Below are 56,769 nucleotides of genomic sequence, written 5' to 3'. Positions count from 1 at the left end.
AATTACTTCCTTCATGGTTTCTTTAAAAATATCATTTGCTTGATTATTAGTTATTATTAATGATAATTCATTTAATATAAATGCAAATAAACAATTAAATACAAAAAAAAAAAAAAAATTAATTAAAAGACTGTTGTCTTTCAAATGCTAGTTAATAACTTTATTTTTGACATTTTTGTCTTTTTGCTTCTCAAAATTCTTACTAAGAAAACATTAAAAGAATAAGAAACAACATCATACAAAAATGAATAAAAAAAAAATAAAAAAAAAAAAAATAAATAAATTTGAATAAATTCAAAAAACAGAAAAATAAAAAATAATATTAATTAACAAAGACTAAAATAATGTCTTATTCTACATTTTCAAAAAAAGGTGAAATGTCAATTTTGAAAGAAAATTAATTTACCTGTACAGGTAAATTTTAAAGAAACATACAAGTTGAAAACTTCAACCCTGATTGATCACAACAGGTAACATTATTAGATAAAACATCCACCTATGTTTTATGACCCCAATAAATGGCCAACATCTCAAGATTGAATACCCCAATAAATGGCCACCATTGGATGTTGACCATGCAAGAGGGTGGACATAATTAAGAGAAAGTCACAGGCTGTACTGTATATAACAATCGTTTTCAATGAAAAAATATGTATTTTTTGTGCATGCATCAAAATTACCTTTGTAAGTGGATTTTTGGCTGACCCTGAACAGGAAGTGACGTTTTGAAGACATTGACAATACTCATGTCCTTTGCTGTACCGTTGGTTGATAACAGTCTTATTGTAAAACATAGACTGCGGATTTGGTATGCTGAAATAAACAAAATATGTCAATGATTTTTTTTTCTTTATCCCGGCAATGTAAAGTAGGTTTGTGATACTGTGTCTATCATAATTATGCACAGATGTTTAAAGTTACTTAAGAAACATGATTTGTTTTATTTGCGTTTAGATAGAGAACAATCAAAATTGACATTGCAATACAAATGTATGTTGAAAAATATTGTCCTCTGTCGAATTTACAGTCATAAGAATAAGCCATACGTGAATAGATAAGAAATGTTATCTATATTGGCAAAAAAGCAGTCTCCTAACAAACGAGGACTAAACAGCTTAAGTGAACTTGTTTAAACCTTGACTTTGAATTTGTGATAAACAGTTAATATTTGTATTCCTGTGTTAGTGTAAACAATACTTTATTATGAATTATACAATTACAATAAATATTTACATTCACAAATATGATTCAGAAAGAGCAACAGGTGCGGATATCAATCTGTCTCCTATCAGTCGACAGTTACCATACATGTTGCTTATTACTGATTCATGATATTCAAAAAAACATTCATTATTATTCAATACACATGATTTAAATGAAGTCTTCTGCAGGTTTCAAGTTTTAACTTACTTATCAAAATCTGTATGTTATTCGTGCTGGAAAAATGTAAGTTACTGTCTGCGTATAATACTATTGAGAATAGAAATGGGAAATGTGTCAAAGAGACAACAACCAGACCCTAGAGCAGACGACAGTCGAAGGCCACCAATGTGTCTTCAATGTAGCGAAAAACTCCAGTCCCCGGAGGCTTCCTTTAGCTGGCCCGTAAATACTTTTGTATACTAGTTCAGTGGTAATGGACGTCATACTAAACTCCAAATTATACACAAGAAACTAAAATTAAAAATCATACAAGACTAACAAAGGCCAGAGGCTCCAAACTTGGGACAGGCGCAAAATTGTGGCGGGGTTAAACATGTTTTTTGAGATCTCAACCCTCTCTTTATACCTCTAGCCAATGTAGAAATAACAATACGCACAGTAACATGTATAAGAGGATGGTAATCTGTGAATTGGGAAATTTATGTGAGGATTCTTTACAAATGCGTAAAAAGGGATAACACATATCATAGGAGCACTTCAAAAATAAGAACAGGCAGTGGCATTTCCGAAATAAAAAGACAATAAAGTAAAATCACAAAAATGTTGAACTCCAGGAAAAGATTTAAAACGTAAAGTCCCTAATCTAGTGACAAATTTAAAAGCTCAAACACATCAAACAAATTGATAACACTTTTCCTGACTTTCTACATGCATTTTGTATGTAAAAATGGTAATATGAACCAAGTTATATATAGCTAGCTTAACCTCTCAGTTGTGTGTCAGTCAAATCAAATAATCCAGTCGAAAACAATATGTGAACAAAACAGACACAATTGGTAAAACTATCACATTTTGCTACATTCTAGTGTTATGTTGATTTTTTCCTTTCTTAAAGTACTTACAACCATGATTTCGGAAACTGGTCGTATGAAACTGCTTTCGAGTCATTTGCCCAATCTTTGCCATTTCTGTCAATATATTTTCCATCGAATGACCCACAGAGTCCTTCTGCGCATCCTTGGTGGTCTAAAGGTATTTCTAAATTTATTGGCGACAGTAAATTATTGACGACATCTATTGATACCGTTAATCTTGCTCCTGAAGGGAAGTTTATCTAAAATAAATTTTTTTTTTACAATAAACAATTAACCACATATTTGTTTTACATTGTTCAAAAGTCGGGTTTTATTTTATTCTCAATTATTATACTTTGCATACGGAAAGAAAGAGATGTGTGGTTTTGATACATCGTCCAATATAAAGGACTATGTACAAATGTATAGTCGATCAACATTCAGTACACTTAACTGCCGTGTACTGTCCAAAATATATATATATATATATATATTTCATGTTTTTATCTACATTTTTCAAAACACAAGTGGCAAACAAAAACTGCAAATTATATCGTCATTTAGACTAGTCAAAGGCATATCAATAAAATGAAGAATGCTATTTCTGTTGTTAATGAAGTAAAGAGGTTTGAACAAGCTTGGAATCTGAACTATTTCTATCATATCGGATCTAACTGAAATTACTCTGTTATTTCATAATCCTTAAGAGTAATATAAGGTCCATTTTATCATCTTCAAGAAGCATTTACACTGGATGTAAACATTTTTTTTTCAATTTAATTTTGCAAAATCTAAAACATTTCTCAGTACTGAAGTAAACACTAGCGTATTGCATCATAAGCATTCAGATTAAACATATTAAGATAATAACCTTATTCTCATAGTATCATTGGTATGTTAAAAACGCCCTTCGATGAATATCATAGTTGTTTGATCGATCGATACATTAGCAAGATACAAAATATAAAAAAATGCCTGTTATTTAGGACGTCGTGTTTTATGGCAAATTTTTTTTTGGATATATTTTGTCTGTTTTTTGGTTTGGTAATGAATTTTGATTTGAAACATTAACAAAAAAGACTGAACAAAACAGTCTTGAAATAAAAATGGACATCATATCCTAACATACAATAGTAAGGCCGTCATTATGTGTCCATATTCATCTTCAAACTTGAAATGTCATTATTTCTAATTAAAGAAAGATACATTGTTGTAATCACAACGATCGCCAAAACATAGTTTTTTACAGAATGTTAATGCAGTCCGTAGTACAAACATATTCTTTAAACAAAAACTTGGTTGAATAGCAAAATTGATCTGTACTTACTTTTCGACGCATACAAAAACACGTATATGTAGTTTCAGGTATTGTTTATGTGCACATTTAACAAACATGCGTAATAATTAACAAATCAGGTATACAAAAGAACTCAATTATGTACCTGTCAATCTACCTATTGCTGCACTTTCCCAACTTTACTGATATATGATTTTCTATGTTTATGCTTAAATAAGTCAGTCATAGTAGTCTTAAAATACGTACATAAAATTTTCGACCGCCAACATCAGTGTGGAATGCCGTACCATCATTTAATTGTTTAAATTTGGACAAGTAGAATACATTTTTTTCTATGGGTACATTCATTAATTTCCACAGTATCATTCCCCTCTCTTGCTACAATTCCACATATACAAGCATTAAACTTCCGGCTAGGGTAACAATCTTTGTTGGCCCGAATTTGAACCTAACGATGGAATGGATTATAAATGCATAAGGTTTTAAAACAGACAGTGTATGCGTTTGTCTGCCGTTTTTATATGGAACCAGAAATATGTTTTTAAAGAGATCATTAAAAAATTACATTCCATAATAATAATATCTGCACATATCAATGATGATATTTGTAAAATATAGAATTGAAACAAGGATGTATTTAAGAGACAACAACCCGCCTACAAAAACGAAATCAGGCCGAGCTTCGATAGTATCATTAAGTGATTGATTTTATTTAATATAGATGTTGTTTATATTGCGAAATACAATTACTTTAAAACTTTATATGTGTCCGTTTGTTATGTGATACCAATATTGTATTGCTTGTCTTTTAAATGTGTATTTTTCGTTTCTTTTTTTTTAATAATGTTGTTGATTTTTTTTTATCAAATACGTTCATAGTGCAATACAGTACTTTTTATGTAAATGATTCGTTTGTTTTTTCAATCCGCTACAGAATCATAGATACCTCCAGTGGTCTTATTTTGGTACAAGATGCTTTTGTTCGATACAGTACACTATCACCAATGACATAGGAGTTGACCTGTCTACAATATATATTAAGGTTGAACTTCATAGCATTAAAATCAAAATTATGTCTTGCAAAAAGAGGTGCACCAAAGTGTAAATGATCATAAATTTACTATACAGATATTGTTTTCAGATGCATTTAGTTTATTCGTGAAGACTTTTAGTTGATAATTTGTTGTCCTTATCAGTCATTTAGATTAACATTATCTCTTGCAAAATGAGATGTATCAAAACATTCATGATCATTATTCAGGAAAATCATGAACATAACTTCACTATACAGATATTTTTTAGTTTTATTTCAGAATTAATTTATCCGTGATGACTTTTACTATAATCTATATCAGTTTATCTTATTATCAAACTATCCACGCAATACGGTAACAAAATATAAAAAAAATCTTTTTGTAAAAAATACCGAGCTCCGAGAAATTTGAAAACAGAAAGTCCGTAATCAAATGGCATCATAAAAAGATCAAACACATAGAACCAATCTAAGCCAAACCTCTCACTTCTATGACAGTAGCATTAATTTCCATTATATGGAGTTCTTAGTTTGAACAAGACGTAATAGGTAGCAATGTCAAAAATAGTGGCAGATCACTCAACATTAGGTTATTATCTTAAACACTATACAAACTACTAAATATGCAACAACAAACAACAAAAATATAGAAAAAGCTGATTAGCAAAAATGAAAGATAAGAATACAAATAAAAAAATTACCATAGCAAAATTACACAATGACGAGATGAATAAGTACAGTGCCACGACATATTTCACAAAGAAACATGCAAATGCATATATTAAGCAAAAATAAAAGTCAACTCACCTCCCAGAAATACTTGTAATATGCGGGTCTGTAACAGCCGTACACTCTCCTTATTTCTTGTCTATTGTGTGAACCTGATTAAAATTTACTTATAATAATACAAAGCAATGATTTGTGTATTGACTTTTAACAACTGTGGATTCAACATTATTCGTTGGAAACCGACTTTTCGTGGATATCGTGAGTAGAGGTTGTAACACAAATTGAAATGTTTCACTAAGTACAAATTTGTTAAAGGTCCGTAAGCAGCTTTAGGCAAAAAAATAAAGGCAACAGTAGTATACCGCTGTTCAAAACTCGTAAATCCATGCACAAAAAACAAAATTGGGGTAACAAACCAAAACTGAGGGAAACGCATTAAATACCAGAGGAGAACAACGACACAACATCAAAATGTAACATACACAGAAACGGACTAAGCATTATACAAAATATAACATCAAAACCAAAGAGATGAATTTGGGATAGAAAAGTACCGGGACACGTCTTATAGTAATGTGAATTCACACTCAAATATAAGAGAAAACAAACGACACAACGGAAACACAGCGTTAAAATGTCACACACACAGAAACGAATTATAATATAACAATGGCCATCTTCCTGACTTGGTACAGGACATTTTTAAAGATAAAAATGGTGGGTTGAACCTGGTTTTGTGGCATGCCAAACCTCGTACTTTAATGGCAATGTTAAATATAACATTGAAATGACAACATAATATTAAAGGACTACAATACAAATAAATAGGAGAACGTATTAGACAAAGAATCACATGATTAATAGATAACAAAAGACATCAGGTTTAAAATGTAATACGCCAAAAAACGCGCCGCGTCCACACAAGACTCACCAGTGACGCCCAGATATAAAAGATCGAAAGTGAAAAAAAGGTTAAAAATTGTACAGCACTGAAGATCAAAAGTTGAAAAAGGTTGTATCAAATACGGCTATGTTTTAATACTACGAAATTAAATATACACGCATCTACAATTTTTTGTAATCAACGAAAATAAATGAACCCTAAGGAAAGTTTAACAAAAGAATTTAAACATTCGAATTCGAAAATGTTAAATTATAAAGGAAACAGCGGTGAACCTACTGTTTGGTTTTGTCTATTTTTTTTTTTATCAATTATTGATAAAGAACTTTACAAAATAGCAAAACAAGAAAAACATCCCACAAGTACAATCATAGTAAAAAATGTGTTTTGTCATACTTTAAAACACTACGTGTGTCGGAAGTTATGATTCCCTTGATTTTGCACAAGTATACACAAGTTATATTTCTAAATGAATTCGTAACCCTTATCAAAAAGAAAATTGAAAAGAAAACGATTATCATTATGGAAAACCCGAAAAAAATTAAGCATAAATTAAAACTTAGTTCTTGACAAAAGTGTTTTTTTTTTCACAACGTTTGAAAAAAAGTCTGGTCGTTTATACTTATTGTTTCAAATTTTACATAGTCAATTACATAAGCTAACAAGTAAGTTGTGTCAATAACAAATAATTCGCCTTTTCAAAAACTAAATGACTATGGGTAATCTCATTATTCGTACACCAAAGTGAAAATAACGTTACTTCATTGGTTGGATTTCAATTGTGTAGAACCTTTTAAACCAATCAAAACGTTTTGGTTTTTGATATTACCCAGAATGCATTAGATTCCCAAATGGCGAATTAAAAATTAAAATGTTATGATTAAACGCATTGATTACAGCCTATTTTCCTGAAATACTTTTGTTTTCTAAGTAGAATTTATAGACTGGCTGCAATGCTGATAATATACTTGCACAATAAAAAAAAAGTGCGACACTATCAAAAAAGAGCATGATATCGAATATAAAATGTAAACGCACAATTTATCAAATTAATAACTTCTAAACACACCCAATTAATTTTTGGCATTAAGCATGTTAAGACACATTTTAAATGAAGATATCAAAGTTGAAATCCTTAATTCGTGTTATATAACTCAAACCTAGCTTTCAAAATGGTAAAAACACTAATATCTATTATTGAAGTCGTACCAACCTTACAAAACGGTAAACATTTATAATTATAATTCCAATAAAGACAAGCTACATGAAGCATTATTTTCTTGAATTCATTCGAGTAATTTTACAATGAAAGCATATATTGACTTATACATACACTCTCAAATCAAATAGGTAAATACGACTTTATAGTTCTGTAATTATTTGAAAATCACCTTATAGTCATACGAATATTTGACCTTAGTGACATACAATTAAAGGTCAATATGTATTACGTAGATCATATAAATAGTGAAATGCACAAGGCTTATCTCATCATATTGAGAAATTATGACTTTGAAAATCCTTCTAATCGTTTTGGTTCTATATAAAGGTAAATCACAATTATTTTTTATATGTATATTTCTTGAATTACTTTAATGATTTTTGTAAATATTCAACATTTGTATTCATTACTAGCATCATATCCATGATCTGGGCCAAAACAATCGAAGAGTTTCTATAAAAATGAAAATTTTACTTACTTGGTAATAGCCGAGGGGCAAACATTTTACTAACTTGATGATAGCAGAGGGGAAAAAAATTGTCATATGTAATTATTCGCTTATCATAGGCACATTATCAATGAGATTAAACGAATATTACTAATAATGTAGAATTAACGTAGAAGTATGTTTGCATGGTCAGTATTTTTGTCTTTACGAAAGATTCAACTACGAAATTAACTGAAAGAAATATAAGACAAGAAATTTTACAGATTATTAACTGGATCACTGAACCCTCCGTATTTCCTTTTTGCTGTTATGTAATATAAAAAGTTGTTTACAATAATAATACGTTTGAATTTCAATCTCATGTTCTCAATGATAAACATGATCAAACTATTTTCGGATTATTTCAGCCTAAAGATAATCGCTTAATTTATTTTTCTTCTTTAGATATTTAGATCTATAAAAGTCTGCTTGAAAACTTATTATGTCAGAAAAACTGACTGTTGTGACATTTAGATTGGGATCTCTCTGCTAAGACAAATTTACTATCTATTCGTTCGATGCGTTTGCGCTTTTGACTATGCCATTTGATTATGACCTTTCCGTTATGAATTTTTCGCGGAGTTCAGTATTTTTGTTATTTAACTTTTCGCGATGACAAAAAGTAATAAATTACAAGTATATTAAAAATAAGTTTATACAGATAAAAAAATATCATATTCGTGACTGGCTCCAGATTCTTGCAGGCACAAACACAATGTGGTGGGGTTAAATCGGTTATCTGATTTTCTTTACATTTAGTCTACTTTCAAAGTTTATCCGGCAGGTATTTTTAGTGCAGATATATCTAGACATTTTGATACTAGTGAACTTTAAACAATGTATTCTATATTCGCTATCAGGTCTTAACATTGATTTTTTTTATTATCTGCAGTGCATGAACCGAAAGTTCGCCACAAAAAATAACCGAATATCGTAAAAAGACACCTTTATTTTCACACGTATTACATTTTCTAAATACCTTTTTATATATGAACCTTTCGAAAATGTTTGCACATTCCTTTCATAATAAAGTGATTGCCACGGAGTAGATCAAGCTAGATTTATATAAAATAGAAATTCTGACTAATCGGAAAAGTAAAAAGTTTATCCCTTTTAAGATGTTTTTTTTCAAACGCGCAATAATATGTGTCTTATGTTTCAACTAGCAGGTGTTGATAGTATATTACAATCAACTAGTTACCTCAAGGATGTATTAGTTTGATGACCTATCATAAATTATCGATAAGAACTATTTTGTAGGTTAAATATCTAATTCCTAGTGTATACCTGTTAGTTAAAGACTGTCTCGGGGTGAATAATGGCATATATCGATTACTTTCAGCAGTCGTTTTAGGTCTATAACTCACGAATAGATTTGTTGAAGCAAAGACGTAGTTGAAAAATGTGTATGAGCTTAGATTGATATGTAGTAGTTAATTTTTAACCGGATTTTTGTGACAAAAATGTCGGTTATTAATTTGGGGATGTACGGCGGGCGGGCGGGCAAGCGGGTTTCGGCAATCAAATGTTGTCCGTGCATTAACTAATGAACCGTTCAACCAAAGCTTTTAAAATTTTAATATGTTATTACTGACAACTATACGAAGGTCAAGTTCAATAATGGCGATTTTGACTTTTACTGTTCAGGAGTTATGGTTCTTGAAAGGCGGCAATCAAATGTTGTCCGTGCATTAACTCATGAACCGGTCAACCAAAGCTTTTAAAATTTTAATATGTTATTACTGACAACTATATGGAGGTCAAGTTAAATAATGGCGATTTTGACTTTTACCGTTCAGGAGTTATGGTTCTTGAAAGATAGAAAAATGGAGTTTTCAGTCGTGTCCGTGCATTTACTCATGAACTGTTCTACTAAAGCTTCCCAAATTTTAATATGTTGTTACTTATGACAGAATGAAGGTCAAGTTCAATAATGACGATTTTGACTTTTACCGTTCAGGAGTTATGGTTCTTGAAAGATTGAAAAATGGAGTTTCCAGTCGTGTCCGTGCATTTATGCATGAACTGTTCTACCAAAGCTTTCGAAATTTTAATATGCTGTTACTGATGACAAAATGGAGGTCAAGTTCAATAATGACGATTTTGACTTTTACTGTTCAGGAGTTATGGTTCTTGAAAGATTGTAAAATGGCGTTTCCATGCATGTTGTTGCATTTACTCATGAACCATTCAATCTAAGCTTTTCAAATATTATTATTTCAAAATGTTGATACTGATGACAAAATGGAGGTCAAATTTGATATTGATGATTTTTACTTTCACCATTCATCAGTAATGGTTCTTGTGATATTGCCAGGACACAAATAAATGTAAATAAATCCGGTTTGCTGTCGTTGTGACAGCCTCTTGTAACAAACGTATTTTACTAATATTCATATATATATATATATAAACTATTATAAGTTATTCTAACGTTTTGCATTTACATACATATATATATATATATATATATAAGTACGTCTGAGTCAGTGACAACTCTACAACAGATGTATCCATCGGATCGCCATCAATGATGGTGATATATGGCTGTGTACATAATGTATATACAACTCGTCTAAACATCAACCCAACAATGTTAGATCTGTAAATTTGCTTTCGCAAATTTTTGGTTCTTCCCTCGCTGGGATTTGAACCCATGCTACTGTGATATCGTGACACCAAATCGCCTGCACTGCAGCCGTCCCGCTAGACCACACGACCACCTGGGCTCTCAAATAAAGAGCTTTTGCTAGCCGTGTGTTACCTTTCCTCGTCAGTTTTAATCTAGCGGCGTACTACAGTACTTTTCTACATTAACTACAGGTATAGGGGGAGGGTTGAAATCTCATAAACATGTTCAACCCTGCCGCAATTTTTCGCCTGTCCTCAGTCAGGACCCTCTGGCCTTTGTTAGTCTTGTATGATTTTTTAATTTTAATTTCTTGTGTATAATTCAGAGTTTAGTATGACGCCCATTATCATTCTACTTGTATACATATTTTTTAAAGGGGTAAGCTAAAGTACGCCCACGGATGCGGGAGTTTCTCGCTACATTGAAGGCCAATTGATGACCCTCGGCTGTTGTCTGTTCTATGGTCGGGTTGTTGTCGCTTTGACACATTCCCCATTTCCTTTCTCAATTTTATATGTTTTGACACGTCCCTTGATTATAAATGTTTTGATTTTAAAAATAGTATTGCTGAAAATCTATAAATCCATAAACACGTTTCGAAGAAAGCACTACTTCATTATCACATAATACGGACTGTACGATGCCATAGTTTTCAGAGCCAAAGAGTTAGTGCGTTTGTTCTGTCTTGATTCTTTATATCCTTTTTGAAGAAAAAAATAGATTGTCAAGTACGGTATGAAAACAATAATAAGTTTTTAAATCATTAATGCAAAGTTGACCTCAGATAAATTTCACTTTCTTGTAGTTCCTTTGATGTATTATTGTAAATTATCCACGTTCATAATGGATTGATTTTTTTTTTATTAATATGCATTAAAATATTTGAGTAAAAAAAAAGAAATATATATGTTGAGATATGGTCAATGATAAAAGCAAGTCATCCACCAAAAGACAAAACACCTTAGAAACAGTTGCTAAATTGTATAGCAGATAAACAACAGTTGCGCTTATGTGCATACATATATATGTTACATATGTGTTTGTTTTTGAAGTGATTATGATTTTAAACACTATTTTTACTGCTGTACGCCTTTTTTTGTACATTTTTACCTATTATGTCTGGTTTTTTTCACACATCGTTCAACTTGTCAATAACATAGAATGAGATGCAACTGTCAAACAAATGAGAGGTTTCACTAGGTTAAACACCAAGTTTCATCCATAGTTGTCTATAAACTTAAACATGCTTGTACCAAGTCAGGAATATGACAGTTTTTTATTTCTTAGTTTGATGCGTTTTCGCTTTTGACTTTGTCATTTGATTATGACTTTTCCGTTTTGAAATTTTCGCGGAGTTCAGTATTTTTGTTATTTTATATTTTGTAAAGAAAAAAAACGTAATAAATGACTGGTTTATAACTTAAAAATAAATTTATTCCATTTTCGAATTTAGGTAACATTGTCCAAGTAGCGAATTCGCAAGCTAACAATCACCAGAGTCAGTTGACATAATCAGTTCCAGGCAGACTTTTACATATCTTAATATCTGAAGAAGAAAATCAAATGAAGCGTTTTTCTTTAGGCTGAAATAATCCAAAAATAGTTTGATCTTGTTTATCATGAAGTATTATTTTATTGAATTCATTCGGGTAATTTGAAAATGAAAGCATCTATTGACTTATAAATACACTCTCAGATCAAATAGGTAAATAAGACTTAATAGTTCTGTAATGTTCTGATAAAGACTTTTAAGTCATACACGAACATTTGACCTACTATCAATGGTCATTATATATTATCTAGATAACATAAATAGTGATATATACAAGGGTTATCTCATCATATTGAGAAATGATGTCTTTGAAAACACTTCTAATCGTTTTGGTTATATATGGAGGTAATTAATTTATGATATGCATATTTCTTGGATTTTCCTCAATATTTTAGTAATTAAGTATTCAACATTTGTATTTATTACTATGATGTCTATGATCTCGGCCCTAATAATATTTGAACTATCAACGTATCTTCTTGATCATATGCGTATGTACACTTATTGTCCGGTAATTAATTCGATGAATGTGATGAAAGGCATAACCCTTCTGTATGTGTAATAAACTAAGAGTTTCTATAAAAATGAAATTTCTACTTTTTCATTGTTTTACTTTCTTGATTATAGCAGAGGGGCGAACAAAATTGTCATATGTAATTATTCTTTTATCTTTGGCATATGATCAATGAAATTAAATGAATATAACTCACAATATATAATTAAAATAGAAGGATTTTTGCATGGTCAGTATTTTAGTGTCTCTGATTTCTTGGCTTTACGAAAACAACGATTTTGAAATGTTCAATATATAATCATTTTTTTCTGCTGGCTTGCCTACAACATAAGAATGACCTAAACTAGTAATTCTACAATAAAAAATAATTGGTACAAACGACAAACAAATGAATCAAAACTGTTTACTAAAAGTGAATTTAGCATATTCATCTAACGGATATATTGAATAATCCACATTGTAGTACAACTTTTCTAAAAAGTTCAATCACAAAAATACTGATTTCCGATGAAAATTCAAAATGGAAAGTCCCTAATCAAATTAAAAAATCAAAAGCTTTAACAAATCAAATGAATGGATAACAATTGTCATATTTATGACTTGGACAGGCATTGTCCTATGCAGAAAATGGTGGATTGAACCTGGTTTTGTAGCTAGCTAAAGCTCTCAGTTGTATGACAGTCGCATTAGATATCATTCGACAACGATGCGTAAAAAAACAAGAAGAACCAATAGATAAGAATGTCAAAAATATAATTTAACGTACAGTACGACGTGTTTAAAGTGTACCAAAAACTGATTGAGGTTCTTAAATATATTTTATTACGCTATGTCATGCACTGGGTGTTAATTTACTTTTATTTTCAGCAATACGGTTTTCATATCTATCAATCGGAGCTTGTCGTGATGCCATTTGTTGATTCACACCGCTGTACAAAGTTTGAAACATCTAGTACGTGACGTTTACTGTGTTATCCATTGGTAACTGATTTATGGTATCACTTTGAAGCGATGTAAATACGTCACTTTGCCGATGTCTATGTAAAAAATGCATTACTATTACTGTGATATACATATGCACAATGCACATTTACTGAATCATGTGATGATAAGAAGGTTGAAATCTTGAGTAATCAATGACAAATGCATAGGTCTTGGATTAATATTTCCAAGATGAAATTTATGTAACAATTTAACACACCGGACGGTTATTAAGGGTCTTTGAATATGTTTTAACGTAAACTGGCACATATCTGATGTTTATTTACTTTTAGTTTCAGCAACACGATGTCCATATCCATCAAATGGTGCTTGCAAAAATGCTAAGCTCTTAACTGATTCACATCGCAGTACACAGTTTATAGCTTCTAATACTGCCCGTTTACTCTGTGACACGTGGGTTGCAGAGGGGTGGTATAGATTTCAACCTAATGGAACAGACGTAACCATGCCAATGTCTTGTGTTGAACCTAATCATTGTGGTACGGTTATTCCAATTTGGTTTCAAGGCGTTCTTCCAAAAGTACAAGATGGTGCAACTTTAGGAAAAGGATGCCTGAATCATGGTAAAGGCGCTGTTTTACAAGTAATATATGGAGGCACACAATGCTGTCATGAACCTAAAGATATTTGTATCCAAAACTGTGGTGGATATTATGTATATAGATTAACAAGAGTATCTGGGTGTTCAACGGCCTACTGTGCAGGTAAGTACTGCTGGTGGACGTTTCGTCCCCGAGGGTACACAGACCAGTAGTCAACATTTCGGTGTTGACATGAATATCAATAATGTGGTCATTTTTATACATTTCCTGTTTACAAAAATTTGAATTTTTCGAAAAAACTAAGGATTTTCTTATCCCAGGCATAGATTACCTTAGACGTATTTGGCACAACTTTTTGGAATTTTGGACCCTCAATGCTCTTCAGCTTTGTACTTGTTTGGCTTTATAAATATTTTGATATGAGCGTCACTTATGAGTCTTAAGTAGACGAAACGCGCGACTGGCGTACTAAATTATAATCCTGGTACCTTTGATAACTAAGTAAACTGTTTATAAAAATACCACACCGTTAAGCTCAAGATTGAAATTTTCTTGAACATACATTGACACGTGAGACAATTTAAATTTAGAAATGAATAGTTTTTACTTTCTTAGCAGCACTATACAAACTTCACCTGCACATGTGATATAAATTTACCTAATCATTCGATATTTAAAGGCTTGAAGCTGCTACTTAGACTTTATAGAATTTCACCTGTGTCCGAGCAGAACATTTATGGGCCAACTTTAGGTCAAAGAACGTCTCGTTCTGTTTCTAAAAAGGTTTCATTGGAAGAGACCAAGACCTAGTGTATAAATATTCCGTATCAAATTCAAACATAATACATGATAGTGTATGTACTGTAGTTTTTTTTATTGTATTTACTACGTGTTAAAGTTCCCTTTGTTTGTCCTTTTATATGTTTATTTCGTTTTTTATTTAATACTTATGACGTCGCGCTGTATATATAAACCAGCCAGTGTTTTATAGTCCTATAGTTAATATTAGTTTATTGTCTTTCATTTTTGCTATTGTTTTATCTTTAATGTATTTCTTTGTTAAAACAGTTATTTGATTTATAGCGATTGAGATATATTTACATTTTTTACTGCTGTACTCTCATTATTTACGTTTTTTGTATGTCTGTTTGTTTTCCTCTTTGTTCTTTTGTTGTAATCATCAACATAAAGGGTAAGGTTTCAATATAAAAAAAATGAACGATAGCGATTTAATTATCATTTTTTTTTGTGTAAAATAATATATATTTTTGTCCATCTGATGAGTTAAGCCTTTTTCAACTGATTTTTATACTTCGTTCTTCTGTTGTACTATTATACCACTGTCCCAGGTTAGAGGGAGGGTTGGGATCCCGCTAACATGTTTAACCCCGCCACATTATTTATATATGTGCCTGTACCAAGTCAGGAGCCTGTAATTTAGTGGTTGTCGTTTGTTTATGTGTTACATATCTGTTTTTCGCTCATTTTTTTTATATAAACAAGGCCGTTAGTTTTTTCGTTTGAAATGTTTTACATTATCATATCGGGGCCTTTTATAACTGACTACGCGGTATGGGCTATGCTCATTGTTGAAGGCCGCACGGTGGCCTATAGTTGTTAATGTCTGTGTCATTTTGGTGTCTTGTGGACAGTTGTCTCATTGGCAATCATACAACATCTTCTTTTTTATATATAATCTTAAATGTTTACAGGAAATCAACATGTATGTCCCTATGGTCAATACGGAAATGGAACACAATGCACAAAAGGTATGACTTTCATTTAGGTTTATTTCAGACAGCTACGCGTCAACACGTAATTGTATCATTATGTTATGTTTCAAAAGACGATTGATTGTTCGTTGGTTGCATAACGTCTGGTTACAAATGTTGTCCGGTTGATTGGTGCAGATATTGAGCAGAATTGCTCACTTGATGAGGAAATCATGATTTTGTTTACAGTAGTTCTTGGTTGTACACGCTTTGATTTCAGCTATGGACCCACTCAGAAAAATCCAATATGGCTGCCATTTTCAAGATGACGGAAACACGTTATGAATATCAAGATTGTCCGCAAGGTATTCCATATAGTTTCGGATATTAAAGTAATGATTCTTTAAAAAATGTCTACAAGAAAATATTAGCAATAATTATAAGAGGTACACTGTTTGTCCTTTGAAACCCTCTGTTATATGTGGACTTCCACTGCAAAAAAACTGTAAAATGGCTATTGACAAAACATTGCCTTGCATCCTACCAAATACAGTCACTCAAATAGCTTTGGCAAAGGTTCGTAATATGCAAACAGCAAGACACTCTTTCAACGCGAATCATCGGATTTACGTCCTCATTCTTACATGATAGACTGCGCGCGTACTTATACATTCTGAACAGTCAAATGTTCGCCCTCACTTGGCAGAGTTTTACCGAAAGTGATCACATTTGTTTGTCAAAACCAGCATTTTGAGGAACGTTCTTTCTCTATCGCACGAAAATTCCAAAATATTTTGATTGCATTCAATAAAGATTACAAAACAAGTTTATATCAATGATGTTAAGCACTGAATAACATGAAAAAAAAAATAACACTCAAAGCAATAGGCAATAGCCTTTATTTTTGTTGTCTCCCTTTATGAGGGACACTAATCTTTATTTACAATGGAGAGCTAGCAGAATGAGCAAATTTACCTGTGAGTAATGTGAGTAATCTATAAGGTTTTCAAATCTTTTAATTACAGTAATTTGTTGTTAAGCTGAATCCTTTTTCATCTGAAATTATTCTTCATGAAAAATTAGTTAAACCGCCGATACATTACTTTCAATTCATCATGCTTTGCATTCGCAAAAGCCAATTGTGTCCGATACGGAACCGGTCTACGATTGACAAAGGGAAATAATTTGTTTTAAAAGTGTGTAATGATAAAATAAAATCGGGAATTGGCAAATGGACTATTCCTGTATCTATTTGTAAGGATACGGATACCTGGCAATGCTTCATATAATCCTACAAATCAGGACCTTGCTGTATAGATATAAAAAAATGGCCTCTATTTCAAGAAAAAGAATCTAATATCATAGTGAATAAACTAATCATAAATTACCAGTATATGAAACAACATTTAATTTATCAATATATATTAGTATTAGTATTACATTTTTATGTAGTAATGATAAAAGGCAGAATCAAAAATTCAAAATATATGTATGAAACTGTCTCTACAGATTTTCGTATTTTGACTATATTGGTCAATATTACTGTATCCATGATAAATAAAGTTTTAATTTGACTTTCTTCTCATTTTGCATTCATCATAGCGGGATAATTGAGATAATCGATGGATTTGTATGCCCCATTTATGGGCATTATGTTGTCTGGTATGTGGGTTCGGTCGTCTGTCCGTTCGTCCGTCCGTCCATGTTTTCGTTCGTTCGTCCCGCCTTTTTTTTTGATGAAGTTGAAGTCCAATCGACTTGAAACTAAGTACACATGTTCCTTATGATATGATCCTTCAAATGTCAGAGATTTCCCCCTATTTTCACGGTCCATTGAACGAAGAAAACAATAGTGCGGATGGGTCATCCGTGTACTATAAACACATTCTTGCTTTGAATATGAAAGGTATTGTATTCTTTTGTAGATATGTATCCAATTATGAATAGTCAGCCTGTTTTGGAAAACCCAAAGTGTGAAAATGGAGACCTCAAGTTTTCATGTAAAATCCCTTATGATCCCACTGATCTCCAGGCAAAACTTCAAGTTGTATGGTTAGTAGATGGAAAACCTTTATCGAAGTTTGGCACTAGCCAGCCTATTATACAAACACTTTCAAATGGAGACCGAATAACCAAATTAGATGGTTTGAATTTGTATGGAAACATGGGGAAGAGGGTAAGTTCAGATTTGTAATTCAATACGACGTTTATACAGATGACACGTTAATGATTTACTTAGGTGAGGTTTTGGAATAACAATTCTCCGTGTAGCGCTCGTTTTCTTTCCGTATACTAAGTACACTACCATACAATGACGCCATATTTAGTGTAGTGATACGAAGTAAGTTCGGAACGGATGTGAGCTCTGTGCGGAGATTGTTGGAATAAGTGTCAAATGTTCAGACCACTTGGTGTTTTCCAAACGATACAAAGTAAAATAGTTTGCCCTATATTTATCTTATTTTAACATAAGACTTTATAGCTTATAAAAGGTCATTTGACAAAATTCAAGCAGACTCTTAATTCTCTTTCTTTTGATTTGAGACCCAAATAATACCATATCAAATATAAGGTAAAAGTCCGAGTCATCCTATTCCCGCCATACTTTACAAATCAAATATCTCGAAGAAGCTCCATAACCTATTAATAGTTTTAGCTTATTTTGATATTTAAAAATATTCCAGCTTAAAGTATCAATTTTGAATTCTTGATTTATTTAATTTTACTAGTTTAAAATCACCCAAGTACATCCTTAAGTTAATTCTCAGCTTTGTACCTTTAGTTCTAATAATAGAAGTGAAAAGTAGAAATAAAAGAACGCACATTCAAATTGAAAAATATTGAATATGTTATGTTCATCTTGGATTTGTTCTTTCTGAATTCCCTATACGCTTATTGTTCCTAAACTTCAACATTTTCAAAGAGCCTTTTTAAACTGATTTTAATAGTTTAGTTTGTTCTTATACTGTTACATCACTGTCCCAGGTTTTGGGTGGTTTAATATCCCGCTAACGTGTTTAACCCCACCACATTCTCTATGAGTTTGCCTGTCCCATGTCAAGAGCCTGTAATTCAATAGTTGTCGTTTGTTTATATGTTACATATTTGTTTTTTGTTCATTCTTGTATATAATTTAGGCCGTTGTTTTTCTCGTTTGATTTTTTTTACATTGTATATGTTGTGTACAAGTTGTAATGTTGTACAAATTATAATTTGTACAGATTTTTTGTACAAGTTATCAGAGTTTTGTGAACCGCTTTACACAAATGAATGATGCAATCAAACAGTCTTTTGTTTCGCATACTTATGTCATATTTCCACAACTACATGATTCAGTCTAAAACTGAGCATTGATACATAATAAATTATTAGAACACAAAAAGACTTTTTATGGATATAATTTTGATATATGGAGAAAAATAAAACTAGAATTTAAACCATTCAGGTAACCTCATTTTCAGTTTAAAGACAATGAAAATGGCACTAAATGTTAAGTCGAAATACATATACCTCAATCAATTTTATTAAACTACAGATTTTAAATATTTGTTTGAACTGTCGATCTTTTCATAAATCTTACAATCACCAAAAAATCAGATAAGAATGAAATGCAACCTAATTATGCTTTTTCTTCTTCAAATCATTCAAAGTAAAAAGGATACACTTTGGCATACACTTTTCGTTTGAAATTTTATGTAGTTTGGTGTTAACATTTGATTATAAATTAATTATCAGAGTTAAAGAGCGATAATTCGAATATCGAATAACGTAATTTGTTCGTTCAATTATTATAATCGTTTAACGTTTAGTTATTTCGAAAAACAGAACTTAACAAAAGAGTATAGGAAGATGTGGTATGCGTGCCAAAGAGACAACTCTCCATCCATATAACAATTTATAAAATAGAACAATTATAGGTCAAGGTACGGCCTTCATCACGGAGCCTTGGCTCACACTGAACAATAAGATATAAAAGAGACCAACAATTACAAGTGTAGAACCATTCAACGGGAAGACCAACGGTCTACTCTATTAAAGAAATGATAAACGAAAAACATGTATAAATTACTTAAACAAACAACAACTGCTGTACATTAGATTAAAGTCTGTATATCGATAATTTCTTGAATATGTATATACATGATATATTTGTACCTTGTGAACCACAATTAGGTATTTTTTTCTCTCATTTAGCTGCAATGCAGAGTTGTGTCCTTCTATTCACATGTCGGTATTTTGAGTGGTGCATTGACTAGCAACGGGATATTTTGTGGAATTAGTGTGAGTAATATTTGAGCGGTTTTTGGAGGTCATGCTGTGTTGTACAAGACTCTATAAAATATTTTGGGATGCTATGAAGAACCAAGACGTTAAATTCATTCAAGTGTGGACATCACAATATAGCAACTAATTACATAACAATTAATTATATAATAATTATGTCATTATGAAATTATCACAATTTAAAAGATTGATCTTTCTTCTTTCTTTTGGTACCTCATTTATAAAATATAAAGAAGTATGAAATGAATTTACACCAGTTTAAAGATGTCTTATTGGGAGTGAAAAAATCTTTGTAGTGTGCTACCTTAATATAGTATGCCGTTACAACTCTAAAACTCTCCCCAAGTACAACATGTCAAGAGAACATGCACCATAAGGAAACACTCCGTCGTTATAAACACATATAGTTATCAAAGGTACCAGTAATATAATTTAATACGCCAGACGTCCGTTTCGTCATAAGATTCATCAGTGACGGTCACGTCCAACAAGTACAAATTCGAAGAGCAGTGAGGACCCTAATTTCCAAAGGGTTGTGCCAAATACGGCTAAGGTAATATATTCCTAGGATAGAAAAAATACTTATTTTTTCGAAAAATTAAAAGTTCAGTAACAGGAAATTTATAAAAATTAATTTCAAATGAACACCGCTAGGGTGGTGATACCCTCTGGTAAACCTCTTTAATTGTTTCAAACATGTTGAATCAACATCTTTATATTATACAAAATAAAATGTTATCACAGGTCACGCCTTCTGATATAACAATTCCTGAAAATGGAGGACCTCAGACTATTTCACTTACAACCTCTATTCCACACTGCGGAATTCTTGGAAATACGTACAGTTGTGAGTTTGCTGTTGAACTTAAAGCAAAGGACAACTTCCAATATGGTACATATTATTTAGCTAAACTAAAATAATGTATGTAGACGTCCGTCTATAAAATCTAAAGCAAAGGATAACTTCCAATATGGTACATATTTTTTAGTTAAACAAAAATAATGTATGTAAAAGTCCGTCGATAAAATTTGAAACAATAAAAAAAACCCGGCAGCATGTAAGTATTTGCGATGTCTTCTTCAATAAGTGTATGGTAAGTAAAGTGTGTGTTCAGTATGTCTATGTTTTACAGGATTCACTAGTTCGTAATAGATATGTTATTAAGAAATATACACTTTGAAGATATAAAATATTGAAAACAACACGTTATTAATTTCTTGCGTCCGAAGCGCTTTTCTGGATATACCTTCATCAGGAACGCTCAAAGCCAAACATTTGAAATCCGAAGATGTATAAGTACCGAAACCGTTGAAGAGCTGTATGTCAAAAATACCTAAAATATATAGCCAAATTCATCTAAAGCCAACTTTGCCTGAGGGAGTTGAAACCTTAAGTTTCTAAATAATTTATAAATTTATAAACGGACAAATTTTAGTAAAGTTTGTTATATCATGTCAGTACCGAAATACTGACTACTGAGCTGATGATACCCTCGGGGACTGATAGTCCACCAGCAGAGGTATCGACCCAGTGATGTAAAATATTGAAAACAACACGTTATTAATTTCTTGCGTCCGAAGCGCTTTTCTGGATATACCTTCATCAGGAACGCTCAAAGCCAAACATTTGAAATCCGAAGATGTATAAGTACCGAAACCGTTGAAGAGCTGTATGTCAAAAATACCTAAAATATATAGCCAAATTCATCTAAAGCCAACTTTGCCTGAGGGAGTTGAAACCTTAAGTTTCTAAATAATTTATAAATTTATAAACGGACAAATTTTAGTAAAGTTTGTTATATCATGTCAGTACCGAAATACTGACTACTGAGCTGATGATACCCTCGGGGACTGATAGTCCACCAGCAGAGGTATCGACCCAGTGATGTAAAATATTGAAAACAACACGTTATTAATTTCTTGCGTCCGAAGCGCTTTTCTGGATATACCTTCATCAGGAACGCTCAAAGCCAAACATTTGAAATCCGAAGATGTATAAGTACCGAAACCGTTGAAGAGCTGTATGTCAATATATATATATATATATATATACACACGAACAGCGACTTCATGACGTTTGCCTCTTTTTTTTTCAAATGAAAAGCTTTTTTAAAAACCTGATATAAGGATATAAGAAATAAAGGAACAAGCAGAAAAAAGTGAAGGTCTATGTGCTTGTTTATAAATCATTTAAAATTAAACGAACTTTGAGTCTCTCTTTATTTTTTATCCATTTAACATTGGCATTTTTATTCTCTAAAAAACTACGAAAATTAACAAAGTTTTTTGTAAAATGTTCCTTAATTGTAGTTAAAATTACACGGTACCAAAATGTGGAAAGAAAATTATGGGTTAGTTGGCAGAATTTGTTTATGGCAATACATGGATAAAATCAGAGGATTCAGAATATCTTGCAAACATTCAAAGTCGAGACGAGGGAATATCCTTAAATAGAATGACATTCAAAAACGCTTACAAGCAAGAGCAAACAATTAATTTTATTTTTGGTAAACGCGTGTTGTGTACTCATAATGTATATTAAGTAAGATGTCTGCTAATTGAGTTTGTTGTTATTACTCTATTTATTTCATTATAGACCAAAGTACAAATGGATGTCGATATACTTTCAAATACAACAATGCAACAAAACTATGTGAGGCAAAGATCAAGGTTTTGGCTACACGTGACTTTGTCAAGGATGGCGACAAAACTCATATTTTAGACTTTCGTCCCATTGAAACATCGTCCACTCAAAATGCTATTCTCCCATGGGTAAAACATCAACTCAGTCCTATTCAAGTAAGTTGTCTATTCTAACATGGGCAAAACATCAACTCAGTCCTTTTCAAGTAATTTGTCTATTCTCACATGGGCAAAACACCAACTCAGTCCTATTCAAGTAAGTTTTCGATTATCACATGGGCAAAACATCAGCTCAGTCATATTCAAGTAAGTTGTCGCTTCTCACAAGTGAAAAACATCAACTCAGTCCTATTCAAGTAAGTTGTCGATTCTTACATGGGGAAAACATCAATTGAGTCCTATTTAAGTATGTTCTCTTTTCACATGGGCAAAACATAACATCAACATAGTCCTATTCAAGTCAGTTGTTAAAAAATAGAAAACTGCGTTTTTATAATTTAGCGATGCTAATTATTAAAAGAAGCGTTTTTGTTTTATCATTTTGTCTTTTTGATGAATATTCCTTTTATTTTTAAAGTTTAAATTAATTGATCCTATGTTTCACCATTTTGCTAGCTTGTTTTGGTTGGAATAAGAAGAAAAACTGTTTACCATTTTGCTAGCTTGTTTTTGTTGGACTTATAACTAGAATTATTTATCTTTTTGATAGATTGATAGATGGTTTTGACATATGCCTTAATGTAGATATAAATAATTGAGTGTATTGATAAGCTAATAATTTAATAAATGTGTGTATAATCCTTTTTGATAATGTCTTTTTTTTTCTATGTGTGTATAACTGAACTGAAAGCCAGTTAATTTGTTCGAATTCAAATGTTAAAACTGTTAAGTTAAACGTTAGTTGAAAATAAATATACAAATCCTCACTAGTTATGAATGGTGTTATGATAAGTGCATTTTTACCAGGTTCACACAAAAGACAAGAAAAAAGGAGTATGTACGCCTGTTACAGATCCGCATATCAAAAGTATTTCTGGGAGGTGAGTTGACTTTCTGTTTTGCTTATGTGCATTTGTATGTTTCTTTAATGTGGATTCATTTATATTCGTGTGTACCAATTTTCGTGGATTAGGGAAATCTTGCATATTCGTTAATATTAAATTTCGTGGTTAACCGCGAAATCCAGGAATTAATAATTGTGCAGTAATTGTTAAATATGTCATGGTTCTGTACTTACATATACAAATGTTTACATCTCGTCAGTTTGAAATTGTATTATGGTAAAAAAAAATTGTATTTTATTTCTGCTAATGTGCTTTGACTATATGCCTTTTTTTGGTTATTAGTTGCATATTTATTGGTTTGTATAGTGAATAGGATTATAAAACAACGTTGACTGATGTACCCATTTGGCATCCCTAACAGAGGAGAGAAAGATACCATAGGAACAGTCAACAATTCCATAGAGCCTGTTTGTCTTGTTCATACTTTGAAGTCCATATAATGGAAATGCACGCAATTTTCATACAAGTGAAAGGTTTACAGTGGCGGACCCAAGGGGAGGGTTGCGGGGGTTTGAACCCCCTTTTTGTTGGACGATTAATGCATTTAAATGGGTACATATAGTTGGAACCCCTTCTTTGTCCTGGGTTGGGAACTCCCCTTTCTTGAAATGGCTGGAAACCGCTAGCTATTAAACCAGGTGTTATCCACCATTTAATACACAGGAAGAAGTGTAGAAACTCAGGAATATCACAGTTGTAATGCATTTGAACCATGTGATTCAGCTTTTTTTTTTATAGCCGTTTGATTAAAAAACTTTCCGTTTAAATTTATCTCGGAGTTCGTTTTTTTTGTTGTGTTAGTTTTTGTTACTTTATTTGATGATGTGAAACTATTATCAAACTATTATATGGTAGACTGATAAGGAGAACAAATTATCAACTAAAAGTCTTCACGAATAAACTAAGTGCATCTAAAAACAATATCTGTATAGTAAATTTATGATCATTTATACTTTGGTGCACCTCTTTTTGCAAGACATAAATTTGATTTTAATGCTATGAAGTTCAATCTTAATATATATTGTAGACAGGTAAACTCCTATGTCATTGGTGATAGTGTACTGTATCGAACAAAAGCATCTTGTACCAAAATAAGACCACTAGAGGTATTGTTTCATTTTTATACCTGAGCGTACCTTACTACATACTCAGTGAAAAAAACGAAAGCATTTATTTAAAAGTGTGCTTCATCCAACCATGAACGTATTTTATGATACACTGCAAAAACCAACAATATTGTTGTTAACATTTCAAACACAAGAATCAGGTACTGCATAACATACTGACGCAAGGAATGTTTTGAAATTAAATATCATAATAAAAACAACTATCTGTATTGTAGCTTGGTCTTATTTCGTGTTTGTGGGCAGTTGTCGTCTATTGAATACATTCCTTGTTCAAATTGTCTATCTTAAATAAAGGCAACACTAGTATACCGTTGTTCGAAATTCATAAATCGATAGAGAGAAAAAAAGTCCTGGTTATAAAATAAAGATGAGAGAAACACATCAAATATAAGAAAACTACGACACAACAGAAACACAACATAAAGATTTAACACATACAGAAACGAACTATAATATAACATTGGCCATTTTCTTGACTTGGTACAGGACATTTTAAGAAAAACAAATGGTGAGTTGAACCTGGTTTTGTGGCATAACAAACCTCCCTTTTTTATGACAATGTTGAATATTACATTAAAATGACATTTACCAATTTATCGTTGACATGTGCATACGCGTTGATATATTATTTCTTGGACGTAATTATATCATTATCTTTTTAGAACATATTCTTAGTTCCATATGAAAAACGGTAGGCAAACGCATATCTGTTTGTTTTTATTGACGAAACCCAATGCATCTAAGATTTATTATATTGCTAGGTTCACATTCAGGCCAACCAAGATTGTTATCCCAGCCGGAAAAGGATATTTGCTTGTATATGCGGAATAGTAGCAAAAGAGGGAAATGATATTGTAGAAATAAATGGATGTACTCACATAAAGAATGTATTCTTCTTATCCAAATACAAACAATTAAATGATGGTACGACATTCCACACTGATGTTGGCGGTCGAAAATTTTATGTACGTAATTAATAATAAAATATAAAATTGAGAATGGAAATGGGGAATGTGATAAAGAGACAACAACCCCGACCATAGAACAGAATACTTTACATGACTCATAAAAGCATTAACAAAGAAAATCAAATATCAGCAAAGTTGGGAAAGTGCAGCAATATGTAGATTGACAAGTACACAATTTAGTTCTTTTGTATACCTGATTTGTTAATTAATAAGCATGTTTGTTAAGTGTGCACATTGACAATATCTAAAACTGCATATACGTGTGTTTGTGTGCGTCTAAAAGTAAGTCCAAATCAGTTTTCCTATTCCACCAAGTTATATTTTTAAGAATATGCTTGTAATAGATACTGCGTTAACATTTCTGTATACAACTATGTTTTGACGTTCGTTATGTGTACAACAATGTATCTTCCATTCATAAACAATGATGACGTTCCAAGTTTAAAGTTAGATATGGGCACATAATGACGGCCTTACTATTGAAATATACCTTGTGTAAGTTATGATGCCAATTTTTATTTCAAGACGGTGTCTTGTCCTGTCTTATTTGTGGATGTTTCAAATCGAAAAGCCTTTCCAAACAAAAACAAAAGCAAAAAAAAAAAAAAAACAAACACAAGACACAATATACCAATAAATAAATTTGCCATTAACACGACGTCCTAATTAATAGGTATTTTTTTCAAATTTTGCGTTTTACTTATGTATCTATCAAACAATTATGAAAATCAACGAAGGACGTTTTTAATATACCAACGATACTATGAAAAGAATGTAATTATCTTAATGTGTTTAATATAAATCCCATACAACATAAATGCTTATGATGCAATACGCTAGTGTTTACTTCAGTACTGAGAAATGTTTTAGATTTTGCAAAATTAAATTAAAAAAAAAATAAATAAAAGGAAAAGGTTTACATCTGGTATAAATGCTTCTCAAAGATGATAAAATGAACCTTGTATTAAATCGTACATTACTTATAAGAATTATGAAATAACAGAGTAATTTCAGTTAGATCCGATAGCATCGAAATAGTTCATATTCTAAGACTGTTCAAACCTCTCTACTTTATTAACTACGGAAATATCATTCTTCATTTTATTAATGTGCCATTGACTGGTATAAATGACCATATATTTTGTAGTTTTTGTTTTGCATCCTGTTGTGTTTTACCAAAACACATGAAATATATGTATTTTACACAGTAGACGGCTGTTCAGTGTATTGTATGTGGATCGAATACAGAAGTGTACATATTACTTTAAATCGGATGTTGTATCAAAACCACGCATCTTTTTCTTTCTATATGTAAGGCATTACAATTGAGAATAAAAGAAATCCTGTTTTTGAAAAATACAAAAATATTTGGTTAATTGTTTAATGATCAGATATATCACGTTATCATGGTTATTCAGGGGTATTTGCGAAAAATACACGTCAAGGGACTGTAAAATTTCCCGAGTCACTAGGCTGGTGTTTCTCGCAAATACCCCTCCATAACATGACATATCGGTTTAATTACACCGTAAATATTTAGATTGAAACTTTGAAGCTGTAATTTTTTAGCATGTTTATGCATAGTTTTGAGGATAAGAGGATATTATTTTAACCTAGAATCCTGATAACATATTTTTGATTTTGCTTATCTTTAATTCAAATATATTCGAACCGAAAGTCCGCTTACGGTATTGAGTATATTTGTCAGGTTACAAGACTAATATAATCATAGAACCGCGGGAAATATACATGTACTAATACGCGAGAGGATCAAAAAGGAATATCCCAAATGGCTATTACCCTGGTATTTGATGCAAATTCACCAGCGGTGGATAAAAACAGATAATCCGTTTGAAGTGAGGATAAATATTAGAATATGCGAAAAGTGCACTGGCTATCAACCAATCAAAAGGTGGTTTTCTTATATAAGGTGTAATTATGTAAAAAATATTTATATTTTAGATAAACTTCCCCTCAGGAGCAAGATTAACTGTATCAATTGATGTCGTCAATAATTTACTGTCCCCAATAAATTTAGAAATACCTTCTGACCACCAAAATTGCGCAGAAGGACTCTGTGGATCGTTCGATGGAAAATATATTGACCGACATGGCAAAGATTGGGCAAATGACTCGAAAGCAGTTTCATACGACCAGTTTCCGAAATCATGGTTGTAAGTAATTTAAGAAGGAACAAAATCTATATGACACTAGAATGTAGCAAAATGTGACATTTTTACCAATTGTACATGTTTGTTTTGTTCACATATCTATCACTCATCGTTGTCAATATAATGGGAATTTAAGTGAGTGGTTTAACTAGCTATAAAATCAGGTTTAATTCACAATTTTTCTACATAAGAAAATGTCTGTACACATTCAAGAATATGACAATAAATATCAATTCGTTTGATGTGTTTGAGCTTCTGATTTTGTAATTTCATTAAGTATAAAAAAGAATATGTGGCATGATTGACAATGAGACAACTTTGTTTTAAGCTCTTGCATGGTAATGCATTACATTTTCCCAGTAATTGCATGTAATCTATAATGCCCCAAATTTGACATTACATGTAATTGTAATATAATGCATTACTTGAGGGAAAAATTGTGTAATTTCATACATTACAAATCATTACATCGCATTACTTTTTTCACAGATTATTGGAGAATTAGCTACATGTAAAGCAGAATTTAAGATTTCTGAATTAATTAAAAAATAATCATTTGAATAATGTTAAAAGTGTGTTGCTGTTGTCAGAACATCAATGAATACCTTGTCATGATTAAATCAAAGAAAATTGACCATTGTCATTAAACACTAATTAGTTTGCAATCAACTTTTTCACCATTTTGACACTTGGTCATAAATTAAGATCTTTGTTTTTATTTTAATTAGGAAAGAAATTATCAGTAAATATGTTTTGATTCTAATTTATTAAACAAATAAAAATTTATAAAAGTGAAATTAATATTACTTAAGATAAATATTAAACTCGGTCTCTGTAATTTCTATTTAGAGAAAGCACAGACATGTAAACTTTGAAACCGTTAAGATGTAAAAACAATTTAACTGTCACTATGTGGGTAACCCCCCTCCCCCCTCAAAGAGACTCCCATATGGAAACTTTGAATAAGCAATGTTGTCAAAAATTTGAAATAAAACCATTAATTTTATAATAGCTGTAGGCTTGTTTAAGTATGAAGAAGCCAAAAAAAAAAAAAACAACAAAAAAAACCAACAAGATTAAAATACCTTTGAAGGCCCCTTGAAGGTTTTGTAGGACCACAAGAGCCATCTTGCACCTAAAAAACCATGGGCATTATGAAAAGTTGGAAGGTATGTAATAGTTGTAATAAATATACTTTAAATCTAATATGTAAACGGAACAGTGTGATTATGGACTTTCCGAATTGATTTTCCTCTAAGTTCAGAATTTTTGTGATTTTACTTTTTATTGTAAATGCTAAAATCTTTCGTTACTTCATGTTGTTTTTTTCAAAATGTTTGATTTTTCTTACTAAATAAAAACATTTACAAATGTAATGTGTAATTCAATGCATTACTTTGCAAAAGTAATTGTAATTAAATGCATTATTTTGATACATGCATGTAATTGTAATGTAATATAAAGATAGTTTTGTCAAAGTAATTGTAATAAGGTACATTATATTGCAACGTAAATCGCCGCATGCCTGACTCCTATACATGTTACTGTGCGTTTTGTTTTTTCTACATTGGCTGGAGGCTTAGGGGGAGGGTTGATGACTTAAAAAAACATGTTTAACCCCGCCGCAGTTTTGCGCCTGTCCCAAGTCAGGAGCCTCTGGCCTTTGTTAATCTTGTATGATTTTTTATTCTTAGTTTCTTGTGTATAATTCGGAGTTTAGTTTGACGTCCATAATCACTGAACTACTATACATATTTGTTTAGGGGTAATCTGAAGGACGCACCGGAGAGCAGCAGTTTCTCGCTGTATTGAAGACCCTTTGGTGGCCTTCGGCTGTTGTCTGCTCTATGGTTTGGTTGTCGTCTCTTTGACACATTCCCCATTTCCATTCACAATTTCACTATACGCAGACAGTAACTTATATTTTTCGAGAACGAATAAAAAAACATATTTTTATATCCAAACTTGAAACCGGCAGAAGACCTTTTTATAATCATTGGTATTGAACAAATAAGTGAATGTTGTTTTGAATATCATGAATCAATAATCAACAAAATGTATGATTGCTGTCGACTAATAGGACACAGATTGATATAAGCACGTGTTGCCTCTTTCTGAATCCTATTTGTGAATGTAAATATTCATTGTAATAATTATGTTTAATCCAAAATAATTTAATTTTGGATGTAACGAGTCTTTTGATTGACTGACGTTGTTTTGCTTATCAGCACGTAGACATAATTTAGTCATGTGACCGTGACGTCATCAACGTTTTTTCATAGTTTTCTCCGATTGAAAAATGATTTAGAATTTAATTATAAGAAATAACTGTAAAACAAATTGTGTCTATTCGACCATAAAAAAAAATGTGGTGTATTCTTTAAAATTGCTCGCTACGCGGCTTATTCAGTATGCACCACATTTTGTATGTTACTTCGAATAGATAGAAAAAATATTACAGTCATTCCTAAAATAAAATAGTGTTTACGCTAACACAGAAATGAAAATGATAACTGTTTATCACAAATTTAAGGTCAAGAATAGAACACATTCACTTCAGCTGTTTAGTCTTCATTTATAATGAGACTGTTTTTGTCAATATAAATAACGTTTATTATATATTCTTATGACTGTTCTGTAAATTCGACAGATGCTAATGTTTTTGAACATACATTTTCATTACAATGTCGATTTTGAATGATCACTATCTGAACACAAATAAATAAAATCATATTTATAATGTACCTTTAAACATCTGTGCATAATAATGATAGACGCGGTATCACATACTTACTTTACATTGCCGGGATAAAGAAAACAATCATTGATATATATTTTGTTTATTTCAGCATACCAAAACCGCAGTCTATGTTTTACAATAAGTCAACTGTAATCGACCAACGGTACAGCAAAGGACACGAGTATTGTCAATGTCTTCAAAACGTCACTTCCTGTTCAGGGTCAGCCAAAAATCCACTTACACCGGTAATTTTGATGCATGCACAAAAAATACATATTTTTCCACTGAAAAGATTGTTATATATATGCATGTGAAAGTATAAGTGGGAAAATAGAGGTCTAAAAAACCAAGAACATAAAATGTTTTCTAATTAAAGATCAAAGGATCCGACAAAAAAATATAACACATTACATAAGCCATACCAATATGGTATTGGATTTAATAACTGAATTATTTCTAAACGATTAAAGTGATATATGTTTAATCTTCAGCGTATTCATCAAATCTAAAAAAAATAAATAGCATATCATGACATCGATAGAGGTTTATTTGATGATTGATAACTGAAATCTTATAATGAACAAACAAAACGGTCAAACCTTCACAAAACTTTACTTTGCTACAACAGCTTTGAACGATTTTCACTATATGAACTCAAATGTTTCAGGTATTTAATGGTAACAAAGGATTACCACTTCTTCCACCAAAGAAACAAACAAATGGAAAGCGAAGTTTCAAGACAGAAACTCAACGAACAGGTGACACAGATTATTGTATTCCTTGTTAAAGTAATAGCTAGTTTTTCTTTACGAAATACTAAATTAGTTGCTTTCATAATAATCATGGAGGAATATAATTTTGATATGTTAATTCACAGCAGCAATTCAAAATAGGGAGAACATTATACTTGATAAACACTAACATGCTACTGTTATAAAAATAAAGTTTGATATTGACGACGTTCAGTCTTACCGTTCAAGAGTTATGGTTAAAGAAAGATTGTAAAATTTGTTTCCAGTTGCGTCTATGATTTAACTTGTGAACCGTTCAAACAAAGCTTTTCAAATTTTAATTTGTTATATTGATGATAATATTGAGGTCAAGTTCAGCATTGATTATTATCACTTTTATATTGTTTGTTTGAAACATAAACCAATCAATTTTAAATTAAAAATAATGTCCAGAGCAATTGGAATCACCCCCCCCCCCATTTTGTTTGGGACTTCATGTTGCTTTGTCTTTTGTTTTCTATGTTTTGAATACAATCGTTTGACTTTTGTTGGTTTATTTTGTTTGCCATGGCGTTGTTAGTTTATTTCTTACTTTTGATTATGAGTATTCCATATCTCTTATTGAATGAACTAGCAATAAGGGTAGTACTCAACACGTTACAAAAAGAAGAAAATACAATAAAAACAATCATAAGTTAATGGTTACAACATGAGCATCAGGAGCATACAATTTGTAAACAATGTTTTTTGTATAAAGTATTGCCTTGATGATAGAAATAGTGAATAACCAAGTTATCTTGTATTGTTCAAACCGTTTCGCCATTTCAGAATATAATGCATTCTGGGTAATATTTACAAAAGTGTACCCCAAAAACGTCGTGATTGGTTAAAATGTCACAAACAAATGAAATTCAACCAAATATGTGACGTTTTTTTAAATTTTGGATACGAACTATGGAATTACCCATGATTCATTATATATTGAAATTGCCAATGTTGTGTTTGCAGAAGACAATATCCGCAAAAGATCGATTCTTACCTGGCCAACACAGTCAGGCAAAACACTGTCGTATGCTATAAATGTATGCAGGAAAGCATTCCAAAAAGCATCCTTATATCCCCACTGCAGAGAAAATGTTGATGACTACACGGTTTTGTTGGATAGCTGTACAGAGGATATCAAGGTTTGATTGTATAAGCAATATTGCGTTTAAAATCTTTTGTAAAAGCACTGAAGAGTGTCATTTCAGCATATCACTATACTTTGTTCATTTATCAGCATTACAATAAATAAAGATAAACTTGTAACATATTCAAGTGACCATGAAGTTTACATAATATATATCATTTTAAAGTCATATAACCATGAATTAGGTCTTTGCATATTTTGACTAATTCCTAAATACATGTATGGACATCATCGAGGGTATCTTGAGATAATAATACAATAGATGATAACTTTTCTTGCCTTTAGACCTTTCTATTTAATGAAACACCTGTTTATTTACGATGTATCTAACAGCTACTACAAATGTAACATATTTCATTTAATTATATTTTCTATGATAAGGAGTGTCGCCTAATGGTACATTATTCAAGTCTCATGATCATTTCAAATATGTCAAACACAACAACACAAATATTTGAAATAACGTCTATTCACAGTTTATTTTTGACATATTCATTGGGTTTAGTTTTTTTATTTGTAGATTACAGACAGTCTTACTTTTTTGGATAACTTTGTACTTGTCTATAATGAAGCTTGCCAGATAACAATTGCTGGGGATATAAAATACTACGTCACAGGAAAAAATGGTCAATTAGTACTTCCGGATTACGTCACTTCCGATATTTGTCCAAGTGAATGTAGCATGAAAGGAAAATGTAATAAAAGTCAATGTATTTGCAACAGTGGATATCATGGACCAGACTGTTCAGTAAAAGTTGGATCTGTTCCATTAATTCATTTTGTTTATGGGTATGGATGAATACAAATATAACAAATATTTATGATTAAGAGAGCATTGATAAATAAGGGTAGTAAAAATGAAAGAAAAGAAAAAACAAAGCATCAACAAGTTATTAACTGTGTTAAATAAGTACACAATTAAGTATACGGATACTATTAGTAAGTTAAACCCAGAGGATTCAATAAGTCCAGTCGTCGTGACCTAGGCCATGATTTTGAATTTAATCGTTAGTTAACAAATTGAGTAATATTTGATAAAAAATTTACATACGATCGATTATGCTTCGCTTGTATGCTTGTTTTTCTTCGATCATACAGCTTCATGTGGTAATGCAGTTATAATACTTTGTTTTTAATCATTTAGGTATAATCGTTCCTGATAAAGATATAAACGAACTGGTTCTTCAGTTGCAACGAGTATACATGGTCTTAGTTACAGTCACCCATGTTTAAATCGTTTTAGGCATACGAATTTCGCATGCTGAACATATTAAACTGAAAAGGCTATTCCACCGCAATGTCATTACTACTGATTTATGCTACAAATTGAACACAATAAACTGTGCATCAAATTTGAGACGAATTTTAGGCCTTGAATCTTTCATAAATCTTCGAAGGTTACCAAAGTTGATGTAAGAAAAGCCGTGGTGTAGTGGTTATCGCATCTGACTACTGACACAAAGGTTCCTGGTTCAATCCCAGTTTCGGCGAGAAAAATGCAGGGACTGCATTTTTGGCTCTCCCTTGATACCAATTACGAATATGGTCCTGAGAAACGACGATAGTTCGTCGGAATGGAACGATAAATAGCTGACCCGTTTTAAGAAAGAGCCACGTAAAAGACACTCTTGTAGATTTTGAAAAAAATTACAGGCTAATGCCGCAACTAGCCAGTTCTCGCAACCGACAATTAGGAAGGAATTAATATAAGTTACAATAACTTGTTTCCAATCCACAAACAAGTGCAAATCTATCATTTCTTTTAATTAGAGGAAACTGTGCACCCTGGCGCAGCTTGATTTGTCTGGTTTTTGAAAAATCGATTTTGAAACTGTTTTTAATCATTGTAAAATACAAATGTTTTCTGAATCTGTATTGTACCACTGAACGTTATTCATAGTTCAGAATGTAACCCTTGTAATACCATTATTTCCAGAGAGGATGACGTAGATAGTTTATGTGATATTCGTCAGGAAGACTGTCGAACTGCATATGTTATAGCAGACAATCTGATGTACAGTCCTGACTTACAGTGTCGTATTCGATATTTAAAGGTAAGATTACATAAACAAGAATGTTGAAATCGTAATCAACACCCACAAGAGCCATATACCGTTGGATTTAAAATGCTAAAAATAATTGATTGCTAATAAGCAATAACGTAATAATAATATTACGACTGTTTAGTGTAACATAATTTCATTTCACAGTAATTGCAGCTGATTTCAATAGTTTTTTTTTTCTTGTTTTGTACCGGATTTCGTATTCCCATTTATATGTTTTAACGTCTGTCAAAATTTCTTAACTTTTTTTAGTACGGGTCTCATTTATTGTACAATGCTGTATAGTGACCTATGGTTGTTACATTCTATGTGAATTAGTTTTTAGTGGAGAGTTGTCGTATTGGCAATCATACCACATTTTCCTATTTCAATAGGCCTTCTCAGAAAAGGTTAATTTGTTAAATTGGCATTTTAACTACCGCAAGATCTTTACCATGTTTAATTGTTGACACAGTAGATAAAATCTTTATGGCAATTATTTGAAATGTCTCAACATAATAACAGAGTGTGGTAAAAATGTAATGTTCAAGAGTTCTATTAAGAAGTTTTGATCAAATACTTTCTGTTTTTGAAAACAATTCATTATCATTGTCTGTTAAGTTTGATAGAAAAAGCATACATTGAATATGGACACACAAGTCAACATGGTCTATGGTATGTATACATTCTAACTAAAGTCTGAAAGGTTTTAAACATAATATCAAAATATTGTTTGCACTAAATTTTTTAAACAATTTCTTTCCTATGTATCATATTTTTCGTTTACTAACTTTTCAGTGTCACATATTTGAATTTCAGAAGCTGTGACAAGTAATAAAACATATACAGTTTTCAGTCATACAGAAATTTGTTACGCTGCCTTGTCCAACGAATATCACTGTCAACCAAAAAACAAACTAAACATGGAAAATTACACATTTAAAACATATATAATCTCAACTATATTAACCTTTCTTTACTTTAATCAAAATACTTTTAGAATAGGAAACAACATTTATTTACCACGGTGCGTCTATGTGCGAGGTACATCCGAAACTGTCAAAATTTTAACAAAACACACCTACACAAACATCGGTAAGGAATATTTAATATAAGTTTCTATCTAAAAGCAATATGTCAAGGGTCATTATGGTTAACCTATTTGCTTCAATTTTAATTGTTTTCTGTTAGATGGAAAATGGAAAACTTGTAGACGACAAAGGAAAAGGCGACATACTTGTAAAGGGAATGTTCACAAGTTTTAATGAATTAGAGTGTCCTTTGCCACCTTCGGGTGTATCAAACGGTAAGATATTAAACAGACGCTTGTTTTAAAAGAGGGGCGAAATATGACAGGGGGGATGTACAACGTATAGATCGAAAATAAACTGACAACGCCATGACTAAAACGAAAACGACAAACAGACAAATAATAGTATATAAGACATAACATACAAAACTAAAGATTAAGCAACATGGACCACACCAAAAACTTGGATGATATCTGGTGCTCCGGAAGAGAAAGCAGATCCTGTAACATATACATCATATAATTTAGTTTGATTAGTACATCATACATTTGTTTTATGATTAAATTAATAGCAATTTCCTCCATTGTCGGACGTATACAAGTTTAATAATTTGGTAATCACAAGTTAAGTTGGAGTAATAATATATTTTTGATATGAAATTAAGTACTTGTTGTTATATTTGATTGTTTTACTTAGTTTGTTCCCTTCGTGATAGAATCGCACCTAATGAGAGAGTTACATATCATACATATGCCAGGCTTTCGTTGAAACCTGCAGGAAATGTTAAAGATTGTAAATACTACTGATAAACTGATAAACATCAAGTGCATTAATCATCTTATCAACTTTGGGGTTCAACTAATGTCTGGTTAATTTCAAATCAAGACAAATACCTTAATGTGCCGTAACATAGAACATAACTGCCAATTTTTACCTTTTTCGGCATTTTTCAAGGTTTTCTTCACAAAACTTGCCATTGAGGGCAAAACCCAGAATAATTCATATCGTTAGATACATATTACAATTACATTGTGGATTTATTCAAAATGCCTTTAATACAAACCACTTAAATTCATCAATGTTACTTAATGAGGTAAGAGGTTATGAAAAATCTTGTTAAAGTTTCAATACGTTTTTGTTTTTTGTCGTTTTACGACAAAAAAGACTTCAGACAAAATTGCAACAATAGTGGTCATCAAAAGCATACGGTGTTTGTTATTCCTTACACCAACTCCATCTAAACTTTGTCGATAGTGGTCTCAATGGCAAGCATACACTATCTCCTAATTACAATTTACAGGTGCAGTTGTTGGGGGATTCAAAATAAGTATAACAACAGACGGACAACAGTACAGTAATGCAGAAACTTTAATAATATTTGACTCATTGTGTCAAGCATGCAACGAAGTAGGCAATTGTACTATGAAGGTATTTACAAGATAATCATAGTTTGATATTCCTAAAACAGTGCTATGAGCATCACTGATAATATAAGTACGAGAAACGAGTCTAACGTATTCAATTATAAATCTAATACCTTTGATATCTATTAAGGATGTACTTAGGTGAAATTAAATAAATCAAGAATCTAAAATTAAAACTATAAGCCGCAAACGCATTGGTTAAGCATCAAAATAAGCTAAAACTATTTATAGGTCATTGGGCTCCTTTTCGAGATATTTGTTATTTAAAATATGGAGGAAAAAGGCTGACTCGAACTTTTACCTTACATTTGCATTGGTATTATGTGGGTCTCAAATCAAAAGAAAGAAAATCAACAGTCTGCTATAATTTTGTAAAATGACCTTTTATGAGTTATTAAATCTTGTATGAAAAAAAAATGGGTGCTATAGGACAAAATATTTACCTTGTATTGTATGGAAAAAACACCAAGGAGTTCGAACATTTGACTCAAATGACAAAACCTCAACTAAGTACATCCTTACGGTGGTACCCAACACTTTCACTAAAATTAATTTGGCTCGTTTAATTTTCATAAAATTTTGTCAAAGTATTTACTTTGACCCTTGAACAAAAATATAAAAATTTCAAAAATTTTGAACCATCCGTTTTGTCGGAAAAATTTCACTGGTTATATAGCAGTTTGACAAACACCAATTTTGATCATTGAGAAGCTTTATATTAATTTTACAACACAACGTAATTAAAACGTTTAGCTGACTTTACAAAGTTATCTCCCTGTAGCATGTGTAGTGTTAGGTACTACCTTAAATATTGTTATTTTTTATCACTGTCCTTTGTTGTTTCCACTATGGTGATTATCAGTAGTATTTCTTCGATTGTGTCATTTCAAAAATAAACAGCATACGTATATACCCCATACAATTAGAAGTTTTAACCAAAAAAGAAACGAATACATAATAGAGATTTTTTTGAAGATTATTTGGTTTTGTACAACAAAACCATTACCATAAAACTACTGATATCAATCTACCAAAATCATTTATGGTTTCAAAATATTTAGTAAATCCAGTTGACTAAAAAGTTCGGTATAAATATCATTACTACTGACAGTATGTAACGGCATACACTGTATTTGTTAGGAGTAGTGTAAGATATTGCAGAAACATATACAATTCGAGTGATTATATCCTCAAAAGTTGGTCTCATTATATACAGTGAGGGATAGTTTAAATTATGATTAAATATTTATTTATGTATTTATTAGTCAAACATATGTCAAATAGACAACAAATGTATAAGAAAAGGAGAGCAGAATTCTAAACAGCAAATTTGCAATCCATCTGTATCCCAAAATAGCTGGACCATAGATCAACGCGTACAAGGTATGTATTAAATAAATGTACAGATAGGTGCGGTCCTAACCTGTACAGCTAGTTAACTTAATAAGCAGACTATATGACTGGTTGAAATTAACTTAGGACAGGTTTGATGACTGCTGTGACCGGTCCTAGGGCATAATTTGTGTTAACTTAAAAAGCAGACTTGGTCCTAAGACTGATTAATGATGCTCAAAAAGTCATCATTTTGCTTATTTATTGAAAATATTTATTAGATTAAATGTACCAGCTGTATTAATAGAATCTCAGGAGATTTGGCAAGGAATTATATTTGTTCATTGATTGAAGCCGACAAAAGATTGTAGTTGTGTTTCAATATTGATGGCATATATATTATACAATATGTCCTGATTTTGGATTTATTATGCAGAAATTTGAATTTACATGATAAAATTCATATATTGTCAGCTCCTGTTGATGCAATCGAATCTGTTTGTTAAAGAAAATACCCCGAGGTATCAAAACCACCACTTTGTTTTATATCATCGATATTTTGAGTAAAAAAAGACATGCTGGCATTCTACATGGGTGCGGACAACATTATGTAGTCATTGTGTTCCAGTGTTAGTGATCTAATATTGCTGTAATTTGTATCAAATCATCCATCATGGCAAACAAAAACAATTACTGATTTATCAGGCACCCATATATATTTAAATACTTATGTGAAAAAATTCAGTTTTGGTTTATACGTTCAAATAATATAGTAAAAACGAGCCAGGCTAGAATATGACAACTGCGGATTTGTAAATTCAATTCAATTCAATTCAATTCAATTCAATTTCAATTCAATTCAAAGTTTTATTGCCATATAAACTATACAGTTTGTGACATATAACAACAACAAAAACAAATAATGATGTAGTGATGATTTAATTATTTGTATAACAGAATGACATGCTTGTACTGTTAAATGATGCAGAATAAACAAAATGGTATGCGTACTTTATTCTCAAATATATTTAATATGTATTGTTTATATCAGGAAACAAAGATAGATAATATTTTATGAATCAATGTAGAGCGGTCCTGGTTACAAGGTAACTTGGTTTTCGTATTTTTTAAAACCACAATTGTCGTATTGCAGGACTGACATCGAATTTGACTTATAATCAAATGATAATAATAGCAAATATGTATCAAACCTGACTTTTTCGGAAGTTATAAAAACAGAAATATGAACAATTATGGTTTTCCATTTAACTTTTCAAGTTAACTATGCCATATCAACATATGTTATATTTTAGAAATAGATCATTTCACTGCAAGTTTAACCGGATGTTTATGTGTAGACGACCCAGGAGCGTTTACATGTGCCTGTTGTCAGAATGCTGGCTGTCCATGCGCATCCAAGTCGCCGCATCAGTGTGTTGATTGCACACATACAGATGAGTGTGGAAAATACCCGGATATTTTTGATATTTAAATATGTGAGCACACAAATCAATGTGAAAACGCCCAGATATATTTAATATTGAAATATGTATGATTATAATAAAAACTGTTGTTTTCTTACTGAAATGCGTTAATTTTCTCCATCTTAAATGCTCTTTTCAACTTTATACTTGTTTGTCTTTATATTTTGATATAGCGTAACTGATGAATCTTACATGTATGTAAACGAAACGCGCGCCTGGCGTACTAAATTATAATCCTGGTACCTTTCATTACCAATTAAAGGAAATACTTAACCAAATTGGAAAAATTAGCGACTACATTTTTTGTTTAAGATGTTCAAGATTTTAAAATCACAAGAATACTTAACCCCGAGAAAATTCCAAATGGCAAAATCAAAAGCTCAAACACACAAACGAACAGATAACAGTTCTCATCTTCCTGACCTTTTCTTATGTAGAAAATGATGGATTAAACCTGGTTTTAAAGCTAGCTAAATCTATATAAATACGACAGTCACATAAGATTTCAGTATATATATGTTACAGTGAATAGGTGAAATTATGAATTACATGTAATCACTAAAATGTAAGGATTACATGTAATTCCTGATGCACTTAGTAAATACAAGTAATTCCTGAAACTGCCCAGTTATTACCAGTAATTACTAATTTTAAAATATTTTTACAGCTATTTACTAACCTTATCAACGACATTTATTCTTCTATTCTTGTAATACTTTAAGCAAATAATGCTTTTCAGCACATTATTATGTGATTTAAGGATATCAGTTTAAAAAAAACACACAAACATAATGTACCCTTGCTAAATATATTACTATATTTGAAAAAAAAAATGATTTTTTTGAAAATATTTAATTTCTGTGATACGTTATTTAACATATGCTGAGCACTTGCTATGCAAAGATCTTTTTTAAAAACATATATTAAACTGTCAATTAACTGAATTCCATTGAAGCGATCTTTAGTTGTTTAGCTTGCAAATTTTATTTTAAAACGCAAAAACTAACACGAACGATGATAAATCTTTAAAAAAAGGAGAATAACTTAAAAATTGCCAGAATCTGTTTAGGGATTGCAGCTATCTAAGGAGTAACCTATACTTATATCCTAAAATATCTCCACTTGGTTGAAACATTGAGAGCCAATACTCTGTGTTGAAGGTCGTACTTTGACCTTTAATGGCATAGGCGTATCAAGCCATTTTAAAAAAGGGGTTCCACACCCCAGGACAAAGAGGGGATGGATTCCATCTATATATCCCCATTCAAATGCATTGATCGTCCAAAAAAGGGGGTTTCCAACCCCTGAAACACTTCCCCTGGATCCGCCACTGAATGGGTTATTTTTTACAAATTGTGGCTTTAAGGGAGAGTTCTGTCATTGGCACTCATACCACATCTTTTTGTATCTATAAACACTCTTGAATTAAAAAAAAACCACCCATTATCATTTCAGTACATTATAACTTTCATGTAGTTTTTAGTCACAGGCACTTGTCTCAGAAAAAAAAAATCCTATATATATACCTTAATATAACATTAAGGTATATAGGGAAAACAATTTCTGAGACAAGTGCCTGTGTTTTTAGCAGTGTTATTTTGTTTGAGAGATGTTATTTCTTTTGGCAGTTTCAGTTTGGAGCCTATCTTAAAAGTAATTAAAAGAATAAAAAAAACGAACTTAATGGATATTTAGTGTCGTAAAGTCCTCTAACTTTTACCGTCAACTGGTAAATTCAAAAGCTGAAACACATCAAATGAATAATAAACAAACAGTAATATTCCTGACTTGGAACATGTAATAAATTTCCCTGTGTAGACAATGGTGGTGTTTATAATTCCTAGGTAGTAGGTGCTACAAGTAGCGCAGGATCTGCTAACCCACCAGCAGTACCTAGGGTCAACCACATACTGCTGTGTGGTTCATTTTCATAAGTCTTTAGTTATATGTATCTTTGATATTGATATTTTATAGCGTGTCTTTCTCTGTTGTGATTGTGTCGAATAAAAATGAAAATGGAAATGTGAAATCTGACAAAAAGACAACAACCCTACCAAAGAGTAAAAAACAGGTGCTGGTCACTAATGGGTCGGCGTATTTATACTAGTAACTTTTACAGAATTCGAGAACAATGATATCATCGGCATACATGAATAAAGACAATTCCTGTACTGCAAAGGGGGATTTGCCATTGCTTAAAAATTCCATTTTAAAATCATTCACATACAATGAAAGTCCTATTTTGTATTTTGTCTCTCTTTAAGAAATATTGAAGTGATCAAGAATTCCTAATGAAGTTAATCAAGAAAAGCGCTTCGGACGTTTGAAATTTATAAAGTGAAAAAGTATAAGGATTCTTGAATTATATTTAAAAAAATATTAAAACAAAAATATCAAGTTAGTAAATAGCTGTAAAAATGACAAGAAAAATCAGTGATTACCTGTAATCACTGAACCAAATCAGTAAATACATGTAATTACTAAATTGACTAGTAATTACAGGTATTTACTGAATTGTTTAGTAAGAACATGTAATTCCTAATTTCATCTATTTACTGTAACATATACAATACGTAAACAAAAATTAAATAATCGACAAATAACCAAACAAAAAAAAAAAAAAAAAAACACATGAGAAGAACACATAACTGTTTGGCAACGTCAAATTTTTGATAAATAAAACCATTTCATTAATTTTCATTTCTAAATACTGTTTGTACATTTAAGACGAAAACTCAGACCTTGTGTAAGCTGTTAGCAAATTAACATATTTGAAGCAAAGTGGTCAGTAGCTGTAAATAGAAGTACCGATTTACACATGTTACATTAAAAAATAACAAAAAACGAAGAAAATCAATACGGAAAGTCCCTATCCAAAACGCAAAAAAAAAAATCGTAACCTCAAACACATTAAACAAATTGATTACAACTGTCACATTCTTGACTTGGTACAGGAATTATTTATTGTAGAAAATGATGTATTAGTATTTAAGCTAGCCAAACTTTTTACTGTTATGACTATGGCATAAAATTCTTTTAAACTGACAATCTGTGAACAAACATAATAGGTCAAAATGTCAAAAATCAGGGTGCAACAGTTATAATTGTACTGTAATATTGATCCTAATAAAACAAAAAAATATGCAAAAAAAACAAAAACAAACATGTCCACCAGCAAAATCAAAAGTTTACAAAAAAACAACACTATGACAGAAGTAATGAGCACGTCAAATTAACATGACAAAATAATGACTAAACAGTAAAAGTAGTACATACAAAGACAAAGACAAATAAAAGCATAGACTAAAACGTTATTTAGATGGTCAACAACGTCAGTATCTAAATTGTCACATCAAGATCATTGTGTATTATTTGTGATGTTGATAAAGAATAATCATAAACAAAGTCTTGATATTTTCCGATGAACTTTGTTTTAGAAAAGACGCGACGTTCTATAACACATTCTGGTTCATACGTATTCTGCCCATTAAATGGTGACGTTTTACAAAGTCTAGTAGTAGCTGCAAGCTCTTGAATAACGAATACATTGGGTATTGTATATCCCATATACAGGTGGAGTTGGTATATGTTTTTACTAAGGTTGGGCAATTGATAATTTTAAAATAATTTTTTTTCATAGATTTCTGGAAATGAGATGATCACTTATGTTAAATCAAGGTAGAAGTCTTAAATGAGGGAGATATAGCCGTGTCTATTGTTTCTTTAATTTCTAGTTCTGGTGATATACATTAATGGAATGTTATTAGAAAAAAATTGGATTTTTATTTGAAAGAACATCATCAATATATATGAATTTAAAATTTAATAATCTGGGTTATTTTATCTTCTTGTCTTGACTGGTGTCTAAAAGAACTCTGATTTGTATAAAAATAGGAAGAGGTCGGCATGAAGAGGCACACAATTATGTCGAATAGGAGTGTCGACAACTTATTGAAGTAATTTACCTCCATGTTCCACAAATGTCTTATCAATAAGAAACTCCAGCTTACTAATCACGTGTTCCTATGTGTATCATGTGTTACCTTTTTCGATCACTTTAAACAAAAAACATAGTATGGTATCCCAAAGTAATTAATGTATAGGGTATGCTAATAATTTTTTATGCAACTATTTTTTTTAATTTCATATGAGAAATGATGGTACATAGGGCTGAAACATAACACGTTTTGATAGAACTAGTTACAGAGAAAGATCAAGATTTAAAATTATTCCGAATTTCTTTTAGAGTTTTTTAGATCCTGCATCTATTTAATTCCACTACGCGAGTAAACAGTTTTACAGTATTTTTGAAAACCCTTTTTTTATAGCGAGTACCTAATAGAATTTTGTTTCCTCGATCATGCGGATGAGCCGACAATATACCGTTGTGTGAACGGAATCTTGTGATCCTTAGTTATACCCTACACACAAACATGACAAAGTAAATCCTTCGAACTGCTTTTCAATGTGATATTCAGTGTAGTACCAACTGGTCATTTTAAATTGATATTTATAAATGATTTGTTATAATTGATATATTATATGCAATATCTGACATTTAGAAATTGACAAAAAGGGTCGGTTGAAAAGCTGAACTTTACGACGAAAAAGATGATGTAAGCGTCCAAATCGTGAACTTTTCATTTCTATGTAGCAACATTCCAGCAGTGCCTGCTTACGGGTATACATTTTCGAATTGATACGATATTCTAGGACCTAACTTGTCTATCATGATTTCCTGATAGGTGATTGCTGCTCACAAGGAAGCTATTACACCTAGGGTTCCAAATGATGAAATTGAATCGTTCCTTTATAAATTTAACGAACGTCATCACGAGTTATTTGACCGATTCACAGATGTTTTTGTTATCTTCGTATTCCTATTTCTTTTGGCTGATGTTATTTGTCTGTATCATATGCCTTTTGGTGTTACTTTGATGCATGTGGCGTGGCTTTGTGCTGATACATCCCGCTATTGTTTTATCGTAAAACTTGTTTTAGGGCTTCCCTTTTATCAGTTAATACAAAACAAATGTACTTCACCATCATCAGGTTCTTCAATAAACTGACATCAATGCATTTTTCAAAATATGAAATATAAAAAGTAAAGAGTCATTCAGTCAAGAAGATTGATATTTAATTGAATTCAATGTTTTTAATTCACCTTTCACAAACTTTGAATATATTGTCATTTACTTTTTTTTTTTTTGGTTTTTTTTTCTTTCTCAATGTCACAGCAATAGTGGAATAAAAAGTGTATATAATGTTAAACTAATCTTTTATCGATTTCGAATTAAAATAAGTACTAACAATGATGAATAAGCAAATACATATTAGTTAAAATTATTTGTAGATAAAACTACTTTAAACAGTCTAAGGTGTTTTTTTATGCGTTCAATACAGAATCAGAGATTGTAGTCGTAATATATAATGCTTTTTAATAAATGATTAGTTTATGCAACACTATTTCATCGATGGTTGAATATCAGTCCAAAATCCAGACAGGGTACTAAATCTTCTTTAGATAGTGACATGTATTCGACAGTAAGCATATGAAACATTTGACCACTAGTGTGCGATAAGTAAAACGCAATCGAAATATTACATTAGTATGGTATCAACCTGAATGTATGTCTGATATTAGAAATAGTCATCAAAGGTACCAGGATGATAATTTAGTACGCAAGACGCACGTTACGTCTACACAAGACTCATCAGTGACGCTCTCGGTTCACGTTAAGAAGCATTTAGTCAATCAAGCTTACAACTGATAAACATAAATAGTTAAAAGACAATATAGGTTCTTTTTGAGATCTTTTCTGCGTTCATCCCATTTACGAAGGTAAAATTGTAAATAATTTAAATGGTGAGATTAACATGAATAAGTTTACAATTTAAATTTCTATTACTAATTTTCTTTTCTTTTCAATATACATGTTCATAAAAACAAGAATACGCTTATGAAAGGTGTCGTTCAGTAAAATCTCATGTTTTCACCTTTTATGACCTATAGGTTGCATTTCTGTAAATATTGACAATACAATTTCCCATAGGAACTTCTTTTACGGCTAAAACTGTACTACTTTTACTATGAAGTTTTGAAAAAAATCTTATCCGAGAATTGAAAGTTCATATGCACCACGATTTTTTCAAAGGTCAAAATATAGGGCTGTGCGGCATATTTTCAACGATTATATGCCCTGAACTTCTCAGAGTTTAAACTAACACTAATTTTCTTAACTGCCCCTACCTCGAATGAAAGGTTACCACAGATTTCAATGTAACCAATATGCACTTGTATATTTACTGGTAACATTCCCAAATTATGTCTCTGTGAGATGGAACGCAGAGAGCATAACTGGGAACCAGTATGTAAACAAAATTAATTTTCTATGAATATTCAAGATCTCCCCAAGAGAGGCGTGTTTTGAGAGACAGCTGTATTTACAAAGTGCAACCTTTACAGATGTTGTTATTTTATGATTTCTTTCTTGTTTACTACAGTTCACAGTTCATATGATGTTCAGAGGTTGAAGCAGGATTGATTTACTTTGTATATCTATTTGTTTACGTATTATTTGTTAAAATACATAGATGGATAATAAGATATATCCTTGGCGGAGAAAGGGGGTTCCGGGTGTTAGACCCGCCCTTCTTTGGCCGATCAATGCATTTGAATAAGGATATATAGTTGGAACCCACTTTTTTGTCCGGGGTTTGGAACTCTTTTTTAGAATGGCCGGATCCGCCCCTGTATATAAAGAAATTACTAAATAATTTAAAAGAATTAAAAAAGAAATATATATATAATTTACAGTGAGTTGACTATGGGTGTTACTGTAAATCTTTACCTGTAGCTCAACCGGATTTTAAAACTGACAGTACTATAGGGACATTTAAACTAACCAGTTGGTATTGTTAGATTTAAATCTACCTTGATTCTAACTGTACTTTTTTATTTACCAGTTCCAACCTAACAGCATGCTTTTTTCCTGAATTTTTTCTTTACCTAGGATTATTCTATTCAAAAATTGATAGGGAAGAAAATGGTTTTGATTTTCATTGTTTTAAATCCCTGATATATATGATTTATCTAATTTTAACCTTAAATTATAAATCAGTAAAAGATAAAATTAACTGTGTGTTAATATGTTTGAAAATTTAAAGTGGTTTCACATACTAAATGCTTCTTTAAAATTCTAACCCTTATACATAGTATTGTCCAGCTGCCAGTGAAACAAGAAATAGCTGTTCAGGTGTTTACAGGTTAAATTTTCAGATGGATATGTTGTTCATTTCTTCACATGACCCTTCAAGATTTCCATTTTGGATTATTATTTGCAATGTTTGAAATCTATTGGCATCATTGTGCATACAATATTGGATTTATTTTATTTGAATTCACTTCTCAGACTATTTATAGTAATTTTACTTCTTGAAATGTGATTTATTTTTTTTAAGAGTTTATTGCCATGAAGGTATCAAGGAGGAAATAGTTCATTCAAACTGTTTTGTGGGACTTACATATGATGTTGTACATGTAAAATTCGAAATAATTTTGGAGTTTACCTTGCAGTTTTCTTTCTTTGAAATCTACTATTATATTAGTAGGACTTTTGTGCATAAAATGCTGTTTTAACTCAAGGAAATTCAATTTTCATAAGATGGGATTTTGTTATGATAAAGATTTAAAATATTCAAAACTGGAATTCAAGTAGGAGATATAGTGTGAGTTCATCCAACATGTTTCTGTGGCTTTGAATGTGATTTTAAAAACATTCATTATTAATTTTTGGACCTATTACAAACTTAAGATAATTCACCATTTAAATGGAATCTTGGAAATGAAATAAAATGTTGAATTAATGCAGTGGATATAGTAAAATCAAGTGATAAAGTGAAAAATGAAAGTAAAATATTCCTAAATTGAGGATATGTTTTAAATGAACGTGAAATTGGAAATAGTCATTATAAAATTCTGGATCAAATATTGTTTAATTTGGAAATTTATCGTAGGAAATGAAATAAAATGTATACTGTGGATATAGTAAAATCAAGTGATATAGTAAAAATATAAATAAAATATTACAAAATATTTGTAAAGTGAGGATAACTATTTGGAATATAGTAATGGAAATGATAAAAAAAATTACAAGATTCTGAATTATGTAAAGATTCTGCACCTGTTTAATTGGGATGAATATCATGGGAAGTTAATCAGAATATATACTATGGATTTAGAAAAAAATCTAGTGACGTAGTGAAAAATGAATTAAAGTGGGAATTATTTAAATTCTTTGGAATTCTGGATGAGATGTCAAATATCAGTGTCAATAAATTAATAAAATTGTTTATTCAACTATGATTTTGATCTTTCAATATGCAAAAACAATTTGACAAGAAACATGTCAATAAGTATTCATCAAATTATGGAAATAATTAATTTATTAAGATTTCCACAAGAGCAAAAGCAAATGATATCGAGTTATCTCCCATTAGAAGAAGCCAAAAAGAGAGAAAAAAAAGTTTTTTTTCAGCAATACAATAATGTAGCAATTAAAGTGAGTGAAATATAAAGACTGGATTATTCGGAGTATAAAACACAGCTAGTATCTGGCTATGAAAACATTAAGATGAAGTGTAGTGCATTTTAGGCCTTGGAATGTCAAAGACACTGCAAGAAAATAACATATAGACATTCTTGTTTGGCTTGATCACTCTTAATATTTTAAATGACAGTAAAATAAAAATCTCCCTATATCCTTCTGAATATTGTTTCTTTGGCAATTGTATGACCAATTACTTTTAGGAATACACTCATTTCAATGATAAAAAGATTGTATATACAATGTTTATTTGCTTTACTTGTTTAAGGATTCTCAAATGAAAAACATGGAAAGTGATTTTTTTTTTTAAATCAGAAGTTTTCAAAAAATATTTTTCAAATCTTTTACTGATTTAGAATTTTAGGTAAAATATAGATAAATCATATATATTGGGGATTTGAAACAATGAAAATCAAAACTTTTTTCTTCCCTATCAATTTTAAAAAAGAAAAATCTTAGGTAAAGAAAAATTCAGGAAAAAAGCATGCTGTAAGGTTGAAACTGGTAAATAAAAAAGTACAGGTAGAATCAAGGTAGATTTAAATCTAACAATACCAACTGGTCAATTTAAATGACCCTATTGTGTTGTCAATTCTAAAAACAGGTTGAGCTATAGGTAAAATTTTACAGTTACACCCATAGTCAACTCACTGTAAATGAAATAAATTAGGAAATAAATGAATAATTTCAAAAAAAATAAATATAGTGAGTATATATAAAAATAATAAATAAATAAATGATTTTGAATATACGTTGAAGGTATAAAAAGTTATGATATTTCCGAATGCAATAAGGTTCTATCCGGGTAGTCTAGTTCAAAACATTGGTTCCATCTGGGTGATTCGGTTCTAAACTTGGTTATGAAAATAATTTCAGATTTACTCGAAATACATGTGCAATAGAGGTAACAAAATTTAATCGTTCTGTCCGAAACAGAATGATAAAAGACCTTTTAAATGAGAAAGTGATGAACAATTTAAGTTTGTATGTTGAACTGAAACTGATAAGCTATACAATGTAAGAAAAATGTGCATGTAGAATGAAATTATATAATCTGACACTCCTTGTGTAGGGAATGAAAAGTCATGGCTTCATTACCAACAATAGATAAATCAAAATTGGGTGTGGGTTATTGTCGGTGGTGGTATTTTAATCCTTGGTAACATTAGTAGTCATAACTTATGTTTTTTCCACCGTAGCGGAGGCGACATAAAGTGGTACCCTGGTCCGTCTGTTCCGTACGTCCTAACAAATATTTTCCAATCTTCTAACTTAAGTTCTTCGCAACACATTTGTTTTACCCAAAAACACAGAGTGCAAATGAGACAAGTCTCGGTCTAAGTCATGAACAGTATTTAAAGAGTAAATTATTAAAGTAAGAATTACGGCCTCCATGCGGAGTCTTATAACGGAAAATTGTTAAATCTGTCGTATCCGTTGTATAACTGTAGTTTGCCTAAACCAAATGATATGAAACTTTTTCACAGTGCTCAAAACCACAAAACGGTATAAACTCCTTAAATCCTGCAGCTATATGTGGAATTGACTCAGCGGCTCATAGACACATTCTACGTTTATTTAAAAAAACTAGTTTACTTCTATATTTTACTCCTAAAACAAGTAATTTTCATTTTTATTTTTGAGATTCCGATGCCTTTCGTAAGTGATGTTCAAGTTACATATGACCAGTATTACAAAGTATATATACACTAGATTGAGCTCTCTGTTTAAGTATATTTTAAAAGTTCTTTATATTGAGCTCAGTTTATTGTCATGCATACAATTCTGTGTGGAGTTTGAAGATAGAAAAACAGACTATCCATATCTACATGTACATAAAATGAACTTTAAGGTAAAACGATTGAAACATTTTGTATTATATATATGTAAATCTCTTTCCCAGCCATCAGCACATAGTTCTAAACAATTTAAATGTACATTAATTATTCAGTATGATTAGAGAATTTCATTTACATTTGAACCCTAAAATTCTTTAACATTGATAATGGAACTAAAAAAAATTGTCAAAAAGACAACAACCCGACCAACGAGCAGAAAGCAGACAATGGCAACCCATGGGTGTTGAACACAGACAGAAAATCCAACTTCCGGAAGAAGGTTACAGCTGGCCCTGAACAACATGTGCATTACTTAAAAAAACCCACTAAACTTTAAAGCATATAAATGAAATAAGAATTAAAAACATACAGAGACAAACAAAGGCCAGATGCTCCAGACTTTGGAAAGGGGCAAAAATGCGGCGGGGTTTAACGTGTTTTATTATATTTTAACCCTCCGACTATACCTCTCAGCATATGTGAAAAATTTCTAGAATCGCAATAGAAGTTCAATTTATGAGTTCACCTTGCCCTAAAAAATAGTTTCATGCAAGTTTTTAACCATTCCAAATTTCAATATGGCCTACATCACTTGACACAGTTAAACATAAAACTATGAAAAATACACAAACAGTGTTTTTCGTCGTAATTTGTATCGTGTATTTAAACACAATGTAACTGTGACCATCCTACGCGAGTATTTACAGTTTTTAATGCTATACTGAAATAAGATATGACTACAACAGTGGAACATGATAAAGCCATACTAGAAACATTAATCTTCTCTAGAACTATATTGCACAATAAAATCAAAGTTGTGTGGATGGAGTGTTTCTGCATCAATTGTATATTCTGGTATGTATTGGTGTGTATCCGGTAAAAAACATTGCCAATAGAGATGAAGAGTAGTTCACCTTTCCGAATTATTGTTGCGGACGCTCTGCAGCTTGGTAATTTATTTGATATATTACCATTTTGATTTATGTAATTTCTAGACTAAAAGCGCATATGACGCGCAAAGTTATAAGCATGGTGTGTGATTAGTCTTTTTTTTTAACAAGGCAGTCATTATTGAAATTCATTCCGATACAAAAAAATGTAGCTTCTCGAAATCTTTAACATAACAATTAACAGCTGCTCAAATATCACTGGAAGATTAAACATTTAAACTTGAAAAAGACATAATCTGTTCATCGTTAACTCAATGGTCAGTTAAAGTAGAAATCTGTTTACTTCGTTTTCTTGTTGAAACATTCAGATTGAATCTGTTTATTTTAGCCAAAACATCTGATGAACAATAATATTAGTTGGAGATCACCTTATAATTGTTGACTTTCATTAATCTTATACAAAAATGAAAACAATGGAAAAAAGTAAATTATATATTTATAAATCTATTTAAATTGATGCTTTCTCACTACGTAATAATTGACGAAAGCTATACTTTATTGTATTTTCAACATGAGTGGATATTATATTCGGTGTTTTTTTTGCCCGATCGATAGTGAGGGCTAAGGTAATACGAATATAATGCCGACACATATCAAAACTACAATAAATTATAGCTTGCATCAATTGTTTTGATTCAATTCTGATAAAGACATTTAATGTTATGCCTATGTCCGATAATATATAATTAGCATAAGTGTAGAGATTTTGTGTAAGCTCTTCCGTGAATCTCCGTTTTTTGTTTGTAAACAAGCAAACGTTGGCAATGTGTTTTTTTAAAGGAAGTAGTTCAAATAGCCAGCATGAACGGTTGTCGTTTTAGGTCAAATATCTCAATTTCGAACTGCAACATTTTCAGTCATGATACATGAATAAGTAACAACATGTGCTCTATTTCAGAATTGGAAAGTTTCATTTTGTAATGAAATGCATGCCTTTTTGATTAAATTCATTATTCTGCAGTAGTCAATATACGCAAGCATTGCAAACAAATTTTATTAGATTTAGAGCATGTCTTTAATCACAAAGGAAAATGAGCACGTCTTGTTATAAATTTATCAGATATACGTTCCACAAATCAATGGAAATCAACATTGTATATTTATAAAAATAATGACACTTTTTATGGATAAATACATAAATAAATGAATGAATAGAAATCTGAATTAAATAAATGAATAATAAATAAACAAAAAAACTTATAAATGATAAATACATTCTTAATATAGGTTTAGTAAAATTGAAGCTCAGCTATATAACACGAAAAAGAACAATATATCAACAATTTTCTGACTAATAGTGTGAATATAAAAGACAATAAAAATAATATGAAAAAATATCTATTTATTGGTGAAAATATTGATAGAGAGAAATTAGCCTTACAATACAAGAATGAAGCATCTATTGCTAATATCTTTCCTGCTGATTTTTTTTTTCTGTATCGTCAACAGACTCTAAATCTTCAACAGACACGGTATCTGGTAAGTTATTTCATTTTCAGTTATTTTACTTTATATTTCTATATAGAAATAGAAGTTAGCAAAAGCTTTACCCTTTAAAGAGACTTTAAGATTTGTAATAGCTTATATTAATCTCCTCGCATGAAATGGAAACAATTTGAATTGATCAATACGTTGACAGATCTAGTGCAATATAAGTTTTTTTCTACTTTAAAAGACTTTTTTCGCTATAAAATTGGTTATTTATAGAACGATAGTTTGAATTAGATTAAACATATTTATTTATAGTGGATTGTGAGACAAGTTTTGCAACGTATAGTTATTCCTTTCAAAATCTACAATAGTGTCTTTAACGTTCAAGAAATATGGCTGAATCTTAATATGGAACAGATATGTATCGTCTCCTTTCGATGGTTTATAAGCGTTTCCTCAAGACCATACTCGCCAATGGTGTCACGGGAGAACCGAAAATTAAGACCCTGAAATTTTCATCCCGGAACGACAATCGAACAAGGAACATGTGTGTAAGTAGTCCGATGCATTAACCACTACACCACGGTTTCAAATTGAAAAAAATGATTAACTTACCTATCTTGCTTGAATAGCTGTATTCGCCCTGTGTAGGTTCATTAAAATTGTTAAAATGTCATCACATGTTACTTTTACACACGTTGTTTAAAATCAAATGACGGTATGATATTTTTTCTTACAATCATTTCCCCTTTTTGTGTTTATATTCGTGTTTAAGTGAGGAGATGTGGTATTTTTGCAAATTAAATAACTATTATCCAAAGTTCACTATATTTGAATTAAAAGATATAGAAAAATATGGGATAATAAAAAACTATAGTACACTACAATAAATGCATATTTATGCAATATTATTAGTTAAGTATCAAGAAAACAAAACGTAATATTGCATATCTGTTTTATTTTACCTAATGGAATGTATAATTTTGAGTTACTATTTCAATAACTTCACACTAAAATGCAACAAGACGAAGAAAACACTTGGTGGGAGTATACGTTCTGCTTAAACCAACTATTACATGCTTTTCAAGGTTTAAGGTCTCAGCTTTTTTGCAACGCTGTATAGACGAACTACTTTCTATCTTTGGTAAGAAAGTAAAACAAAAATGATAAGATAACGTATTTTCTGTTTATAATAAGAAATAATAGAAACAATACCCTGCAAGTTTACACAATGATTCAGATGAATATTGCTTTACAATTTGTTATATAGACTGCAATTTAAAGACAATATACTGATATAAGTCAAAAGGATATATGAAATAATATCTAGAAAATACACTGGAATTTCGTGGTTGTCCTTTATGTATGTGTTGCACATCTGTTTTTCGTTCATCTTTTTATATAAATAAGGCCGTTAGTTTTCTCGTTTGAATGGTTTTACATTCATGACTTTATATTCAAGTCTGTTCTATAGATTCTGCAGAGCATACTGTTGTTTGAACATATAGCTATTTTAATTACAATGTCCATTTTAAATTTTCTCTATCTAAACGCAAATCAACAAAATCATGATTCTAATCAATGTACCTTGAAACATCTTTGCATAAATATTATAGACGCAGTATCACATAACTACTTTATATTGCAGGAATAAAGAAATAAAAACCCAGTTGAAATATATTTTATTTATTTCAGCATACCAAAACCGCAGTCTATGTTTTACAATAAGTCAACCATAATCAACCAACGGTACAGCAAAAGACACGAGTATTATCAGTGTCTCCAAAACATCACTTCCTTTTCAGGGTCAGCCAAAAATCTACTTACACCGGTAATTTTGATGCATGCATAGACAAATACATAATTCTACATTGAAAAGGTTCTTCCATATATGAGCGTGAATTTATATGTGAAAACATAGGGGTCTGAAAAATGAAGTACATGAAATGTTATTGATATAAAGATAAAAAATTCTAAACAAAAGAAAAAAAATATAATACATTACAACATCCAAACCCGTAAAACTCACATCTACTTTGGATGGAATAACTGAATAATTTCTAAACGTTTCAAGTAATACATGTTTAATCTACAGCGTAACCAATAAATGTAAGAACAATGAATAGCGTATCATGACATCGATTGTATAACTTATCACTGCAAACTCAAAATAAAAAAAAAACAAAAACAAACATACCTACTCAAAAACTTCACTTTAACTCCAACACTTTCGAATGATTTTCAATATATGAAAACCATATGTTTCAGGTATTTAATGGTAAAAAAGGAGTACCACTTCTTCCACCAAAAAAAACAACCAAGTGGAAAGCGAAGTTTTGATACCCCAACTCAACGAACAGGTGACACGGATTTATTTTTCCTTGATAAAATTATGATTATTTTTTCTAAAGGCAAATTTTATGAATTATTTGCTATCATGGATGTATAGATTTTAATATTTTAAATCACAGCAGCAGTTTAAAATAGGAGGAAAAATATCTATGAGAAACAGTAATGTTATAAAGATAACTACATATATATTGAAAATAAAATCACCACAAAAAATTAAATGTGAAATCAAATCGTTTTTATGACCTTCTTCCATACCTTGAAATTATATATGATCAATTAATAAGTAAATCTAAAACTTTTGATTGCACAAAAACACCGATGGTTCAATTTTAATTAGTTCAAAAAATCTCACTTTTTAATCAAATTTACGAAGTAAAAATCGGTTATTGTTTTGGGGATGTACGGCGTGTGGGCGACCGGGCGGTTGCCTGCAAACACAGTGTCCTTGCATATTCTCATGAACCGTTCAACCAAAGCTTTTCAAATTTAAATGTGTTGCTATTGATGACAAAAAGGAGACCATGTCCATTCAATATTGTTGATTTTCACTTTCACAATTCAGGAGTTAGGGTTCTTGAAAGATTGAAAAATGGTGTTTCCAGTTATGGCTATGCTGTAACTATTGAACCGTTTAATCAAAGTTTTTTTTTAAATTTGTCTTGTTACTGATGACAAAATGGAGGCCAAGGTAGATATTGACGATTTTTACTTTCATCATTCAGGAGTTATGGTTATTAAAAGATTGAAAAATGGTGTTTCCAATCGTGTATATGCTTTAACTCGCAAACCGTTCAACCAAAGCTTTTCACATTTAAATATGTTATACCAAAGATAATATTGAGGTCAAATTCAGTAGTGATGATCGCCTCTTGTATCGGTCATGGTCCTTGTGATATTGAAAAATGCAAGGACACACATAAAAGAAAATCAGGTTTGCTGTCACTCTGACAGCCTCTTGTTAGCTTATAATATGAATTTGCAAGTAGCTTGTTACATAATAGACACCAAAAGAATACATTCTGTTAATAATAACTATTGTATAAATTATTGTATTGGTGATAAAATGGTGAATGACTGTATCATCTTGTGTTGTCAATAGCAATTGTGTGTTTACAGAAGACAATATCCGCAAACGATCGGTTCTTACCTGGCCAACACAATCAGGCAAAACACTATCGTATGCTATAAATGTATGCAGGAAAGCATTCCAAAAAGCATCCTTATATCCCCACTGCAGAGAAAATGTTGATGACTATTCGGTTTTGATGGATAGCTGTACAGAGGATATCAAGGTTTGATTTATAAGCATTATTGCATTTAACGATTTGAAATCTTTTGTAAAAGCACTACAAAGTTTAATTGCAGCATTTATCATTTATCATCATGACAATAAATAAACATTTTCAAGTGAGAATGAAGTTTGCATAAATCATATTCAAGTTTTACTATGAATATCTTAGATACACAGTAAGGTCTGTACATGTTTTGACTAATTCCTTAAT

The 56,769-nt window shown here is 31.0% G+C and overlaps 1 protein-coding gene across 2 annotated transcripts; it reads left to right on the top strand.

The window, feature by feature from the left end:
• The first annotated feature begins 7,677 nt into the window (after positions 1-7,677).
• LOC143055513 (von Willebrand factor D and EGF domain-containing protein-like) lies at positions 7,678-40,187 on the top strand. 2 transcript variants are annotated; one of them, XM_076228674.1, is made up of 20 exons: positions 7,678-7,746; positions 13,879-14,310; positions 15,861-15,917; positions 17,786-18,036; positions 20,055-20,141; positions 20,889-21,036; positions 22,741-22,943; positions 23,754-23,827; positions 24,879-24,957; positions 25,740-25,943; positions 27,909-28,120; positions 30,967-31,102; positions 31,525-31,615; positions 32,597-32,772; positions 33,298-33,566; positions 34,714-34,831; positions 36,011-36,125; positions 37,151-37,278; positions 38,540-38,657; positions 39,920-40,187. In XM_076228674.1, exons 1-20 carry the CDS (start codon positions 7,704-7,706, stop codon positions 40,096-40,098), a joined length of 3,120 nt encoding a protein of 1,039 aa, XP_076084789.1. In that variant the 5' UTR covers positions 7,678-7,703; the 3' UTR covers positions 40,099-40,187. The 2 variants fall into 2 exon arrangements, with proteins under 2 accessions (XP_076084789.1, XP_076084788.1); XM_076228673.1 differs by lacking the exon at positions 7,678-7,746 and adding an exon at positions 12,386-12,435.
• The last annotated feature ends 16,582 nt before the right edge of the window (positions 40,188-56,769 follow it).

Source organism: Mytilus galloprovincialis, chromosome 12, assembly GCF_965363235.1.
Source record: "Mytilus galloprovincialis chromosome 12, xbMytGall1.hap1.1, whole genome shotgun sequence".
In the NCBI taxonomy this organism is placed as follows: domain Eukaryota; kingdom Metazoa; phylum Mollusca; class Bivalvia; order Mytilida; family Mytilidae; genus Mytilus; species Mytilus galloprovincialis.
This window is presented reverse-complemented; position numbering and strand designations above follow the sequence as displayed.

What these genes read in the sequence shown, in the direction of transcription:
- LOC143055513 (XM_076228673.1), top strand. Translation starts at nt 12,390, where the DNA reads ATGATGTCTTTGAAAACACTTCTAATCGTTTTGGTTATATATGGAG. An exon ending in CCAAAATAAGACCACTAGAG is followed by an intron (nt 24,958 to 25,739) that starts GTATTGTTTCAT and finishes TTATATTGCTAG; the next exon opens with GTTCACATTCAGGCCAACCA. An exon ending in ACCTTCGGGTGTATCAAACG is followed by an intron (nt 36,126 to 37,150) that starts GTAAGATATTAA and finishes TACAATTTACAG; the next exon opens with GTGCAGTTGTTGGGGGATTC.